The 72,089-nt window shown below is 41.5% G+C and overlaps 3 protein-coding genes across 3 annotated transcripts; 1 reads left to right on the forward strand and 2 right to left on the reverse strand.

Moving 5' to 3' along the window:
• Window positions 1–7,127: 7,127 nt before the first annotated feature.
• LOC135463168 (uncharacterized) lies at window positions 7,128–10,952 on the reverse strand. Its single transcript, XM_064740485.1, has 2 exons — window positions 10,883–10,952; window positions 7,128–7,912 (listed from the first exon to the last, which is right to left on the reverse strand). Exons 1-2 carry the CDS (start codon window positions 10,887–10,889, stop codon window positions 7,221–7,223), a joined length of 699 nt encoding a protein of 232 aa, XP_064596555.1. The 5' UTR covers window positions 10,890–10,952; the 3' UTR covers window positions 7,128–7,220.
• A 13,077-nt stretch (window positions 10,953–24,029) lies between these two features.
• Window positions 24,030–44,814, forward strand: LOC135462689 (homeobox-like protein HDP1). Its single transcript, XM_064739912.1, has 6 exons — window positions 24,030–24,390; window positions 28,360–29,012; window positions 32,526–32,627; window positions 34,701–34,799; window positions 36,597–36,698; window positions 43,495–44,814. Exons 1-6 carry the CDS (start codon window positions 24,388–24,390, stop codon window positions 44,021–44,023), a joined length of 1,488 nt encoding a protein of 495 aa, XP_064595982.1. The 5' UTR covers window positions 24,030–24,387; the 3' UTR covers window positions 44,024–44,814.
• Window positions 44,815–49,769: 4,955 nt separating this feature from the next.
• Window positions 49,770–53,590, reverse strand: LOC135462788 (uncharacterized). Its single transcript, XM_064740048.1, has 2 exons — window positions 53,298–53,590; window positions 49,770–50,681 (listed from the first exon to the last, which is right to left on the reverse strand). The coding sequence occupies exons 1-2, from the start codon at window positions 53,332–53,334 to the stop codon at window positions 49,975–49,977; spliced, it is 744 nt and encodes a 247-aa protein (XP_064596118.1). The 5' UTR covers window positions 53,335–53,590; the 3' UTR covers window positions 49,770–49,974.
• Between the last annotated feature and the right edge of the window lie 18,499 nt (window positions 53,591–72,089).

Here is a 72,089-nt window from a genome sequence, read left to right on the forward strand (position 1 = left end):
AGCGCGAGGAATTGAAATCAATGCGAATGTCTCCTGACAAACAGTCATGTAATTACTAATTAATATGCTACATAAAAGCACGAGCGTATCGATGTTATGACGCTACTGAAACCAACGAGTAGTTGTTTAATAGTACAAATATGAAGGTAAAGTTGTTATGACGCTTTCATACGTACTGGGCAAAAGTTGCAACTGCCACCAAAGAGTGGTTGTTTTGATATTACAAATAGGGGAAAGTAACTTGGAAGAAATTGATTTTGACTATCTGAATATTTGGACATTAATTAAGTCATCCTCATGATAATAAAGGATGAGGATGACTTAAGTCCAGATATTGAAATAGTTCTATTTTTCGGCTTATTATACTTTTTAGTTCTTAGGGGGTAGGGGGAGTCGTTTTGGGAATTGGCCTAGCGATTATTGACCTAGAACGTCTTATTGGTTGACTGCTGGTATACGGGTGTCTGTTTCGATGTATCGATTCTGAAAGAATTTCTTCGGAGTTACTTTGCTTATTTATTCATGATGCTAAGCAGATCATCTATTTTGCTAGAGTATATCTTTTACCTTATTTTCCTAAAATGGTGTTTGCTATGCGTTTAGTCATCATTTTTTTTCTCCTTCGAGGTTGGAAATCCATAATTTTAAGTGCCTCGTTGATAAATTAAAAAACTCACATGCACTGTCACAGAAAGAATCAAATTGATATATACTCCCCTAGTTTTTCTGGGCGCTTAATAAGCCTACAAATTGCCTTGACCTGCAACTTTTCTTATTGTTCTATTCCTACAAATGTAACTTATACTATAACTATCAATCAGTTATTTATTAAGCCCCAACAATAGACTTCAATAGCGATCCTGTTACGAGAAAACGCATTTTGACATAGACTTGGCGGGTTTCATTTTAGGTTGACCAGACGTTAGCCCACGTATATCACAGTAATTTGCCCCACCACCCCACCCCCGTACGGGGAGTGGGAGGGTGTAATTATTGTTTTCTGTATAATCGCTTCATGAGTATCACGTTAGTGCTACCGGAACCTTATTCTCACTTGAAGTCTGCCAACATTACCTTTTGTAAGGAACCCTCTGCTATAATCTTTAATCTATTATACATATCACCGAAACGTTCCCTAGGATAAACTACAAATGACTTCAGATCGGGTGACAGCCGATAACAACAGACACTGTAAGAGGGCATATCCTATCTCATTAAAGCAGACATAACATATGTCTATGACAAAATTCTGTCCTGTTTGGTTACTGTTTATATTCTTTATCCTTAGTCGTGTATGACATACTCCAAAAGCACTTTGTGGAGGTAAAATTGGTCAGATTGCACATGTGTACTATACAAACTATCGTGTGACAGCATAGAAGAATGATATAAAAAGTTCATGGATCCGTAAACGCCCATAATACAGCCTCTTGTCAATTCCCCTCAGATTGGGTTTTATTATGTTCACATACAACTTACATGCCCCATAAGCACCACCCGGCTTCAGCAGAAGTAGGTGAAAAACTGCCCCGATGTCCACATAACTGTTGTCATAGGGGCCGTGAAGTAACAATCACGGGTTTTAGAACTGGGTGTTTTATTTTTATTACCCTCAAAAAGTGAGGTGATGTTCTGTCAGAGTGAGCGTTTACACGTGTATCTACAGCTATTCATTCTCTGTACTTGTACCTATCGGCTGATTTAGTGAATATCAAATCAGCTAAATGTACGTAGATTTCAACTTCACCTTCTCTAGGCATAGTGTTTTTCTTTCGGTTTGAGCCGTCGGATTAATATCTATACATTCAATTAAATGCACGTCCAAGGCTAGAACTTGTTATGTAATTGTCTCAGTGAAGCTATGTACCAATTTAACTGAGAATAACGAACCACAAATCTTCACTGTACTCTTTACAACAACGTACCAGTCGCAACTTGAGTTCTTTTCTGTTCTGAGAATGACTTTAAAGCTCTTGCAATTTATAACAGGTCTGAAGTTACTTGATAAATGCAGTCCTGTACACCAGCAGAAATCCGGGTCTTTGTCGAATACAATGTATAGATCACAGAGTGTTATACCCAGAGCAGTGGCGACAATGTGATAGTTGGCAAATTATCACACATATTACCCGTGAAAGTTTGTCAGTTTACCTCAGTTAGGGTTTTATTCCGACTATTCATGTTTGTGATTAAAGTGAGCATAAATCTGATCTAGACTAATTTTGAAAGCAAACTGGTGAATCATAACTTGCTAAATTGTCACCATTATTACATTTTGAATGAAAACACGTATATTTGGGTTACATAAAGGCACCTTGAACATATCAACCGGGTTGAAAATATGTAATTTTTCAGTATAGCTCTTATAAAGGTGTGAGCACACACTTTTATGTTCCCACAGAATAAATTCGGGATCGGGCTTTCACTAAAGGCCTACATAATGCTAAATGCCAATAAGTATGCTCAGGCTGCGGTTCTTGGTTATTGGCTGAAGGGGAAACGCCCTTCGGCTTTGGTGATATGTACACTGTATGTAAGGAATTCCTCACTGTAGTTTGTTGGGTCCAGTTTTACAGATAAGGTCGACAAAGACGAATACTAAGTACGATCAGTCTGCCATTGACGGAGTTTGGTGTATTGGTAGACAGGTTCTTCTGTAAATCTATATTTACGTATGTATGAATATTTTATCGCAAGTCTGAACATAATGGACCTGCATCTAGCACCTAGGCTCTAACCACAGTCACCTAAACACGGCTTATGGAGTCGCCTAAGAGCTCGTTAAATTTCTTTTTTCTCTGGACAGGTCTTACTTCGCGGGGCATGTAAGGCTGGTTGACATAAACAGTTCTTTCCAGCACGTTGTCTAGCGCTGAACAGTCGGTCTAAACTTACACACTGTTTAATGTTACAGCCAAGCATATGTATCAGTTAAGTTGTGCAGCCCTGCTACCGAGAGTCTACATCAGTATCACACGCCTAAATTATATCCGCGTCCATCGTTCGACCGTGAGAATAACTAGCTAGTCACGCTTCTCAAGTATAACATTTAACTCCGTAGTGCTGTTACAGAAAACATACTGAAAAGGTTTAAAACCGATCCGTATACAATTCATATGATTCAAACAAAAGTCGCACGCATAACCCAGACTGTTCACTTCCATTTATACATTTAAACAATGACCAAACATCTTCTAAAGAATGGCGAGTTAATGAGAGTCTTTTGTGGCTAGGTTTACCATAAAGCAGATTTGTAGATATCCACCGTCGAACAGTTTTTAAAATGCCAAAGGCGCAATTGGCTTATGCGGTGACATAGACAACACTTCACTGTTTCCCCCACCGCTATACATTCTTCAATTAAAGAAACACACGCATAGTTCGAGTTCCAACCGTCGGAATAGATTCGTCATCGGTTCCGAGCTATGCTAATGACTAATCAACAGCGCTCATATACTACTAGGCCTTTCCTCCCGATTCTCCTACATGCATTTAATATTTGAGACAACCACAGCATATTTTTTTTTTGATTACGTTATTAGTTTTACTTTTCCCAAATCCCGCTGGAACGGTCTATACACGCTCTGTAACTACCCGTGGTACTTTTTGGCCGTCCTTTAAAGCTTCCTGGCTTTCTTCTCTACTTTTCCCAATGTGTATCGTGTAACGTGTAACCCACGGAACCCGCTGGAGGTACTTCTACAGTGCATCTAGCACAGACAACCTAAATATTACCATATGTATCCTTATGGGATCTGTCTTCATAATATAATAACCGCTTCTCCGTAGTGCACACATTAACAATTCCTTTTTGTGCGATTGCTTTTAAGGGGCCTCCGTGGGCGTGGGTTGTAGCATTCCAGGACGACGCAATGACATAGGAGCCTCTCACCTATGCGGTCTCTGTGAGTTCAAGTTCAGCATATTTATTGCAGGATTAATGCCGCGAGTACAGCAAGTAACACCACTTTTCGTCTGTTTCGTTTTATTTGCACCGGTACTTCATATCTGAAAAGAGCTGCCTCATGTTTTGGTCGGATTAAGTTCCTCTTGTAGCACTATAGCTATGTGACGCCGTTGTATAGCTCCGATATTCTTGAGAACGGCGAAGATGAAAAACACCAATAAAATAAGCAAATAATATAACTATATCAGTTATATAGCAGCTTCCCATACGTCTTGTTTTCAAGAAGGACCACAACGAATGACCTGCTAAACCATGCTGAGGACATATCTGTTTAATAGATTCAGTCTACGCTTTATGCCACAGCTGCGGTGTTTTGACCTCAGCCAGGGATTCGGTGCTTTGACCTCAGCCAGGGATTCGGTGCTTTGACCTCAGCCAGGGATTCGGTGCTTTGATCTCAGCCAGGGCTTCGGTGTTTTGACCTCATCCAGGATTGCGGTGCTTTGATCTCAGCCAGGGCCGCGGTGTTTTGACCTCAGCCAGGACTGCGGGATTTTGACCTCCGCCAGGGCTTCGGTGCTTTGACTTTAGCCAGAGCTGCGGTGATGTGGCTTCAGCCAGGGTTGCGGCGCTGTGACCTCAGCCAGAGCTGCGGTGCCAGGGCTGCGATGATGTGACTTCAGTCAGGGCTGCTGTGGTATGATTTCATCCATCATTTTGACACCTTGGCTATTCTTGAGTCAAAGCGAAGATAATAGTCGCTTAAAGCAGACGAGAACGCTTACTTTTTACTTCTTAATATGTTTAGGATGTGGCCTAACATGTATGGTACGAACATGGGAAAGATTTTCCATCCGCCTGCGGGTGGTCATGAGTTCTTTCCGCCGTAATGCAAGACACTGTCGTATGAGTGAAATAATCGTTAATACGGCGTAAATCACGAAATGAGTTAATTCTTTTGGGATGTAAGAATAGTTCTAAACTACAGTTTCCCAAAGGCCCCGGGTTGATATTTTAATTAGCCTGCTGTGGTGACGTCAGAGGTAATAGGCGTCAAAACATCTATGTGGCGGACAGTTCGACCTGAGGGACGGTTTCCTCCCACCATAATGCTGGCTGTCGTGATATAAGTAAAAATATTCTTAATATGGCTTAAAACGTATCAAAACACGTATGCAGATTTATCTGTGATTAATGCATCAAGCTACAAGGAAAGATTTCATTTCAGATTTAATACTTAAGATTTCAGGCCTTTGTTCAGGCAAATCCTCTAGGATCATTGCCGGCCCGGAAGACAATTCATTGTTAGATCTGCTGTCAGTATCACTTGTGCAGCTGCTACCACCTGAGACCAACTGTGGACATTGTTCTCACACCATGCTACTATAGAAGTCACAATATGCAAGCAAAAGCCTCCCAATTGACCCTGCTCGAGCAGTAGGTCTCAGACTAACCATGTGTTTGTTCTCATCCAAGACCTTTACTACCTAATTCCCTCTGAACCGCTCGTCGCTTGTCCGCCTACGCTTTTTTTTTACCATCGACCGCCTATTCGTCCCCTCAAGTACACATCCTGCCCAGTTGTCGCGTCAAATTTGTTGTCGTCCATTTACTCCCTGTTTAAAATTGCTATTTTCACCGATATCTGAGGGCACCACCACATGGCTTGGACTGGTCTGAAGACCCACAGACGGCGGTTGTCCACAATTCACCAGTGTCCTATATACGTTGCAGCACGCTCGCAAAAGACTCGCTCTGCCTTACCAGCATAAACTCACTTCGTGTGAGACTCGCTTAGTCTTGCCTTGATGAAGTGCTGCATTTTTAACATTGCCTTAGGCCATAATTTTATTGGTGGGTTGTAGTAACGTTCCGTCTATATATGTGCTCTCCCATTAGCAGGTAGCTGAGGAACAATGACGATAATTAAAGACAAAATTTCACTGCTAAGGTTTGGCCATTACCAAACTAATACAAAACTTTTGTTCTGAACTACTTTGCTCGCTGTGCTTTTTTCTTTTCCAATGTCACCTAACTACAAAGTGTATGTCACATTGCCTCACGTGATCAAACATTAAGTAAACATGAAATTGTGTCTCGTTTGTATACACACTTGCGTCATAGGTTTACATGTAAAGACTGGAAAATGCGAAACTGCAAAGTTAGCGCCAGCTCAACGATTGACGCCTTGGGTGTCTACCTCACTGTGCACTCAATCGATGTATGTATATATGTCAGTGCGTCTCTTTGTTCAGTTACTGATTTGATTGTAATAAAACACCATGAGCAAGACGTTTTCATTCATGTGAAGGCGACCAGATTTGAAGGTTGAGGAAAACCAAAATGTCTGATGTAATGCTTTAACATTTGCCAGTTTTAAGCGATGCATTACCAATACGTCTACTTACCAAAAAAATGCATTAATTCATTTTCGATTTTTTCACCAATGTTTAAAGGTATTCACTTAAGTGACAGCGATCAGATGTGAGGAGTGGGGAAATTTGGTATAGCCAGAAGGGAAGATATCTGTCTAAGTATCTGACAATCCTCTTCGTGGAATGCTGCGGTGGAAACGTACGGTGCTGGGTTTAAACCTGTGTGCCGATCAAGAAATAGTTGTTTATCTAGGCGTCAAAACACTCATCCATATTCCCAAACCAACGTTCAGCACAGACTACCAAAGAACATATGTAATGTACGATATCAGGGCGACTCTAAAAGAAGCGGTTAGCTGTCAATAAGCGACTTTGTCAGCCAAAGCTAAGCGTCACTTATGTACCTAAAACTCATACAGCCCTGTAGGATAATGCAGGATACGTGTTAAACGGAGAAGTAAGACCTGCATGACAAAAGTGAAATGAAGAAAACAATTTAACGTCATATGTACAAACTTAACAGCGTCTTTGATTGTTTCTTGTGCCATGGTCACTTATCGGTCGTCCTTTAAACGGTTACTTACCTTTCATTCTTGTTTACATTTCACAATGTGTAAGGTGTTACCCGGGGAACAAGCTGGAGGCACTTCCCCAGCGCTTCTCGAAAGGACAACTTAAACATTACTACAAGTACCTTTATGGAGATCTCTCTTCATAATATTATAACCGCTTTACCATGGTGAACGCATTAACAATTCCTTCTTGTACGGGTGCGTTTAAGGGGCCTCGCTGTGCGAGGGGTTTAGCACGCCAGTTTGACGCAATGACCTAGGGCCTTTTACCAGTGCGGTTCATTATTTTATTTTCCACTATTTATCACACATCAATTTTAGGAAAACGAATCATCTTATTAAATACGAGTGAGAGTTTTGATCGCGTTACCAACGGCGTCGCTCGTTTATGGAGAACAGGTAGTGGTATACCGTAAAGAGAACACAAGCGATGAGAAAACCCAGTAATACTCTAGACCAGAATGGGGATCTGTTGATACTGGCTGGTACATTGTCTATCTTTCCCGTCGCCGAATTAACACATCTTCCACGTTTGCCGTGAACTAGGTTCACAGCTGGACGCCCATTTGACCCTGCTCGAGCAGTAGCTCTCAAACCAACCATAGGTCCCTTCTCGTGTTGTGTTTCTCGTCCAAGACCCTTATTGCCTAGCTTCTTCTGTATCGCTCGTTCCTTGTCCGCCTGCGCTTTCTTGTACCATCGACTGCTTATTGGTCCCCTCACGAATATGTCCTTCCCAGTTGTCGCGTCAAACTTGTCGTCGTTCATTTCCTCTCTGGTTGTTATTATCACTGGTATCTCATCGCACCGCCCCATGGCGTGGAACTGTCTGAAGACCCACAGACGGCGGTTGTCCATACTCCACCAGTGTCCTTTGTGCCTAAACACTCGTACTGGATCGATGCTCCCCACGGTACATACATCGTCACACAAATCGTCCAGCGTCTCTCCGATATTCCGTCCTCTGTTTTCATCTGGTCTCCCGAAGATATTACTAATACGTATCTGAGTGAACCGGATGTCGGCTGGAACCATCGTGCGCAATTGCCTCATCCCCGCTGTAAACAAAGGTACAAGATGAGTGCAATGTGTACAGCTATTAACTACACTCAAAAGATTGAAACAATATTTCTATAACTGCAGTTTGACACGTTATTAAACTTTCTTCATAACGGATATTGCATCAGTAGGTAAGAGTTAGAAAACAATTTTTATCACTAACATCATCAAATAAATCGAGCCAACGCCTTATCGCGTACATTGCAAATGGAAATTCCATGGACATGAACAGCTTGATCTGTTCAAGACCTAAAAGTCAGCCTTTGCAACGGTCTATCGGTCTTAGATCCGGCCTGGTCATTCAGCAAGACAGCGAGGGTATCTACTCAAAACTACAATAGATCGACTATAGTCTATTTTTTATCCAGTCGCCTATATTCATCTGTCTGTAAAATCAGTCATGCTCGCAGGTGAAGTTAGAACACCCTTTCCAATTCATAATGTTAAAGCCCAAAGGAACCCATTTCCTCGGGTAACGTCATAATTATTCTAAAACCACTGGCATGCTGGATATTGTTCGACATGTTTTGACCGAGAACGACATCAGTTACCTAAACTGCTATCGACTTAACTGTAACCCTGTTACGGACATTGCTATATTTTAACTTATTTACATGTTGTAGTATACTATAACCTGAATAAATGTATTTATCTGTAGTAATATATGATCTCACGGCTGTATGAATTTAGAGAAGAGTGTTATCAAACTAAAGAGACATTCTCAGAGACAGAAGTGTATGCTGTTACCGTCTAGAGTTTGTTCTAACCGCTTGTTGGTGCTGCAATTGCGAAGCAATGTACTCTCCACGCTCATTGTCCAGGATGCAACTTGATTTAGAATAATTATGACGTCAGCCGATGGAATGCGTTGTTGTTGTCAAAACTTAGTTTTAGTTTATTGAGCTCAATATTGTGAAGTAGAAAAGTGTTCCAGCTGTATTTTTGGTAATAATATGGACTTTTAACACATCATTGTACAGAGCCTGTGTTGTTACATGTCAACCGATGTCTGCGCTTTCCGCGTTTTCCACGCTTTCGCTGATGTTGCGAGCGTCGCTGTTTTAAATAAACCGCGACCTATGCGGTGTTGTCAAGGTCGCAATCAAAAATGGCAGCATATCATGTCAGTCGTGATCCTCCACGTTTCTTGTCGCGGTATTATAACACCTTCCCCGTTTGTCGTCTACCAGACTCACGTCTGTGACAACATGTCCACTGTCACACACCTACCATGTGGATTAGGCTGTATGACACATCGGTAAACGTTGCTTCAATCTTTCATTCTCCGCCAGTCTGAAAGCAATGTCTTCTTATAATTAGTTGAATGATATATCGTGTACATTTTCATTCATCTATCCTATACATCAATGTTATTAAAATTAGTCACAGAAATGTTTCCATTTTTCTCTTTCAATAAAACTAATGTAATGCATTAGCAGCATAGCGCTTTGCTCTCACATCATACGAGTAGATAAGGACTCCCAGTTGACCCTTCTCGAGCAGTAGGTCTCAGACTAACCATGTGTTTGTTCTCATCCAAGACCTTTATTGCCTAATTCCTTCTGCACCGCTCGTCGTTTGCCTGTACCATCGACCGCCACTTGGCCCCTTCACTTACACGAACTGCCCAGTTGTCGCGCCAGATTTGTTGTCATCCATTTACTCTTTTTTCACAATTGCTATTTTTATCGATATCTGAGGGCACCGCCCCATGCTGTGGAACTGTCTGGAGACCCACAGAGGGCAGTTGTCCATACTCCATCAGTGTCCTATGTATGTCGCAAAGGACTCGCTCTGGCTCAGCAGCCGATACTCACTTCGCAGCCTTGATAAAGTACTGCATATTTAATATTCCTTTTAGGCCATAATCTTTTTGGGGGGCGTACAGTAAAGTTCCCTCTATATATGTGTACTCACATCAGCAGTTAGCTGAAGAACAATGACGATAATTAAAGACAGAATATAACCGCTAAGTTGTGACCATTACCAAACTGTCATAATTTTCTTTCTCTGATCTGCTTTGCTCGCTGTGCTACATCCCTTCCTAATGTAACCTAACGGTAAAGTGTATGTCACGTTGTCCCATTCGATCAAAACTTGAGTAAACATAAAATTGTCGACAGCAGGTGTCTCATTTCTATACATTTTTACGTCATAGGTCTAAATGTAAAGACTGGATAATAGGGAATTGCAAAGTTAGTGCCAGTTGAACGATTCACTGTGCACTCAGTCGATATATGTATTATGTCAATACATCTCTATGTTCAGTTATTGATTTGATCGTAATAAAACGCCAGTGAGGAGTTTTCACTGATGTGAAGACGACCAGGTTTGCGGGTTGAGGAAAACCAAAATGACTGATGCAAAGCATTAATATTAGCCGGGTTCAAGCAATACATTACCGATATGTCCACTTACAAAAAAACTGCATATATTTATTTTCCATTTTTGCGCCATTGTCCAAAGGATTCATTTATGTGACAGCGATTAGATTTATTGGTGGGGAAATTTGGTATAGCCAGAGGGGAAAATATCTCCATAAGTATCTGACAATCCTCTTCATGTAAATCCACGGTGGAAACGTACGGTGCAGGATTCGAACCTGTGACCTGATCAAGAGATAGTTGTTTATCTAGTCGTCAAAACACAAATTCGTATTCCCGAAAGCAACGTTCAGCACAACCACCAAAGAACGTATATAACGTAGGATATCAGGGCGGATCCACAAGAGGCGATCAGCTGTCAATTAGCGACTTTGTCGGCCAGAGCTAAGCGTCACTTGTGTACCTAGAAACTCATACAGCCCTGTAGGATAATAAGGGATACGTGTCAACGGAGAAGTAAGACCTACATGACCAAAGCGAAATAAAGAAACCATCTCCACGTCAGGTGAACAGATATCAAAGAGTCATTGACTGTTTTATGGGCCATGGTCACTTGTCGGTTGTCCTTTTTAAACGGTTACTTACCTGGCATTCTTGACTACTTTTCCAAATAAGTAATTCGTAACGTGTAAATAGGTGAACGCGCTGGACTCACTTCCCCAGTGCTTCTCGCATGGACAACCTAAATATTACTACAAGTACCTTTATGGAGATCTGTGTTTATTGACCGTTTCACTATGGTGCACGCAATAACAAAACCAAAACGTGCTAAACCATGATGAGGATATAACTACGTTATTGATTCAGCCTAGACTTTATGTCAGGGTTGCGGTGCTTTGAGCTCAACCAGGGCTGTGGTGTTTTGACTTCGGTCATGGCTGCGGTGGTGTGACTTCAGCCAGGGCTGCGGTGGTGTGACTTCAGCCAGGCCTGCGGTGCTTTGACTTTAGCCAAGCCTGCTGTGGTGTGGCTTCAGGCAGGGCTGTGGTGGTGTGACTTCTGACAGAGCTGCGGTGTTTTGACTTCAGCCAGGGCTGCGGTGGTGTGTCTTCAGCCAATGCTGCGGTGGTGTGACTTTAGCCATGGCTGCGGTACTTTGACTTTAGCCATGGCTGCGGTGGTGTGACTTCAGGCAGGGCCGCGGTGGTGTGACTTCAGCCAGGCCTGCGGTGCTTTGACTTTACCCAACCCTGCGATGGTGTGACTTCAGCCAGGGCTGCGGTGGTGTGACTTCAGCCAGGCCTGCGGTGCTTTGACTTTAGCCAAGCCTGCGTTGGTGTGGCTTCAGGCAGGGCTGTGGTGGTGTGACTTCTGACAGAGCTGCAGTGTTTTGACTTCAGCCAGGGCTGCGGTGCTGTGACTTCAGCCAGTGCTGCGGTGGTGTGACTTCAGGCAGGCCTGCGGTGCTGTGACCTCAGCCAGTGCTGCGGTGGTGTGACTTCAGGAAGGGCTGCAGTGGTGTGACTTCAGACAGGGCTGCGTTGTTTTGACTTTAGCCAGGGCTGCGATGCTTTGACTTCAACCAGGCTTCCCGTGGTGTGACTTCAGCCAACGCTGCGGTGGTGTGACTTCAGCCAACGCTGCGGTGGTGTGACTTCAGCCAGGGCTGCGGTGATGTCACTTTAGCCATGGCTGCAGTGGTGTGACCGCAGCCGATCCTGGCGTTTGTTCGTGGGAAGAGTTTTCCAGCCACCTGCAGGTGGTCATGATTTCTTTCCACTGTAAAGCTGGCCACTGTCGTGTGAGAGAAATTATCGTTAATACGGCATAAAACACCGATTAAATCAAATCTTCTCCGGTGTAAGAATTGCTTTAAACTACAGTTTTCCCAAGGCCCCGGTTGTCATTTTAGAAAGTAAACAGCCTGCTGTAGTGACCTCACTGCTGACAACGTCAAAACAAATATGTGGGGGCAGAATGTCCAGTTCATATTGGTTTCCACTTCTACCCTACGTGGGAAGGTCTGCCAGCAGATGCCTGGCAAATGGCCACACGTTTCCGGTTAAAATAGGCGTCTTGTCAATTTACCCCAGCAAGAGTTTATTCTACCTGTTCATGTAAATGCTTAAATAATAGCGATTTAAACAACCCATATCACCATGGCTTAGGAAAAGCTAGGTAAAATGAATTGCATTGATGTTATTTGAAATATAACAATAAATAATATTATTTGACGCCGCTGGTCAAAGAAAGGTTCAAAGTCTGCGTAGTCTCCTTTATCCAAACATCGGCCATAAGGGCCCTTTTCGTCAAACATTTGTTTCCCTTTTGAATCATCTGGCCGGTGTCCTTCAATTGTCCGTTCTGATGGGTCAGCGTATCGTAATTTTTTTCATGCAGAAAATCAAGTAAACCTTATTTGACTATGACGTACAATTACCGAAGAACATGTGTGTGAAACGTTGGAGTGATGGGATCTATAGATTTTGTTTTATTAAAAGACAAAAATAGGGTCAAAAACAGGCGTTTTCCTGCTGGAATTCCCTTCAAAATTAAGATATGATTAAGTGAACCAAAATTCTTTCCACATATGTGTTGCCTAGTTAAGGAGTAATAAGATATAACGAAGTATCGTGTCGGTTCATATTTTTATAAATTGAAAAGCAAAGAAATAATTTCGAAGTTCAGAGGAATTCTCCATTCACCATAATATTTGACGACATCTAACGCATTGTCCGCATTTGTTCACTGCTAACATACATACATTGTATCCGTTGTGTTGGATAGGAGCACGAGTTGGATTCGTTTAACTGCATACTTTTTTTTGAGCTAAAGAAAGGGAGGTAATGCAGGACAGACTGATTTGAACCACACAGGAAATGTTTTGCTTATATTCCTTCATATATTGTCAAACTATATGTTTAAGTATATTATTATAAATCTATACAGATTATATACAGAATTATTCCAACGAAATCTCAACGTTATTTACTTCATCTAACAGCATATCTTACAATTACAATGGAAAGAGAGCAACGGTTTATCAGTTTAACTTCGTAATAAATGTCTATTAAGGGCACTGTCATGGGTTCACGATATAATTCGTAGGACAAATCTTGTTTCAAATACCAGCATTAGAGGGAAATTGATATTACCCTATGCTTTAATAGGCTATCCAGAGAGAGAGGGGGAGAGAGATAGTGCGTCTTAGGTAGATGGTCGACGCCATCAGTTTTTGCTCTATGTGACCTACATGTCGGTATAACACGAGTGACAGCGCAAAAAGCCACAACAACGTAACTTTTTGTAACTAAGCACATATAAGCCGTGACAGCGGGAAAATCCATACGTTTCGGGTCCTCAGCAGGGGTTGAACCCGAACCTCGTGAGTTCTAGCGACGAAAGGTACCGTAAAAGCCTCAAACCATCAGATAACGGTTTCAAGGCCAGTGGATCAATACGGGAAATGTGGTAGATGCCAGGAAATATTATGGGGGATTTCTCCGAACTTCCAAATTATTTCTTTCATTTTTTTAGATTTATAAAACTATACTTTGCTATACCTTACTATTCCTTAACTAGACACCAAGTAGATGAAAATGATTTCGGTTCACGCAATCATATTTTTTTTATGAAGGGAAAACGTCTTAAATTACAAAGTCTCCTTTTGATTCTACATTTGTCTTGTGATAAAACAAAAAGTATAAATTAGTAACTTCAGTATAAATAACTTCAGTGTTTCACACACATGTTCTTCAATAATTGCCCTTCATATCCAAGTAAGTTTTACTTGTTTTTCTGCATGAAAAAATTTAACAGTCACCGCTGCACCCGAGATGGACGATTTTACCATTGTGGCGATTTTGCTAGAGACAGTATATTATTTCATATAATTGCATGGGAGGTTAGGGGTTAATTTTCTGCCTTGTCCATAACGTAGACACAGGTTTTACCAGTAGAATGTAAATTTTTATGGGTTAGACATATCCTCAAATTAAATTAGAATTTTTGTGGAATATTTTGAAATATATATATGTTTTTTTTGTAACATATAGAGACAGGATATTTGTGGACTCATGAGAGCAAGTTGTTTTTGGCGCCTTAATATAACTTTTGAAGGACACAGTTTCCGTGCACCCCTGTCCCTTCCAACGTAAGAATTTTAACACTTGATGACTTAATTAGAACACCATATTTCACGTATAATACACTGACATGTTGAAGGAGTTTCTCTCCAAGCTTGGTGATCGGATATTGTTTGGCTAGGTTGCTAACAACATTTTTTTTTAGCGACCTTAAGTTTGGCGAAACATCCGCCATTGTTAATATTTTGAAGTGACAAATTCGAGTAGCGTTTCCATTACTTTTGGACATATTCTTGCTGTAACAAACCACGTACAGCATCTTTCCAGTTAAAAACAACATTAGTACTCACTGACTGTGGCATGATTTTGGCATAAAACATCCTTTATACCAAGTTTAAGACACTAAATCATTTTTGTGGTTGTTGTTGTTGTTTCGCCGCGCACGATCGTCGTTCGCGGTGAACTGCCGCTAGACGAGGTTGTCTACTTTACGACATCCTTTAGTGTTAAACTCATATTGAAGAGTTTCAAAAGGGGCATTAACTTGTATTTGCGAAAGTAAATAGTTTCACTCCACAGGCTCATCTCCTTTCTACCTACAAGTTATTGTTCATCTTTCCATTATTAAGAAAAAGAAAGAAAAATGTGCCATGACATTAGATACGCATGTACATGTATAGTATTTCTATACACAGATGTTGTTACTTTGGTATTAGCCAATCAGTGCTCTGAGTACCATCCTTGGTACTCATGAATATTTATGAGCGTAGACTATAAATACCGGGCAAATTCCCACTTTTAGTCCCAGATGATCTCGGACCACCGTCGTGTTAACATCTAAATTTCCACCTAGTTAGCTTTCTAAGGCAGGTATTTTACATGTATATAAGCAGTGTGAAGTGGTAGCTAGATAAGTTGTCAGCACTGAAGTGGGATTTCAGCTTTAGAGCATACCTAGAGACAGTGGGACTGCTAGTTCCAAACTGTGACACAAGTGTTCCCAGGCTGTGGGACTGACTTTCCCAGGCTGTGAGACTGATATTCCCAACCATGATTGAGACAGTATATCTCAATAGTTTGTCACTGGGATTTTCTGGACCAAAATTTTATAATTCCCAAGTATGAGCTGAAACATTTATACTGGGAGAATTTGTGCATAAGTGCCCCTGAGCAATCGTGGGACTGGGATTCCCAGTTTCAGCACAGTGAGACACCGAGTCCCAGAATTTGAAACTCGTTTTCCCAAGTTATTACTGGACCAATTCTGGAACTGTTACTCCCAGAGAAGACCTGAAAGTATTATTTACGGATAATGTCCCCACATATGGCTGACATATTGTCTATATGACACCAGTAGGACATACCACTATCACAGCAGTACTAGGTTTAATACCTCCCTGAGATATCCCTAACACAGTTATCTGAACCATCTGAAGTACAGATGTTGTGCTTGTACACAGTACTGACACTTTTACCTATATATATATCAACATACTCCTGTCACTCTATTTTAATAAAACTGTTGCTGCTGTTTGTTGAACTTTAAAAATCGGACTTTTCTTGGTTATTCGAAGTTCAGAGCTAACTAGTGGTTTTCCCAAACATACTACTGAATGACACGGACTGACCGAGCTGACATTCAAAAGAATCCATAGTAGCGAACGTCTCCAGCAGTATACAGATATTGTTCCAGAGTTCGACACTGGGTGATTCACGCTACCAATATTGTGCTTTCCCCTGTAGTAAATGGTGTGATTTGGAACTGGGATATCTGTATCGTTAAGAAGATATATACATAAAAACAAAATCGCTACAACTTGGAGGCAGCGGTTGGATTCATTTGAAGTTCAGTTGTCAGGGACCTGCAACTTATTCACAATGGAGGAAGACAGGACAGTTGAAACAGACGGGAGCGATGAAGAAGTTTCGTTTCGAGTACCACAGAGAGAGGACACCAGAGACCATGATGAGGCTCCGAGATCATCTCCACATGAGTATGCATCTGGCGACGCTGCTTATGTGCCTAGAAATACAAGTCGTCGTCAACTAAGACCAGAAATTTACAACGGGGAAACGTCTTGGGAAGAGTACCTGAAAATATTTAATACCATTTCCCGAGTCAACTGTTGGACGAAGAGAGAACAAGCAGATTATCTCTTCACACATTTAAAAGGGTCTGCTCGACAACTGGCCTGCACACTTACTGATGATGAACAAATGAACTTTGATTATCTTGTAGAAGTTCTGGGAAACCGTTTTGGTCGACGAGATCAAGCTGAACTGTATCTGGCTGAACTGAGGGGCAGACGTCGCAGAGACAAAGAGGGCCTTCGAGAATTAGGTCAAGCCATTTTGAAGCTGTCAACATTAGCTTACCCAGGGATGTCGTCTTGTCACCAGGAAAGGCTTGCCAAGATCCACTTTATTGACGCCATTGAAGATTACGAAATGAGGATGCTAGTACAGCAAGGAAAGCCCAGTACCTTACAGCAAGCGATTACTTTGGCTCTGGAGATTGAAGGATACTGGAAGATAGAAGCTCAGCGCAGAGACGAGATTCCACGTAGACGACATGTGAGAGAAATTACAGCGGTACCAAGTGCAGATAATACCGATTTGGGAAAGAGAATTTCAGCCTTGGAGAAATTAATCAAGGAGATGTCATGTAAACAGAAGTCTGTCAATAATGACCGGTCTTGGGAAAAACCGTCATCGCCAAAGAGAGATGTTGAATGCTTCCAGTGTCACCGATATGGACATTACCGACGTGAATGTCCTCTGAACAAAGGGAAACGTCAACACTTCTCGGGAAAAGGGGGACAACCGACCCAGAGGGGCGAGGACCGGTTGTAAATTCCAGGCTGCCCCAACAACAGATATCAACTTCACAGAAGTTAAACAATACAAATTTTAGTACTTGCAGAGAGAAGTCATCAGGGTTGAACATCACTATGAAATCTGCGGATCATCCGAAGTCTTCAAGTTCAGAACTGGTACTTGAGATAGGGATGGAGAATCTAGGTAGTGGGATGTTTGTTACTGGATCTATAGGGAGTAACATGGTTTCATTTCTTGTGGACACCGGTTCTTGTGTCACAATAATTTCGAGTCAAGTCTATAGCAGTATTCCGGAGATAGAAGGACCGAAATTGGTACCCACTGACCTGAGATTACAAGGTGCAGATCATAAGCCACTGAAGGTGCTCGGGATGTGTCAACTAGATATTAGGATTTTATCCAGTCCCACATACATAGATGTTATCATTGCTGATGTTATGTGTGAGGGAATAATAGGGATGAACTTCTTGACTAAATTTGATTGTGAAATTCACCCGAGAAGGAGGTGCATTACCTGTGAAGGACAGCAGCTTTTATGCTCTAGGTTGTCAGATGTAACTAGTTGTTGTCGGCTGGTTATTGATAAAACTGTTACTGTTTCTCCTGGTCAACAGATTGTCATTTCCACAAAACCATTCAAGGATCAGAAGTTAGTGGGAAAATGGGCAATATGTGAACCGCTACAGAAAATTTCCAAGAAAACAAATTTATTAGTTGGGAGGACATTGGTGGACACTGAGACAGAGAAAATTCCAGTGTCAATTATAAATTTGGGCGTGGAAATGGAAACTATATACAAAGGTACAACAATAGCCGAACTGAGTCCAGTGATAAACATTAACCAGGTATTAACTCAAGAGAACTTTAAGCAACAGAGTGATGAAGAAATACACACTGTACACACCATACATGTAAACGATAATAGCACTGAAGACATTCCTGAACATGTGACAAACTTGTTCGAGGAAAGTACAAAACATATGAAGCTTGAAGACAAGATGAAAGTGAAGTCACTACTCCTGGCCTATGCAGACATCTTTGCTAAGTCTGATGCAGATTTGGGTAGAGCAAAGGGAATCAAACACAGTATTAATACAGGAGAGGCATTACCTTTACGTCAACCAGCTCGTAGACTGCCAATGCAGAAACAAGATGAAGCAGATAAACAGATACAGGACATGCTGGAAAGAGGAATAATTGAAAGATCCTCCAGTCCTTGGGCATCACCAATTGTCCTTGTCACCAAGAAAGATGGGACTTTGCGTTTCTGTATTGACTTTCGACGCCTCAACCAAGTAACAGTGAAGGATGCTTATCCTTTACCCAGAATTGATGATTCATTAGATTCATTACACGGAGCCACATGTTTCTCTACGCTTGATCTTGCAAGTGGATACTGGCAGGTTGAGTTAGACGATGAGGCTAAACTGAAAACAGCATTTATAACTAGAAGTGGGTTATGGCAGTTTAAAGTTATGCCGTTTCGTTTATGCAATGGACCATCCACGTTCGAACGTCTGATGGAACTGGTACTGGCAGGGTATCAATGGGAAATATGTCTGATCTATATTGATGACATCATTGTATTTGGTAAAACTTTTGATGAAGCTATCACCAATCTACGGAAGGTGTTCCAACGTCTCAAAGAGGCGGGACTCAAACTTCAACCAAAGAAGTGTCACCTGTTTCAACATGAAGTAAATTATTTGGGTCATATCATTTCTGCTAAGGGTGTTTCCACAGAACCACAGAAAGTTCAAGCAATAAAGGATTGGCCCACACCAACTACAGTTACTGAAGTCAGGAGTTTCTTGGGTCTAGCCTCCTACTACAGACGTTTCATCCAAAATTTTGCGACCATTTCCAAACCACTCCACAAATTAACAGAAAATAATAAAGAATTTATTTGGTCTGAAGGCTGTGAAACTTCATTTCGGGTTTTACAACAAAAGTTGTGCAGTGCACCCATACTCGCATTTCCCAGTTCTCACGGAGACTTTATACTTGATACAGACGCTAGTAATTTTGGGATAGGTGCAGTGATATCCCAAATACAAGATGACCAAGAAAAAGTTATTGCATATGCCAGCAGAGCGCTAAGCAAATCAGAGAGGAATTATTGTGTCACCCGTCGAGAATTATTAGCTGTTGTTACTTTTGTGAAATATTTCCAACACTACTTGTATGGTCGTCATTTTACAGTCAGAACAGATCACAGTGCATTACGTTGGATGATGAATTTCAAGGAACCAGAAGGACAGTTGGCTAGATGGTTGGGGTTACTCAGCACCTATGACTTTGAAATCGTTCATCGTCCTGGTAACCGTCATGGTAATGCTGATGCTTTATCCAGAATTCCATGTAACTGGTGTGATAAGCACGGATACCCAGTTGCATCTGTGAATGTTGTTGAACAAGTTTCAGGGTCAGCAGCTACTCCAGTAGATGTTGAAGTTCAAACAGAGCATTCCGGGGCAGTTTGAATTGTGGTAACAAAGATTAAATGGATTCCAAAGAATTGGATGTACAAGCAGCAGAAACAAAGGCGGTATAAGGCCCGTCCAAAGCGCACCCATGTTACAGCAGTAATAACACGAAAACAAAGTAAACTGAAATCCAACAGAGAACCCAACGAGGTAGAATTACCCACATCTTTGCAGACAACGAATCGGACATCAGCAGAGAACAGGTGGTCAAATGAAAATCTTGCTACTCTGCAGCGAAGCGACAGTAATCTGAAATGGATAATAAAAGCGAAAGAAGAAAATCAAGAACAACCTAATTGGACAACAGTCTTTGATCAAAGTAGAACAACCATGTATTATTGGGCACAATGGGACAGGCTAGTACTAATCAGTGGAGTTCTACATCGCAGGTGGGAAACAGAAGATGGACTAAACTGGCACTACCAGATAGTTCTTCCAGCGGAACTGAGAAAAGAAGTTTTCCATGAATTACATGCTTCTAAAACAGCAGGTCATTTAGGCTGTGGAAAAACTATCCCTAAAGTAAGACAACGATATCATTGGTATGGCTGGAGTAAAGATATTCGACTGTGGTGCAAACAATGCGACAAATGTAATTCGAGGAAATCTTCAGGAGGGAAATCAAAGGCAAACTTGAGACAGTATATAGTGGGAGTTCCAATGGAGCGAGTAGCAATGGATGTACTGGGTCCATTACCAAAGACCAAGAAGGGAAATCAGTATATACTGGTAATACAAGATTACTTCACCAAATGGGTAGAGGCCTATGCAATTAGAAACCAGGAAGCTGAAACTATTGCAGATAAACTAGTGAAGGAATTTATTTTTCAATCCAGTATAATTCAAGAGGTATGTCATCTACTTGGAATACAGAAGACCAGTACTACGCCATCCTCAATCCAACGGAATGGTTGAACGCTTTAATCGAACCTTAGAAGATCGACTGGCTATGATGATAGACAAGGACCAACGTAACTGGGACGAGCAACTGCCTTTTGCACTGATGTCTTACAGATCATCACTTCATGACGTAACACAGCAATCTCCAACTATGATGATGTTAGGACGAGAAATAAACTTACCTCTAGATTTGATCACAGGCAGACCAACACAGATGCCAGCAATAGAGGGAACAGACTATGCTGTTGAACTGCGTGAGCGCATGGAAATCGCACATGAAAGGGCTCGACAGGTTCAACGGAGAAGTGTTGAGCGTCAGAAGCGGAATTATAACGTCGGCAATAAAGGGAAGACTTTTAAAATAGGCGATGCTGTTTGGCTGTACGATAGTGCACGTCACAAAAAGCTATCTCCAAAGTTGGCATGTCGTTGGACTGGACCATATCAGGTTATTGGTAAACTTGATGATACAGTATACCGGGTCCAACAACATCCCAAAGCTAAGAAGAAACTAGTCCACTATGATCGACTGAAACTGTATGAGGGAACCACTTATAAACCGTGGACTGTTGAGACAGATTAAGTGTGACCTCACAAATGAGCCCGCAGGAACACCAATATCAACGATCACCACCCCAAGGGAGGGGGGAGAACCGCATTACGCGCATGTACACCATCTGAAAACCACCACCTATGAGGGAGGTAAGGTGACCACGGTCAAGGAGGAGATTATCAAGTCGCCGGTGGCATTCTGCTGTGTGCTGTGTGGGAACAGAAGAATCCTTGAAGAGTGAACATTTTCGGACACAAAATCGAAATTTCATTATTAGTTCTTACCCTATTCATATTAAAGTTTAGAATTGTAGTTACATAATCCATACCCATGGTTGTATATAGAGACAAGGGTCTAGTCAGGACAGATACATGAACTATGAACATTATTTGAACATTTCAGGTTACCAAGGACTGTTGAGATACAGTTTATCTAGAACTGATAATTGTGAGTTTCAGTACTAATGTATCTTGTTCCACAATTATATACATATGGTTTATGATTATGATACTGATACAGTATTTTTGACAGGTGATAATAACTCACCTGTTACCATGTGCGATGTCCTTTCCATGATGTATTTTGTCTCTAATACTGCAGTGCTCGGGACGAGCATTATTTGTAGGAGGGGGTGATGTGGCGATTTTGCTAGAGACAGTATATTATTTCATATAATTGCATGGGAGGTTAGGGGTTAATTTTCTGCCTTGTCCATAACGTAGACACAGGTTTTACCAGTAGAATGTAAATTTTTATGGGTTAGACATATCCTCAAATTAAATTAGAATTTTTGTGGAATATTTTGAAATATATATATGTTTTTTTTGTAACATATAGAGACAGGATATTTGTGGACTCATGAGAGCAAGTTGTTTTTGGCGCCTTAATATAACTTTTGAAGGACACAGTTTCCGTGCACCCCTGTCCCTTCCAACGTAAGAATTTTAACACTTGATGACTTAATTAGAACACCATATTTCACGTATAATACACTGACATGTTGAAGGAGTTTCTCTCCAAGCTTGGTGATCGGATATTGTTTGGCTAGGTTGCTAACAACATTTTTTTTTAGCGACCTTAAGTTTGGCGAAACATCCGCCATTGTTAATATTTTGAAGTGACAAATTCGAGTAGCGTTTCCATTACTTTTGGACATATTCTTGCTGTAACAAACCACGTACAGCATCTTTCCAGTTAAAAACAACATTAGTACTCACTGACTGTGGCATGATTTTGGCATAAAACATCCTTTATACCAAGTTTAAGACACTAAATCATTTTTGTGGTTGTTGTTGTTGTTTCGCCGCGCACGATCGTCGTTCGCGGTGAACTGCCGCTAGACGAGGTTGTCTACTTTACGACATCCTTTAGTGTTAAACTCATATTGAAGAGTTTCAAAAGGGGCATTAACTTGTATTTGCGAAAGTAAATAGTTTCACTCCACAGGCTCATCTCCTTTCTACCTACAAGTTATTGTTCATCTTTCCATTATTAAGAAAAAGAAAGAAAAATGTGCCATGACATTAGATACGCATGTACATGTATAGTATTTCTATACACAGATGTTGTTACTTTGGTATTAGCCAATCAGTGCTCTGAGTACCATCCTTGGTACTCATGAATATTTATGAGCGTAGACTATAAATACCGGGCAAATTCCCACTTTTAGTCCCAGATGATCTCGGACCACCGTCGTGTTAACATCTAAATTTCCACCTAGTTAGCTTTCTAAGGCAGGTATTTTACATGTATATAAGCAGTGTGAAGTGGTAGCTAGATAAGTTGTCAGCACTGAAGTGGGATTTCAGCTTTAGAGCATACCTAGAGACAGTGGGACTGCTAGTTCCAAACTGTGACACAAGTGTTCCCAGGCTGTGGGACTGACTTTCCCAGGCTGTGAGACTGATATTCCCAACCATGATTGAGACAGTATATCTCAATAGTTTGTCACTGGGATTTTCTGGACCAAAATTTTATAATTCCCAAGTATGAGCTGAAACATTTATACTGGGAGAATTTGTGCATAAGTGCCCCTGAGCAATCGTGGGACTGGGATTCCCAGTTTCAGCACAGTGAGACACCGAGTCCCAGAATTTGAAACTCGTTTTCCCAAGTTATTACTGGACCAATTCTGGAACTGTTACTCCCAGAGAAGACCTGAAAGTATTATTTACGGATAATGTCCCCACACATGGCTGACATATTGTCTATATGACACCAGTAGGACATACCACTATCACAGCAGTACTAGGTTTAATACCTCCCTGAGATATCCCTAACACAGTTATCTGAACCATCTGAAGTACAGATGTTGTGCTTGTACACAGTACTGACACTTTTACCTATATATATATCAACATACTCCTGTCACTCTATTTTAATAAAACTGTTGCTGCTGTTTGTTGAACTTTAAAAATCGGACTTTTCTTGGTTATTCGAAGTTCAGAGCTAACTAGTGGTTTTCCCAAACATACTACTGAATGACACGGACTGACCGAGCTGACATTCAAAAGAATCCATAGTAGCGAACGTCTCCAGCAGTATACAGATATTGTTCCAGAGTTCGACACTGGGTGATTCACGCTACCAATATTGTGCTTTCCCCTGTAGTAAATGGTGTGATTTGGAACTGGGATATCTGTATCGTTAAGAAGATATATACATAAAAACAAAATCGCTACACCATCCTAGCCAGAACGAGCCATTTTGCGCACAGGGGCGTATGTATCCGTCAGCTGTGGGTATAAACGCTGTACTCGTTTTCATCGTTATGTGCGCCTATCAGTCAGGAGTTTCACAGGGCATTTTAAATACATCAAAATACTTTCATTTCTGATGGTGAACAAGGTTGAGTCGGTGTTTGTCCTTCTTTTCTTCTATGTACTGCTGCGCCTTCAGACCCATGGTTGTATTCGGTGCGGATTATAATCGCGCAATGTCAGTATAGGGAGAGGTGTTTACGCAATTCTGTACAAAACGTCAGCGTACATGTGCCACACAGGAGGAAGCGCTGTCAATGTTTTGTACAGAATACTTTGTGGTTATACAGTGACACTGTGTCATTTATGCGCGCTGATCTATGCTCAACGAACTGCTGGATGACCTACATGTGTGTCTGTATAACGCTCGATATTTCAGACTTACAGAACTGGTAATTTCGGTATTACGCAGATCGCCTCGTACTGTAACGACCCATAGTCCCACAGGAGAAACATTAAGGCGTGTTGTGCCCATAGGAAAGCTGTATTTCATAGAGAACGGAATATACTGGGTACAGCTTTATTCATAATGGTATGTACATGTAGAATTATGTGTTAACGGCTTAGATGTAAGAGGACAGACCCGTAACGTCATCTCTGACAGGTTATTTATTTATTTATTTGATTGGTGTTTACGCCGTCTCAAGAAAACCGGGCTAAGCCTAAAGGAAATACACGACGATCCATAGGTTGCTGGGAGACCTTTTCCACGTACTGCTGGGGACAAAGCCCGCATTGGTGAGAGGCTCCTGGGTCATTACGCTGCACTAGCGCGCTAACCAACTGAGCCACGGAGGCCCCTTTCTCTGGCAGGTTGTACTGAAGCTGTGTGTTAGCTCCACAGTGTGAACAGGCAGGGACTATACACGGACACCCTAACCACTGTGCCGTGTTTTCTACACTTTCGGGTTTTGACTTTGGAGTCAGAGCTCTAACGCAGCCTAGCATTTAGCAACCCTGCAGTCCTGGTTAGCTCAGAAACTTCACACGTTCCATCTAACGAAGGTTTCCAACGGCTGGTGTCCGTTACTGAGTTAAACATTGACATTACTAAATATATTTCCTCTCTTTCAAAATGTTCAAATTATGATGCTATTCAATATTATTTACACAAAATTTAAAACATTTTAAATTTAAAAAATTGAACAGATTTTCAATACTAATCGTGATTTTAATTTATCGAATGTTTGTGTTGTTTTTGTTTCAATATTGAAATACGTTCAATATTTTTCCATCGAAAAGTGAAAAAAATGTGTTTAAAACTAGAGCACATATGCATGTTTAAAACAATATACATACATACATACATGCACATACATACATACATACAAAAATACACACACACGCACGCACGCATGCACGCACACACGTACTCACGCACGCACGCAAACACGCACACACACACACACACAGACAGACAGACATACATACATACATACATACATACATACATACATACATACATACATACATACATACATACATACATACACATGCGATACTATCAACGTGTGGCAAGTGTGTGGAGCCCTGACCTGTGGCAAATGTGGAGATGCACTGACGTGTGGAAAAATTGTGGATAGATTAACGTACGGGAAAATTGTGAAAATGCTGACGTGTGGTATATATCTGGATGCCTTGATGTGTGGAAAATATGCGATGCTACTAGCGTACAGGAAAATTGTGGATGTTTTGACCAGTGACAAATGTGTGGATGTACTGAGGTGTGGCAAATATCTGGATGTGTGGATGTACTAACACCTTTGACAAATGTGTGGGTGTTTTAACGAGTGGCAAGTAGGTGATGCTGCTAACGTGTGGGAAATTGTGGTTGTGATGACGTGTGGAAAGTGTGTGGATGTACTGACGTGTGGCAAATGTGTGGATGTACTGACTTGTGGCAAATCTGTGAATGTCCTAAAGTGTGGCAAATACGTAATGCCACTACCACGGGGAAAGCTGAGAAAGTGTTTACATCTGATAAATGTATGCATGCTCCAGCGTGTGGCAGATATGCAATGTCACTAACGTGTGGGAAATTGTGTGGATGTACTGACATGTGGCGAATATGCGATGTCACTAACGTGTGGGAAAGTGTGGATGTGCTAACGTATCTCAAGAGTGTGGATGTACTGACATGTGGCAAATATGCGATGTCACTAACGTGTGGGAAAGTGTGGATGTGCTAACGTATCTCAAGTGTGTGGATGTACTGACATGTGGCGAATATGCGATGTCACTAACGTGTGGGAAAGTGTGGATGTGCTAACGTATCTCAAGTGTGTGGATGTACTCACATGTGGCGAATATGCGATGTCACTAACGTGTGGGAAAGTGTGGATGTACTAACGTATGGCAAGTGTGTGAATGTATTGACATGTGGCGAATATGCGATGTCACTAACGTGTGGGAAAGTGTGGATGTGCTAACGTATCTCAAGTGTGTGGATGTACTGACATGTGGCGAATATGCGATGTCACTAACGTGTGGGAAAGTGTGGATGTACTAAGGTATGGCAAGTTTGCTGATGACCTGACATGTGGCAAATATGCAATGTCACTAACATGTGGGAAATTGTGGCTGTGCTAACGTATGGCAAGTGTGTGGATGTACTGACGTGTGGCAAATATGCGATGCTACTAACGTGTGGGAAATTGTGGCTGTGCTAACGTATGGCGGGGCCTCCGTGGCTCAGTTGGTTAGCGGGCTAGCGCAGCGTAATGACCCAGGAGTCTCTCACCAATGCGGTCGCTGTGAGGTCAAGTCCAGCTCATGCTGGCTTCCTCTCCGGCCGTATGTGGGAAGGTCTGTCAGCAACCTGCGGATGGTCGTGGGTTTCCTCTAACTAACGTATGGCAAGTTTGCTGATGACCTGACATGTGGCAAATATGCAATGTCACTAACATGTGGGAAATTGTGGCTGTGCTAACGTATGGCAAGTGTGTGGATGTACTGACGTGTGGCAAATATGCGAAGCTACTAACGTGTGAGAAATTGTGGCTGTGCTAACGTATGGCAAGTTTGTTGATGACCTGACATGGGGCAGATATGCGATGCTACTAACGTGTGGGAAATTGTGGCTGTGCTAACGTATGGCAAGTTTGTTGATGACCTGACATGTGGCAAATATGCAATGTCACTAACATGTGGGAAATTGTGGCTGTGCTAACGTATGGCAAGTGTGTGGATGTACTGACGTGTGGCAAATATGCGAAGCTACTAACGTGTGAGAAATTGTGGCTGTGCTAACGTATGGCAAGTTTGTTGATGACCTGACATGGGGCAGATATGCGATGCTACTAACGTGTGGGAAATTGTGGCTGTGCTAACGTATGGCAAGTTTGTTGATGACCTGACATGGGGCAAATATGCGATGCTACTAACGTGTGGGAAATTGTGGCTGTGCTAACGTATGGCAAGTTTGTTGATGACCTGACATGGGGCAGATATGGGATGCTAGTAACGTGTGGGAAATTGTGGCTGTGCTAACGTATGGCAAGTTTGTTGATGACCTGACATGGGGCAGATATGCGATGCTACTAACGTGTGGGAAATTGTGGCTGTGCTAACGTATGGCAAGTTTGTTGATGACCTGACATGGAGCAGATATGCGATGCTACTAACGTGTGGGAAATTGTGGCTGTGCTAACGTATGGCAAGTTTGTTGATGACCTGACATGGGGCAGGTATGTGGATGTACAGGCGTGTGACGAATTTGTGCATGTTCTGACATCTGGTAAATGTGCAGATTTACGCACGTCTGAAAAATATGTGTGGATATCCTGAGGTGCGGCAAATGTTTGGATATCCTGACATGCGGCAAACGTGTGGATGTGCGAACGTGCCACCAATGTGTGGATGTCCTGGGGTGTGCGGAATGTGTGGATGTTCTGACGTGTAGCAAATGTTTGGATTTCCAGGCGTGTGGCAAATATGCGGATGTTCTGACGAACTCACAGATGAATTGATGTACTGACATGCGGCAAATGTGTGGATGTGCGAACGTGCCACCAATGTGTGAATGTCCTGACGTGTACGGAATGTGGGGATGTCCTGACGTGTGGCAAATGTTTGGATTTCCAGGCGTGTGGGAAATGTGTGGATGTTTTGATGTGTGCGGAATGTGTGGATGTTCTGACGTGTAGCAAATGTGTACATACACATGCACAAACCATGGTATTCGCATGATTTGTTCCCGCTGTCGCTTTTGCTAAGGGCCTTGTCGACAAAGCTGTCACACATAGCGTTTGCGAATTTTTTGCAGCACGTTGAAGTCGAGTTGTCACTATGGTCTGCAGGTATGAACGTCACACGTGAGAAAGTTTGTCAGTAACTTGTCAGTAAAGGCTGCTACTTTTCCACCATCACCCAGGTATCCTCCATCCCTGACACTGGCCGCCATTGTGTAGGTGAAATGTTCCTCTGTAGGGCCCTTAACAAGTAAATAATCAAACAATCAATCATTTATAGGCCTATATGTTCCGCTTTCTTGTGTTTCTAGGCGGACACATTTCTTGAGCTCGCCCCCTCGAAGATTCGCTACACACATGACTCAATTTTAAGTACATTCTATAACCCCAACTCATTCCCAATGGGGCTGGACGACAATAACACACGCTCAATTAGAATGACGCTCCAAGATCTTATTTACGGCAAAATTGGGGTAGACGACATTGAACCTATGACTGTGTTTAGGTCTAACGGATATTACTGGAGCGTGAATAATCGTCGTCTGTGGGTGTTTAGGCATTTCGAGCGTCTCGGGGGATGTGCCAAGGTACGCGTTCGACTGATCAGGCGATATAACGGGAAGGTAACAACAAGGACTGGTGGGAAAGAGATCGAGGTGAGGGATGGAGGCGTGAGCGGATTTCCAGTTGATCTGCCAGACAACATTCTACAGTTTGACTCGACGGATGGCTCTGTAACAGACCCTGTCACTCCATTGGAGGCGACATCTGACGGCCGTTCGCGCAGGAAATTGACAGAGAATCAAATAGCATTGCTTAACCAACATTTTCAGTCGAGCAACGAAAAGGCAATGTCACGAATATTTCAGAATATGAAAACAAAGGACAAAAAGAATGAAAGAAAACGTTTTACCGGAAGTGAAGGAAATCATGCTGCTCAAGGGAGTAACCAGAAGATAAATAGGTAATTTGATGATAAAACGGAATCCTTAGGTTTCTAATACAATAATGTACTGCATATGTTCTCTGTCATTTGTGCAGGCACTTTACACGTATTCGTATAAAATCAACAGTACCTCTCGTGTGTGCCGTTAAGTAAATAAACATACTGATAAATAGATAGATAGGCCTTTATAAATAAATAAGTAAAGAGATAGATTGATTTGACAGTGGTTTAATGAGTAAAGTATTGATAATATCAGGTTGACAACTTCAAAACTGTTAGAAATTTAACACTTTACAAAATGTTTTAAAAAACTGCTGTGTAACTTTATGTAAAATTAAAAGAAAGCTAAAATATGAAGTAAGGTTCATCATAAAGAAAACCGAAAGCTATACGTAAAAATACTTTCATTTAATTTGTTCAGTTCCTTTTAAGAGTGTTGAAAGGCATTCAAATATGTGAATACTATGGTGGGCTTTATGAGCTATACTGAAGGTACATATTTAGGAACTCTGACGTCGCATCACCTTTAATTCATGAAGTTCACCAGGGCCCTGTTGTACGAAGCGTCCTACGACATTTTTATCGTACATTTGTCGTACGATATTTGTATCGTACCATTGCCCTGTATACGCAATTATCGTACATGTACGACATCTTTGTAAAACTGGGCGAAGAAGGAAGAAATTTTGAGGAACATTATTTCAGTAATCTTTTACTCGTGGGTAAAAAGAGCTATTCCAACATTCAGTGTCGTGAACACAACCTAAGCACTGATAGTATTCAAAAGTCTGAGAGCCTTTTACAAAAATCTAAAAAGGTAAATGAAAGTTTACTTATGCAAAGTTTTAAGTTGTCTATTTAGTGATACCTACTTTGATTTTTAGAGGTCTTTCCCTTTAATGTCGTTAGATGGCATACAATTTTTATATTATATTCAACACCAAGAACTCATTATCTCGAGTGACGTCCTGATTATTCAAAAGTTGCATGCTTGGCAATGAGAGTGGAGAGTAATTTGTTTTACAATGGCTGCACCAACGAATCGTTAAAACAAACTCCACGCAGCAGAGTAGCCTACACTACTGTCTCTGTGAATACATTACATCACTTTAATTTCCTTACATCCATCTCCAAGTTCATTCTTCCGTGAAATCATATACTACAAGAGAAAAAAGATAATTCATTTATTAAGGTCAGTGTCAGTAACTGGGTTACCAGTTAAGTCGATAGAAGTTTATGGAACTGGTGTCGGCCTCTGTCAGAACAAAATCCAGCATGCCGTTTTAAATAAGTTTGACACCACCCAAGGCAGTGGGTTCTTGCCGTTTAAATCGCGCTTATGGAGTTTAACATTCTGAATTAGTGTTCTAACTTCATTTTCTTTGCAAAGATATGAGCTTCCAACAGATCCACGTGTGGCGCTTCTGTTGTTACGTGTACCTGACTTAAGGCAATATTGATAGCGAGTATGACTGATTTTACAGACAGCTGAATATAGTTGACTCGCTAAAACAAATAGACTATAGTGAATATTTTTTTGATAAATCAAAACCAACGTTAAGAATGCTTGTTTATCTGACAAAGTTTCCAGTTGAATAGGTTTGCTTTTGGAGCTGTTTTGGATTCGCCTAGAACATTTCTTTCGCCTTCTCTGTTTTTTTTTTGCTTTGTTTTTTTTTTAACTGAACACTCTTGTGTAAATCAAAATCAGTTTTGATGATGCGTGTTTATTTATTCTGACAAGTCTTCCTGTTGGATAGGATTGCTTTTGGGGCTGATGGGGATTCCCCGAGAATATTCTCTGCATCTCTGCGTCTTGACTAAAAACCGTTAACTGCTCCTAACTTCCAGTTCTTCTGGGTCGAGTCACACCAAAGACCTTAAAAGAGGAAATTTTAGCTTCCTCCCTTGGCGTTTAGCGTTAAGGGGATAGTGCAACGACTGGTTGATCCGTGTCACCATAATGGTTCTGGCGGCGCGGCTTACTTGCCTTCGGTAAGGTGTCTCATTGAAGCAGCACCAGATGCAAGAGCGGTGGAAAAACTCTACATGCACTAAAAAGATTCCTTCGTTGTCATATGACAGAAAAATTGTCAAGTACGACGTTAAACCCCCAACCACTCACATTTCTTATTTTCCATAGGCTATTCGTTCTTTTGTGCTTTGTGTTAAACATTTTGAAAATTTAGGTTTTGATTATTCATTCGGAACGTCCATGTTTGGTTTACGATTTGTATGGGAGGAAAATGCACGACTGTAAGCTCAAGAATACATTTGTTGATTTAAGGAGTTACGTTATGGTCTAACAAACTATCATGTTGCAGTAAAAGGACATGTTCTGTTATCACTACAGAAGATAAAATATCATGTTGTAGTAACAGAACCTATTCTGTTATCTCACAGAAAATAAAAACCAATTCTGTTATGGCCCACGAAACACAATATCATGTTGCAGTAACAGAAGCTACTCTGTTATCACTCAGAAAACATAATAACATGTTGTAGTGAAAGACCGTATTCTGTTATCACTCAGAAAACATAATAACATGTTGTAGTGAAAGACCGTATTCTGTTATCACTCAGAAAACATAATAACATGTTGTAGTGAAAGACCGTATTCTGTTATCACTCAGAAAACATAATAACATGTTGTAGTGAAAGACCGTATTCTGTTATCACTCAGAAAACATAATAACATGTTGAAGTGAAAGACCGTATTCTGTTTTCACTCAGAAAACATAATAACATGTTGTAGTGAAAGACCGTATTCTGTTATCACTCAGAAAACATAATAACATGTTGTAGTGAAAGACCGTATTCTGTTACCACTCAGAAAACATAATAACATGTTGTAGTGAAAGACCGTATTCTGTTACCACTCCGAAAACATAATAACATGTTGTAGTGAAAGACCGTATTCTGTTATCACTCAGAAAACATAATAACATGTTGTAGTGAAAGACCGTATTCTGTTATCACTCAGAAAACATAATAACATGTTGTAGTGAAAGACCGTATTCTGTTATCACTCAGAAAACATAACATGTTGTAGTGAAAGACCGTATTCTGTTATCACTCAGAAAACATAATAACATGTTGTAGTGAAATAACTTCTTCTGACATTACTGAGAAAACGTAATACCGTGTTACAGTAACAGAAGCAATTCTCTTACAACTCAGGAAACATAATATCATGTTGCAGTGGAGGAACCTATTCTGTTATCACTCAGAAGGTATAGTATTATGTCACAGTGAAAGAACCTCTTCCCTCATCACTCAAAAAACATAAAAATTTCCAGTGTAAGAACCTAGTCTATCATCACTCATTACAAATTCTGATATATCGCGGTTATAGTTTCATTGATTATTGCCTATACGGTGCATTGGTAAAACTGCTCATATACATTCTCAGTAGAGTCTTACTTACAGACAATTATCTTATTTGAGGTCTATGCCACTCTCCCAAATAGTACTATGGAGAAAACTATGAACAGTCTGAATGATAAGAGTATTTTGTTTTTTTCTTTTAAGGACGCTCTCACAGGATAAGAAAAAGAAGGCCGAGAAGGATGGAAGAAAACATCCTACCGGAAGTGAAGAAAATCATACTGATCAGGACAGCAGCCAGACTAAGTATTTTGACAATAAAGTAGGGGCCTAGATGTTTAATATAATTTGTATAGTCCACTTCAGTCTGTAAAATCTGTCATACTCGCTACCAAGATTGCTTTTAGTCAGGGACAAGCTGTACACAATTATACCTGGAATGTCAGTATTATAACAAAGAAAATGCGGTTACAATACGTTTTCTAATTCATAATGATAAACTCCTTCAGCTCAAATTTGACACCAAGAACTCAATGCCTCGAGTGACGTCATATTTAAGCAAGTTGCATGCTTGGCAATTGGCGTGGAGAGTAATTTGTTTTACAATGGCTGCACAAAGGAGAAGTTGCAACAACATACACTCAGTCATAAAGTCTACACCACTGTCACTTCGAATACTTTACATCACTTTACTTTCCTTACATCTCAAATATGACAGTCAGTAACGGGGTTTACGGTAAAATCGATGGCAGTTCAGGGAACTGGTGTCGCCCTTCGTCAAAACATCTTCTACTCCGCCCAAAACCCAGCATGCATTAAATAATTATGACATCACCCAAGGCAGTGGGTTCTTGACGTTTAGACCGCGCTTATGGACTTCAACATTATGAATTACAAAAAGTGTTCTAACTTCATTTTCCTTGTAAGAATATGAACTTCCAACATATCTATATGAAGATTTTGTGTTGTTACGTGTCACTGACTACAGGCAATATTGATAGCGAGCATGACTGATTTTACAGACAACCCAATACAGTTGACTCGCTAAAAGAAGTAGACTATAGTGAATATATTTGATAAAACAAAACCAACGTTCATAATGCTTGTTTATCTGACAAAGCTTCCTGTTGGATAGGTTTGAATTTGGGGCTGTTATGTATTCGCCTAGGACATTTCTTGCGCGTTCTCTTTTTTACTGAACACTCTTGTCTAAAACAAATCAGCTTTGATGATGCGTGTTTATTTCCTCTGACAAAGCTTTGTGTTGGATAGGTTTGTTTTCGGGGCTGTCATGGATTCGCCTAGAACATTTCTTGCTCGTTCTCTTTTTTTCTCTTTTTTCTGAACACTCTTGTCTAAAACAAACCAGCTTTGATGATACGTGTTTATTTCTTCTGACACAGTTTCCTATTGGATAGGTTTGCCCTTTGAGCTGTTGGGGATTCGCCGAGATAAATTCTCTGCATCTTCCCGTTTTCACCGAAAATCTCTGACTGCTCCTAACTTCTAATTTCTTATTTTATATAACTTCTTCGTTCTGTGTTGCTTTGTGTTAAACATTTTGAAAATTTGTCTTTGGAATATTGACTCGGAACATCCTTTTTAGGTTTACGGTTTGTATGGAAGGATTCTGTGTGGAATGCCGAATGTGGTAATATTATTGTGGGTGGAAGAATCGGGGAAAATGTGCGACTGTAAGCACAGGAATACATTTGTTGATTCGAAGAGTTACGTTACGGTCTAAAACGTGATCAGGTAGCGGTAAAGTCATTACTCAGAGAACATAATGCCATGTTCCATTCAGAGAAGCTATTCTGTTATCACGCAGAAAACATAATATCATGCTGCAGTAACAGAACCAATTCTGTTATCACCCACGAAACACAATATCCTGTTGCAGTAGCAAAACCTGTTCTGTTATCATACAGAAAACATGATATCATGTTGTACTGAAATAACCTATTCAGCGATTACACAGAAAACGTAATATGTTGTAGTAAAAGTACCTATTCTGTTATCACTCTGAAAACATAATATCATGTTGTAGTAAGGGTAGTTTTTCTGTTATCGCGCAGAAAACATGATATCACGTTACAGTGAAAGAACCTATTCCCTCATCACTCAGAAAACAAAACATCATTTTCCAGTGTAAAAACCTAGTCTATCATCACTCATTACAAATTCTGATATATGGCGGCTATAGCTTTATTGATTATTGCCCATACGGTGCTTTGGTAAAACTGCTCATATACATTCTCAGTAGAGTCTTACTTACAGACAGTTATCTTATTTGAGGTCTATGCCACTCTCCGGAATGGTACTATGGAGAAAACTATGAACAGTCTGAATGATAAGAGTATTTTGTTTTTTTCTTTTAAGGACGCTCTCACAGAGAGAGAAAAGGAAGGCCAAAAAGAATAAAAGACATCCGACCGGAAGTGAAGGAATTCATACTGATCAGGACAGCAGCCAGACTAAGTATTTTGACGATAAAATGGGGACCTAGATGTTTAATAAAATTTGTATAGTCTTCTTCAGTCGGTCAAACTAGTCATACTCGCTACCAAAATTGCCTTTAGCCAGGGACACGTAAACAAGAGAAGCTGTACACATTTATAAGTTGAACGTCCATATTATATTGATAAAAATACAGTTACAATACGTTTTCTAATTCATAATGTTAAACTCCATTAACTCAGATTCGACACCAAGAACTCAATGCCTCGACATCATATTTATTCAAAAGCAAGTTGTATTCTGGGCTACAGGAGTGGAGAGTAATTTGTTTTAAAATGGCTGCACCAATGAGTGGCTGGAACAAAATACAAGCAGTGACGTAGCCTACAATACTGTCTGTGCCAATACATAGCATCACTTAATTTCCTTACATCCATCTCTAAATCTATTCTTCCGTGAAATCATATATTACAAGAGATAAAATAAAATCATTTACTAAGATTATATTCTACTAAAACGTATAAACAATATCAAATATGACAGTGTTAGTAACGGGGTTTACAGTTAAGTCGATAGCAGTTCAGAGCAACATAATGAACTCGGCCCAAAATTCAGCATGCCGCTTTTAAATAAGTTTGACATCACTCAAGGCAGTGGGTTCTTGCCATTTAGATCGTGCTGATGGACTTTAGCATTATGAATTAGGAAAAGTGTTCCAAGAGTTTGTGTTGTTACGTGTAAATGACTAAAAGCAATGTTGGTTGCGAACAAGAGGGATTTTACAGAGAGCTGAATAGAGTCGACTCGCTAATAAAAGTGAATAATTTTAATCAAACAAAGGCAACATTCAGGATGGTTGTTTATCTGACAAAGCTTCCTGATGGACAGGTTTGCTTTCGGGGCTGTTATGGATTTGGCTAAAACATTTCTTGCGTGTTCTCTTTTTTTTTTTTTTACTGAACAATCTTGTCTAAAACAAAATCAGCTTTGATGACGCGTGTTTATTTCCTCTGACAAAGCTTTGTGTTGGATAGGTTTGCTTTTGGGGCTGTTATGGATCCACCTATAACATTTCTTGCGCGTGCTCTATTTTAGTGAACACTATTGTCTAAAACAAATCAAGCTTTGATGATGCGTGTTTATTTCTTCTGCCATAGTTTTTTCCTGGATAGGTTTCCCTTTGGGTTGTTGGGGTTTCGCCGAGAATTATTCTCTGCTTTATTATAAACCGCTGACTGCTCCTATCTTGTAATTGCTAAATGTGGTAATATTATTGTAAGCACAGGGATATATTTGTTGATTTGAAGAGTAAAGTTATTTTGTTATCATTCAGAAAACGTAACATTTTGCCGTAAAACAACCTATTCTATAATCACTCAGAATCACAATATGTTGCCGTAACAGAACCTTTTCTATTATCACACAGAAAACATAATATCATGTTGCAGTGAAAGAACCTATTCCGTTATTACTCAGAAAACATAATACCATGTTCCGATGAAAGAACCTAACCTGTTATAACTTAGAATACATATCATGTTGCAGTGGAAGAACCTATTCTGTTACCACTCAGAAAACATAATATCATGTTGCAGTGTAAGAACCTATTCTGTCATCACTCATTACAAATTCTGATATATCGCGGTTATAGCTTTATCCATTATTGCCTACACGTTGCTTTGGTAAATCTGCTCATGTAAATAATCAGTATAGTCTTACGTATAGGCAATTATCTTATTTGAGGTGTATGCCACTCTGATGAATACTACTGTGGATAAAACCATGAACAATCTGAATGATTTTCTTATTTCTTTTAAGGGCGCTCTCACAGAAAGAGAAAAGAAAGGCGAAGAAGAATAAAAGAAGACATCCGACCGGAAGTGAAGGAAATAAAACTGATCAGGACAGAAGCCAGAATAGGTATTTTGACAAAACATAGTGACCTAGATGTTTAATACAATGTGTATAGTCTATTTCAATCTGTAAAACCTGTCATACTCGCTACCAAAATTGCCTTTAAACATCAGACGCTGTACCCATTTATATGTGGTACTTCCATATTATAACAAAGAAAATGCAGTTAGAATACGTTTTCAAATTCCTAAATTTCCCCCAATATCAAGCATGCCGCTTTTAGATAATTTTTACCTCACCCGAGCCATTCGGTTCTTGCCGTTTAGATGGTGCTTATGGACTTTACCATTACGAGTTATGAAGTGTTCTAACTTCATTGTCCTTGTAAGAATATGAACTTCCAACATGTGTAGATTTTGTGTTGTTACGTGTCCCTAACAACAGAAAGTCAATATTGGTATAGGTTAGCTGAAAGGAGTCGACTCGATAAAAAGAAATAGACTATAGTGAATATCTTTGATAAAACAAGACCAACGTCCAGGTAATAATAATGTGGGTGGAAGAATCGAGCAAAATGCACGACTGTCAGGAAAACATTTGAGTTACGATAAGGTCTGAAAAAAATGATCATGTTGCTGTGAAAAAGCAGAATTTAGTTTGTCACTCAGGAAACAAAACACAATGTTGCAGTAACAGAACCTAAAAACACACAGAAAACGTAATATATTGTTCTAAAAGGATCCATTCTGTTATCACTAAGAAAACATTAAATGTTGCAGTGAAAGTACCTATTCTGTACCTATCCTGTACCTATCCTGTACCTATCCTGTACCTATCCTGTACCTATCCTGTACCTAGCCTGTACCTATCCTGTACCTATCCTGTACCTATCCTGTACCAATTTTGTCATCTCTCAGAAAACAAAAGAATGCAGTAACAGAACCTATTCTGTTAGCACACAGAAAACATAATATTATGTTCCACTAACAGAACCTAATAATATCATGTTGCAGTGACAGAACCTATTCTGTTATTAGAAAAAGTGAACTGTTGCAGTAAAAGAGCTTATTCTTTGATCACTCAGAAACATAACATGTTCCAGTAACAGAACCTATTCTGTTATCACTTAGAAATCATAACCTCATTTCTGTTGGCACTGCTGAATGCAAACCAGCACGAGGTGCTACACGTCTTCCTGTAGGCACTGTTGAATGCAAACCAGCACAAGGTGCTATACGTCACAATGTAGGCACTGCTAAATGCAAACCAGCACGAAGTGTTATACGTCTTTCTGTAGGCACTGCTGAATGCAAACCAGCACGAAGTGCTACACCTCTTCCTGTAGGCACTGTTGAATGCAAACCAGCACGAGGTGCTATACGTCATAATGTAGGCACTGCTAAATGCAAACCAGCACGAGGTGTTATACGTCTTTCTGTAGGCACTGCTGAATGCAAGCCGGCACGAGGTACTACACGTCTTCCTGCAGGCACTGCTGAATGCAAACCAGCAAGAGGTGCGACAAGTCTTCTTATAGGAACTGCTGAATGCAAACCAGCAAGAGGTGCTATAGGTCTTCCTGTTGGTTCTGCTGAATGCAAACCAGCACTAGGTCCTATACGTCTTCCTGCAGGCACTGCTGAATGCTAATCAGCACTAGGTGCTATACGCCTTCGTGCAGGCACTGCTGAATGTAAACCAGCACTAGGTGCTATACGTCTTCCTGTAGGCACTGCTGAATGCTAACCAGCACTAGGTGCTATACGTCTTCCTGCAGGCACTGCTGAATGCAAACCAGCACGAGGTGCTATACGTCTTCCAGTAGGCACTGCTGAATGCAAACCAGCACGTGGTGCTATACGTCTTCCTGTTGGTTCTGCTAAATGCTAACCAGCACGAGGTGGTATATGTCTTCCTGTGGGTTCTACTGAATGCAAACCAGCACGAGGTGCTATACGTCTTCCTGTAGACACTGCTGAATGGAAACCAGCACGAAGTGCTATACGTCTTCCTGTGGGTTCTACTGAATGCAAACCAGCACGAGGTGTTATACGTCTTCCTGTAGACACTGCTGAATGGAAACCAGCACTAGGTGCTATACGTCTTCCTGTAGGCACTGCTGAATGCAAACCAGCACGAGGTGCTATACGTCTTCCTGTAGGCACTGCTTTAATGCTAACCAGCAGTAGGTGCTGTACGTCTTCCTGTAGTCACTGCTGAATGCAAACCAGCACTAGTCCTATACGTCTTCAAGTAGGCACTGCTGAATGCAAACCAGCACGAAGTGCTGTACGTCTTCCTGTAGGCACTGCTGAATGCTAACCAGCACGAGGTGCTATACGTCTTCCTGTAGGCACTGCTGAATGCAAACCAGCATTAGGTGCTATACGTCTTCCTGTAGGCACTGCTGATTTCAAAGCAGCTCGGGGGGCTATACGTCTTCCTGTAGGCACTGCTGAATGCAAACCAGCATCAGGTGCTATACGTCTTCCTGTAGGCACTGCTGAATGCAAACCAGCACGAAGTGCTACACGTCTTCCAGTAGGCACTGCTGAATACAAGCCAGCACTAGGTGCTACACGTCTTCCTGTAGGCACTGTTGAATGCAAACCAGCACAAGGGTGCTATACGTCACAATGTAGGCACTGCTAAATGCAAACCAGCACGAAGTGTTATACGTCTTTCTGTAGGCACTGCTGAATGCAAACCAGCACGAGGTGCTACACGTCTTCCTGTAGGCACTGTTGAATGCAAACCAGCACGAGGTGCTATACGTCATAATGTAGGCACTGCTAAATGCAAACCAGCACGAGGTGTTATACGTCTTTCTGTAGGCACTGCTGAATGCAAGCCGGCACGAGGTACTACACGTCTTCCTGCAGGCACTGCTGAATGCAAACCAGCAAGAGGTGCGACAAGTCTTCTTATAGGAACTGCTGAATGCAAACCAGCAAGAGGTGCTATAGGTCTTCCTGTTGGTTCTGCTGAATGCAAACCAAGCACTAGGTCCTATACGTCTTCCTGCAGGCACTGCTGAATGCTAATCAGCACTAGGTGCTATACGTCTTCGTGCAGGCACTGCTGAATGTAAACCAGCACTAGGTGCTATACGTCTTCCTGTAGGCACTGCTGAATGCTAACCAGCACTAGGTGCTATACGTCTTCCTGCAGGCACTGCTGAATGCAAACCAGCACGAGGTGCTATACGTCTTCCAGTAGGCACTGCTGAATGCAAACCAGCACGTGGTGCTATACGTCTTCCTGTTGGTTCTGCTAAATGCTAACCAGCACGAGGTGGTATATGTCTTCCTGTGGGTTCTACTGAATGCAAACCAGCACGAGGTGCTATACGTCTTCCTGTAGACACTGCTGAATGGAAACCAGCACGAAGTGCTATACGTCTTCCTGTGGGTTCTACTGAATGCAAACCAGCACGAGGTGTTATACGTCTTCCTGTAGACACTGCTGAATGGAAACCAGCACAAGGTGCTATACGTCTTCCTGTAGGCACTGCTGAATGCAAACCAGCACGAGGTGCTATACGTCTTCCTGTAGGCACTGCTGATTTCAAAGCAGCTCGAGGGCCCATACGTCTTCCTGTAGGCACTGCTTAATGCTAACCAGCAGTAGGTGCTGTACGTCTTCCTGTAGTCACTGCTGAATGCAAACCAGCACTAGTCCTATACGTCTTCAAGTAGGCACTGCTGAATGCAAACCAGCACGAAGTGCTGTACGTCTTCCTGTAGGCACTGCTGAATGCTAACCAGCACGAGGTGCTATACGTCTTCCTGTAGGCACTGCTGAATGCAAACCAGCATTAGGTGCTATACGTCTTCCTGTAGGCACTGCTGATTTCAAAGCAGCTCGGGAGCTATACGTCTTCCTGTAGGCACTGCTGAATGCAAACCAGCATTAGGTGCTATACGTCCTCCTGTAGGCACTGCTGAATGCAAACCAGCACGAAGTGCTACACGTCTTCCAGTAGGCACTGCTGAATACAAGCCAGCACTAGGTGCTACACGTCTTCCTGTAGGCACTGCTGAATGCTAACCAGCACTAGGTGCTATACGTCTTTCTGTAGGCTCTGCTGAATGCAAACAAGCACGAGGTGCTATACGTCTTCCTGTAGGTACTGCTGAATGCAAACCAGCATTAGGTGCTATACGTCTTCCTGTAGGCACTGCTGAATGCAAACCAGCACGAAGTGCTACACGTCTTCCAGTAGGCACTGCTGAATGCAAACCAGCACTAGGTGCTACACGTCTTCCTGTAGGCACTGCTGAATGCTAACCAGCACTAGGTGCTATACGTCTTTCTGTAGGCTCTGCTGAATGCAAACAAGCACGAGGTGCTATACGTCTCCCTGTAGGCACTGCTGATTTTAAAGCAGCTCGAGGGGCTATACGTCTTCCTGTAGGCACTGCTGAATGCTAGCCAACACTATGTGTTATACGTCCTCCTGTAGGCACTGCTGAATGCTAACCAGCACGAGGTGCTATACGTCTTCCTGTTGGTTCTGCTAAATGCAAACCAGCACGAAGTGCTATACGTCTTCCTGTAGACACTGCTGAATGGAAACCAGCACTAGGTGCTATACGTCTTCCTGTAAGCACTGCTGAATGCAAACCAGCACGAGGTGCTATAAGTCTTCCTGTAGGCACTGCTAATTTCAAAGCAGCTCGAGGGGCTATACGTCTTCCTGTAGGCACTGCTGAATGCTAACCAGCACGAGGTGCTGTACGTTTTCCTGTAGTCACTGCTGAATGCAAACCAGCACTAGTGCTATACGTCTTCCTGTAGGCACTGCTGAATGCAAACCAGCACGAAGTGCTATACGTCTTTCTGTAAGCACTGCTGAATGCTAACCAGCACGAGGTGCTATACGTCTTCCTGTAATCACTGCTGAATGCAAACCAGCATTAGGTGCTATAGGTCTTCCAGTAGGCACTGCTGATTTCAAAGCAGCTCGGGGGGGCTATACGTCTTCCTGTAGGCACTGCTGAATGCAAACCAGCACGAGGTGCTATACGTCTTCCTGTAGGCACTGCTGAATGCTAACCAGCACTAGGTGCTATACGTCTTCCTGTAGGCACTGCTGAATGCTAACCAGCACGAGGTGCTATACGTCTTCCTGTAGGCACTGCTGAATGCTAACCAGCACTAGGTGCTATACGTCTTCCTGTAGGCACTGCTGAATGCAAACCAGCACGAGGTGCTATACGTCTTCCTGTAGGCACTACTGAATGCAAACCAGCACGAGGTGCTATATGTCTTTCTGTAGGCTCTGCTAAATGCAAACGAGCACGAGGTGCTATACGTCTTCCTGTAGGCACTGCTGATTTCAAAGCAGCTCGAGAGGCTATACGTCTTCTTGTAGGCACTGCTGAATGCTAATCAACACTATGTGCTATACGTCCTCCTGTAGGCACTGCTGAATGCTAACCAGCACTAGGTGCTATACGTCTTCCTGTAGGCACTGCTGAATGCTAACCAGCACTAGGTGCTATACGTCTTCCTGTAGGCACTGCTGAATGCAAACCATCACGAGGTGCTATACGTGTTTCTGTAGGCTCTGCTGAATGCAAAACAACACTAGGTGCTATACGTCTTCCTGTAGGCACTGCTGAATGCAAACCAGCACTAAGTGGATTATAACCCACTGCCTTAATTGTCAAAGTCATTTCCGTCTGCAGCGAAACCTGGCCAATAAGGTAATTTACTTAGTAAATTCGTCCAGAAACATTTATGCAATATTATAAAAAAAGCACTCATAGAGAAGAATTGTCGAGTATGGTGCTGAAAACAAACAAATTTGTATTTGGTACGTTTATCTCTAAAATATGACATACGGCTTCGTGTACAATTGAGCTGAATAAGATGTTTTTCGAACTCTTCATCTAAATGTTCACAAGTACAGTGGAGCACATTAACAAACCCTCTACCGCCAGGCTTGAGTAGGGTTAAAGGTGGAGAAAACATACCAATTACATAACCGTAAGATGAAAGAGTACGAAAAGATGTAAATGTGGTTTTACTTTAAAGAGGAAATGAGATTAGAAAAAAGTTTGTGTGGTGGGTATTTGCGACCACTTCTTTATTGCTTTTGGTGATGATCTTATAAATGAGGATGTAACACAAATTTGCTTTAGAATTTGGTCTTTAGCTTATAAATGGGTTGAATCGTACTAATATTTTTAATATATTCATAAATATTATCATAATTTTGCTCACATGTGGGTGTTTGGGTATAAACAACAAATTTACATTTGTATAAATTTGTTAGATATGCATCACATTCTTGTTTGGAACATTATTATGCAAAGATGATACATTGAGCGAGCTGGTCCCAAATAACAAATACAAAAACAATTTCAAAACCATTTTTTCCTGGGACAAAGAAGTAACTGAAGACCATGTTTGCAAATAAGTTTTCAGGCTTTTATGTGATTTTTACCTCATTTTTGTGGGGGGGGGGGTCTCCCTGAAATAAATTGAAATGCAATCATGTTAATTGCAATTTATTAGACGTCTCTAGTTTAGAATTACCCATGACGTCCAGTCATCATATTAAATGAATGGGTCTTCAGCCGCCTAAGTTTGGTTGTGGGTTTCCCCAGGCTGTGCCCAGTTTCCCCTTACCAGTTGGCTAACTGCCGTCGTGTAAGTGAAATATTCTTGAGTACGGCGTAAAAACCAAAATCCAAAAAATCTAAATATTGAAAGAAGGATAAAAGGAGAGAAATGATAACGCCCGCCAAGAGATATCAAAATGTAAATCAATGTAAATGTCTGAAAACAATTTTTTTAGAGGCAATAGTGTGAATGAATAAATGACAATCTGTTTTTCGTTCCTTTTGTTTAGAAATCTTGAAGGCAAACTAACAGATTGCCACATTGCTCTAGATGTACTTGATGGTGACAATATGCTGGATGGTGACAATCTGCTGGATGGAAACAATGTGCTGGATTATCACGATGTGCTAGATAGTGAAAATATGCTATCTTACGACAATGTGCTAGAGGACAATGACAATGTGTTGGATGGTGACGATGTGCTAGACAATGACTACGTGCTGGATGAGGACAATGTCTTAGATAATGACGATATGCTACAAAATGATGATATGCTAGATGATGACAATGTGCTAGATGGTGACAATGTGCTGGATAGTGACGATGTGCTGGATAATGAAGATGTGCTAAATAGTGGCAATGTGCTGGATGATGACAATGTTCTGGATGGTGACATCATGCTGGATTATGATGTGCTGGATTATGACGACGTGCTGGGCGGTGAAGATGGACTGGATTATTACGGTCTGCTGGATTATGACAATGTGCTAGATGATGGTGTGCTAGATGGTGACGATGTGCTGGATGACCTCTGGTAATAAGACACAATTTAGTGATATTTTATTGTAACTGTTAAATACGATGTTTAAGATCTAAAAATCATCAACATTTCCTCTACATAGTTACACAATATTCAGAATGCTAGAAAGTCACTAACAATTCCAACACATGGTTAATGCAATAAATTCAAAGGCCTCCGATCCAAAATACCGATTTCTGGTTTATTCGTTATTCTTAGACGGTAAAAAGTCCTTTTATTAGTTTGAAAGTCATGTATCCCATGATGACCCCTTGAGCACGTTACGCGTTGTAAGCAAGTCTTCAGCGTCAGCTCCGTGATGGGCTCGGTTGTCGTCACGTGACGTTGATCGACTACAGTAATCATCACGTTGCCAGGCGTTGTCAGGGAGATAACTGCCGTTGTTTTCCGATTTCATTTTTGATTGCCTGCCTTGTTTAGGGCTAGCGACAATCTTTAGTGAGGGGTAAACTGACTTGCCAGAAATTGACATAGAGTAAGGTGAAGTGTCGTACTGATGCTCAAGGCCAGGGTCAAGGCCAGGGTCAAGGCTGGGGATGCCAGTAACCGCCAGGATTCCGCCGAATTTTGACAGCTATACCGCCATTTTTCGTCGTGAATTTTTCTCTGTTGACTTTCTCTATGCTGACAATCTTGACTGGTACTGTGATGCACCCATCCAGACGTTCAAATTCCTTGAACACCCACAGACGTCGATTATCAGCGCTCCAGTAATTCCCGTAGCTCTGGAAGACTTTTATAACAGGGATATCCTTCATCACACAAATGATCCAGAGTATGTCCAATCAACTCCCCTTCATATTCGTCTCGCCGTTCAAACTCGTTTTTGACTGAACTTTGTGTGTACCGGATGACAGAATGGGGCCAAATCCGCCCAACCTCCTCTCATTGTCTCTGAAAGTAATAAAAAAAAAACAGCATATCAAATAGCTGGTATTTCATTTTACTATCATCAGATTTTGGCTTCATTTAGTTATTGCCATTTTCACAAAAACCTAAAACCCTAGTAAGCTTTTTTAACACAGCTAACTTTTGATTAAATTGTCTCTCTTAGGCATAACTGAGATTTGGTAGCAATGCTACCAAAGAGCTCACCTGTAGCAAGGCTACCAAAGAGCTCACCTGTGAGAGACTCACAGATGCCGAATTTCAGCTTAACACACAAAGGACCGAATTCGTGAGTTTGTTAATTTACGGCAATTAATATGTACACAGGCCATCAGTGATGAAACACTCTCCGTGTGCTAATGTGCTTTATATGGGTGTAAAACTTTACGCCATTAACTGCAGTACTTTTTGACACACCACCTCTAACATTTTTTTAACGTTGGTGTTAATACACAGTGCGCTAAGTCGGGAGAGGATTCCCCGTGGACGGGGGTACTGAACACGCCCGTGAAGCGCAGTTACCCAGGTACAGTTCAGGCTGGCTTCCTCTCCGACTTTACAAAGGAATGTCTGTCAACAGCCTCGAACTCTGCTTGCAACAGCGTTTAATATGAAAATAAAAAAGCAACGGGAATCTGCTACATTTGTATACGTAAAAACCTTATCTGTTATTTTTAACAGAAAGTTTGTTGTCTGAGTGATGCTACAATGTATTCTGTTATTGCAATAGACTCTTTTGTTAAAAATAACATGCATATTCTGTTAACTCAACATAAAGATTCTATTAGACTAAGACGAAATTGTTTTGAAAATGACAGAATTTATTATAATAACTGAATACATTCTAGTATCACTTAGACAACAGACTTTCTCTTATAATTTACAGATCAATTTTTTGAGTGTGGGATCACCAAAAACTACACGTACGAAGTCTACGTTTTGAGTTTGTTTCCTTTTTGTTTTGCTCAAAATACACACAAATATTTTAATCCTTTGCTGGGCTTATAGGCCATGTTGCCTCATTGCGATGGTGTTTCATGTCATTCCTGAGTAACACGGCTTTCTGCTTTCATCTTCATCACTGGAAGGGGTTCTTCTACCAGTATAATATCTACTGAAGCATTAGACTAGTGTTACAATGGTCCTGTGTCTTAGGGCAGATGGACAATGGCTTCCAACAGTAAACACTTTGTTTAGGAGTGAAATCAAATCAAGCGAGACCCACAAATCCCATCTTGGTATGTAAACGATTGGCTGGATAAACTGCTGTCAAAATCATGTAAGTTTTTGTAATAAAATGTGACAGTAGTAACATACTTCCGGGAAATTTCTACTGAGGCGTACAGTGCTTCCCCACCATGTCACCGGTCCCTGTCAGGTTAAGACCGGCTCATGCTGACCTTCTCTGTGGTCTCAGTGAACGGTAGTGGGTTTCCCCCGAGCTGTACTCCAGATATCCTCCAGCTATTATCCTGGTCTCCGTCGTATAAGTGCAATATTCTTGGGTTCGGCGTCAAACAAAAATCAAATAATTATGTACATCAATCATTCGACAGCGCTTTAGATTTTTAGTGTTAGTCACATGACTTTAGATAGGGGAAACCGGACAGAGTCCAGTGGAAATCGCCACAGTTTGTTTACTAACCAACAAACCTACTGACGTAAGGCCGCAGGATATCAATCCATCGAGAGCAAAGTCTGAGCTGTAGATCGTCACCTTACCAGGGGAACGCAACTCAACCTGCAATACGACAAACATTGTAGTGCCGTCCAAATCGGCCAGCAATTTCTCCAACAAGTTACTACATTTCTACCATCAAAACTGCTATGTCCTTTAGCTTCCCTGCAAGTTGATACCATAGTACCGGGAAAACTAGCATAGTGTGGGACTCAAGCAGCGAGGATCCACTACTAGTTGATACTACCACGGTACCACCACAAGTAGACCCGTATAAAATACCACCAGCTAGTGTCCCCTACAAACTGATACCATAGTGCCGTGAAAACTAGCTTATTATGGAACACAGCCAGCGAGGATCCCTACAAGTTGATTCTACGACAGTACCGTCACAACTAGAGCAGTATGGAACACAACCAACGAAGGTCCGTACAAGTTGATACTACCACAGTACCGTCACAACTAGAGCAGTTTGGCACACAACCAGCAAGGGCCCCCTACACGTTATTATTATCACAGTAACGTCACAACTAGAGCGGTATGGAACACAACCAGCGAGGACCCCCTACACGTTGTTATTATCACAGTAACGTCACAACTAGAGCGGTATGGAACACAACCAACGAGGGCCCCCTGCACGTTGTTATTATCACAGTAACGTCACAACTAGAGCGGTATGAAACACAACCAGCGAGGGCCCCCTACACGTTGTTATTATCACAGTAACGTCACAACTAAAGCGGTATGGAACACAACCAACGAGGGCCCCCTGCACGTTGTTATTATTACAGTAACGTCACAAATAGAGCAGTATGGAACACAACCAACGACGGCCCCCTGCACGTTGATATTATCACAGTAACGTCACAACTAGAGCGGTATGAAACACAACCAACGAGGGCCCCCTACACGTTGATATTATCACAGTAACGTCACAACTAGAACACTATAAAACACAACCAACGAGGGCCCCCTGCACGTTGTTATTATCACAGTAACGTCACAACTAGAGCAGTATGGAACACAACCAACGAGGGCCCCCTACACGTTGATATTATCACAGTAACGTCACAACTAGAGCAGTATGGAACACAAACAACGAGGGCCCCCTGCACGTTGTTATTATTACAGTAACGTCACAAATAGAGCAGTATGGAACACAACCAACGAGGGCCCCCTGCACGTTGATATTATCACAGTAACGTCACAACTAGAGCGGTATGAAACACAACCAACGAGGGCCCCCTACACGTTGATATTATCACAGTAACGTCACAACTAGAACAGTATGAAACACAACCAACGAGGGCCCCCTGTACGTTGTTATTATCACAGTAACGTCACAACTAGAGCAGTATGGAACACAACCAACGAGGGCCCCCTACACGTTGATATTATCACAGTAACGTCACAACTAGAGCGGTATGGAACACAACCAACGAGGGCCCCCTGCACGTTGTTATTATTACAGTAACGTCACAAATAGAGCAGTATGGAACACAACCAACGAGGGCCCCCTGCACGTTGATATTATCACAGTAACGTCACAACTAGAGCGGTAAGAAACACAACCAACGAGGGCCCCCTACACGTTGATATTATCACAGTAACGTCACAACTAGAACAGTATGAAACACAACCAACGAGAGCCCCCTGCACGTTGTTATTATCACAGTAACGTCACAACTAGAGCAGTATGGAACACAACCAGCGAGGGCCCCCTACACGTTGATATTATCACAGTAACGTCGCAACTAGAGCAGTATGAAACACAACCAACGACGGCCCCCTACACGTTGATATTATCACAGTAACGTCACAACTAGAGCAGTATGGAACACAACCAACGAGGGCCCCTTGCACGTTGATATTATCACAGTAACGTCACAACTAGAGCGGTATGAAACACAACCAACGAGGGCCCCCTGCACGTTGTTATTATTACAGTAACGTCACAAACAGAGCAGTATGGAACACAACCAACGAGGGCCCCCTGCACGTTGATATTATCACAGTAACGTCACAACTAGAGCAGTATGAAACACAACCAACGAGGGCCCCCTACACGTTGATATTATCACAGTAACGTCACAACTAGAACAGTATGAAACACAACCAACGAGGGCCCCCTGCACGTTGTTATTATCACAGTAACGTCACAACTAGAGCAGTATGGAACACAACCAGCGAGGGCCCCCTACACGTTGATATTATCACAGTAACGTCGCAACTAGAGCGGTATGGAACACAACCAACGAGGGCCCCCTGCACGTTGTTATTATCACAGTATCTTCACAACTAGAGCAGTATGGAACATAACCAGCTACTCTTACATGAAGCCCTACATAAATAATTGTGTTTACTAAAAGCTTGAGGTTCCCATGATGCCGTATCATTTCAAATAGTTTAACATCGCCCCATAGATGGAATTCTGGATCAGTCAGTATTTGTGTGTATTTGATGTCGTTGTTGACACACAGATCAAGATCGATGAGCACGCTTTCTAATGGCTCATTTTGGAAGATTAAATAAGGTTACATTCCCGAATCCAGGTCTCGCTAGTGTGACTGTGGCTTTATGTTAGGAAGTTTGGAGGTTCAGTAATATCATCCGGATTTTATATTATCCATCCATTGTTTTAGTAATATAATTACCGATATGCTGCAGATATTCATGTCTGCAGTGTTTATACGGTCTCGAGTAACAAAGGCCTTGTTTCGCCAGACTATAGTCTATTTCTTTTGCCAGTCACCTATAATCAGTCATCTGTAAAATTAATCATATAGGCAGCCAAAATTGTCTTTCGTTAGTGACACATACAAGTAACACCACAAGATCTACACATTGACATGTAATTCGTGCTGGATGGTGACAATGTGCTACATTACCACAATGTGCTAGATAACATCAGTGTGCTGGATGTGCTAGATGCTGACGATGTGCTGGATGGTGACAGCAGACTGAATGATGACGATGTTCTGGATGATGACGATGTACTGGATGGTGACAGCATGCTGGATTATGATGATGTGCTAACTGGTGACAATTTGCTATATTGTGATTATGTGGCAGATTGCAACCACGTGTTGGATAGATGGCAACGATTTGGTAACGATTTGGTAAGTGGCTGCTATGGGCTAGATGAAGACATTCTAAGAGATGACAACAATGCTCTGGATGACCTCTGGTAACATGACACAACTTAGTGATATTTTATTGTAACTGTTAAATACGATGTTTAAGATCTAAAAATCATCAACATTGCCTCTACATAGTTACACAATATTCAGAATGATAGAAAGTCACTAACGATTCCAACACATGGTTAATGCAATAAATTCGCCTCCGATCCGAAATACTGATTCCTGGCTTATTTGCTATTCTTAGGAAGTAAAAAGTCCTTTTATTAGTTTGAAAGCTATGTATCCAATAATGACCCCCTTGATAACGTTACGCGTTGTAAGCCAGTCTTCATTGTGAGCATCGTGACCTCGGTTGTAACGTGGCGTTGATCGGCTGCGGTAATCATCACGTTGCCATTCGTTGTCAGGGAGATAACTGGCGTTATTTTGCACTTTCGCTTTAGATTGCCTGCCTTGATTAGCGCTGGTGGAACTCTTCTGTGAGGGGTAAACTGACTGGCCACAAGGTGACATAGCGTAAGGTGAAGTGTCGAACTGTTGCTCAAGGCCAGGGTCAAGGCTGCGGTCAGGCTGGGAATGCCAGAAACCGCCAGGATTCCCCCGAATTTTGACAGCTTTACCGCCATTTTTCGTCGTGAATTTTTCTCTGTCGACTTTCTCTATGCTGACAATCTTGATTGGTACTGTGATGCACCCACCCAGACGTTCAAATTCCTTGAACACCCACAGACGTCGATTATCAGCGCTCCAGTAATCCCCGTAGCTCTGGAAGACTTTTATAACAGGGATATCCTTCACTTTGCAATCCCCATCACACAAATGATCCAGAGTATGTCCAATCAACTCTCCTTCATATTCGTCTCGCCGTTCAAACGTGTTTTTGATTGAACTCTGTGTGTACCGGATATCAGAGGGGGCCAAATCCGCACAACCTCCTCCCATTGTCTCTGAAAGTGAAAACAAAATGCATATCAAACAGCTGGTATTTCATTTTACTATCATCCATTTTAACAATACAAAATCCTAACTGCCAAACTCGTGCTTGACTGAGTCAGTCTAATTACTTTTTTTTTTATTTCATTGGTGTTTTACGCTGTACTCAAGTTAATTTCATACGACGGCAGCCAGCATTATAGTGGGAGGAATTCGGCCAGATCCCGGCGAAAACCCACGACCATCCACAGGTTGCTGCCAGACCTTCCCACTCACGGCCTGAGAAGACGCCATCATGATCTGGACTTGCGACTGCATCGATGAGAGGCTCCTGTGTCATTACGCTGCGCTAACGCGCTAACCATCTGAGCCATCGCGTGCACCCTGTCTCATTACGTTTACCCTATAAACGTATAATGGAGAAACAAGACACCCAAGGATTTTAACGTCATGTCTTCCGAAGTGCACATCACTACCACTGAAATACTTAACAAAGGCTTTGCCTAACAAGACTATAGTCTATGTCTTCAGCCAGTCACCAGCGGTATTCAGTCATCTGTAAAATAACCAGCCAAAATTGTCTTTTCTTGGTGACACACATAAGTAACACCATGAGCTCTACACAATGATTAAGAAATAATGTTTGCGTCAGTTTCTCCTTCGACCTAAAATACAAACTCTTCCACATCCATTTGATGTAAAACTGCCGTTAGACTACCCTGACGCGAACATTATTTCTATTCTATTACCTTGGTTGCAGCAAAATGTTTTCGTAATTATAACAAAATCGCCATTGTGGTATAGATTAACAGCAAAAAACGCCCCCACTTTCCCTGTCACGTTGTTTTCGTCCAAACGAACGTTCTAAAGGGGCGTGACCTAATTCTCGACGAAACCAATAATGTGTTTTACAGGGGGTGTTAAAATGCGATGCTAAATATTACGGACGTGCTTCACGACTAGGATAGAATAATAAACAGAATACGTTTATTTCTCGAAAACATTTCCGATTATAAAATATAGCACTATTAAATAAAACATCTGCAGGGTTGCTTTCATATTTCAGCTAAGGCGCTGTTATCAGGGAAGGGTTCGGTGAGACAGGCACGGTGTCAAACAGCGACCACACTGACAGTGAGCCGGGGAGGTCGCTCGTTGCTGGCAGTTAGAGTTCGGGCAGATCAAAAGTTTTCCCAAACTCTCTCTGCTGAGCTAAAGGAGCTGGAGAGGCCGCTGAAAGAAAGACTCGCAGGAAGAATTATCAGGTTCGTATGTAAAAAAAACAAGTTTTAGTGAAACCATTATTATCTCTTATTGTGTAGCATTCAAACGTCCTTATGGGCTTTAAATTATCTGTAACCTGATACTTTTCTTCTTTAAAATAAACGTTCGCTCCGGCAGAAAAAATAGCCATTTTGTTTCTTTGTTTATATTTGTCGTTTGCTTTATCCAATGTAAACAACAACCTCTATCCACCCATAGAACTACAATAGACCCGTCCAGAAGACAAACGCTTCTGTGTCGTGATGGGGGGTATCTAACGACCTAAATAATTTGCACTTGGCATAGAGCCAAGCAGTGCGACGTATGTAATAAAAAGGAATCGAAGGGTAATAGAATATGTTATACATTCATATTATTTCGAGGTAAATGCTCTTAGGATACTTAGAATAGGTCACTGTGTGCATTTACTACATTTTGGACTAATTGCATTTGTATAATTCGTAGCCCGATTTGTGTCCCCTGTTAATCCATATTCAGATGAAACACGTTTGAATTTTTCATACTCCGGATATCGCATTATTACTCCTTCAGTGACGTGTTAGTTATATGGTAACCTCACTTTTATACTCCGGATATAGCATTATTACTCCTTCAGTGACGTGTTAGTTATACGGTAACCTCACTTTCATACTCCGGATATCGCATTATTACTCCTTCAGTTACGAGTTAGTTATATGGTAACCTCACTTCCATACACCGGATATCGCATTATTACTCCTTCAGTGACGTGTTAGTTATATGGTAACCTCACTTTTATACTCCGGATATAGCATTATTACTCCTTCAGTGACGTGTTAGTTATATGGTAACCTCACTTTCATACTCCGGATATAGCATTATTACTCCTTCAGTGACGTGTTAGTTATATGGTAACCTCACTGTCATACCCCGATTATCGCTTTATTACCTCTTCAGTTACATGCTAGTTATATGTTAACCCTGCTTTCATACCACGGATACCGCATTATTACTCATTCAGTGACGTGTTACTTATATGTTAACCCCATTTTCATACCCCGCATATCGCATTATTACACACTGCCTGCAATATTCAAATTTATATTCATTTAAAATGGGTAAATTTCAAATTTACACGTACATGTAATTAATATTAAAATTCACAAGGCATAAATCACGTAAATTATTAATATAAAGTTCAGAAAAATTACAGCCTGTTCCAGTTTAGTATATTCATTTTTTATGCAGTGTTATCGTGTCGACATATACCCTTACTGACATTTACTAAAAAATAATCAGTTAATAATCATGTATTAGACACTATTTATCATGCAGGGTGTAGGCCCGACACCTCACAGAAACATATCTGCTGTACTATGATACTATACCGTATACTGTGTGTATTTTATCCAATATCCACTCCATGCTTGGCCGAGATTTACCGTTCCCAGTAAACCCCTGAGTACATGTGCACTTACAACTCCCGTCAGAAGTCACGAAAACACATCACATTTAGATGCGTTTATGTTATGAAGGCCCATGTACGTATGCCTGTACCACAACGTCAAATCACAGATAAGGAGCCTGACAATGGCAGGGATGACGCTCCAAGCCTTGAACAGGATCTGTTTTGCTTCTATTTTGTATACTTACATTCAAACCTTACATCCAATTACTACAGACAGCTACAACAGGCTGTCAACAAACGCTATAGTCAGGAGCTTGTGAAATCATGCCCCTAAATTTAGCACTTCCGGTTACGAGAAATCAAGAACGAAAGTAAAACCGCGAGCTGCAATGAATAATAACACAGTTGCTTGCTGGAATCAGGTCGAGGCATGATTATGTGGAGGAACAAAAATCTTCTAACCTTTATTGTCAGGTAATGACGAGGACGTTGTTAGGTAACCCTTATTCCAGCTGTCATGGGTAGGCCTAGATTTACACCATCAAGTGAGGACTTCAAGGGGCGGAGCTCTGATCCAGTATGGATTGACCGCAAATTGTTGGACTCAGTCTGTGATTGTACGAAATAGCCAGGTTTTTAAGATACGATCTGATTGAGGCCAACAATTTGCTTGTGAAGCCATGGTGATTAAGACAATATTGAGTGCATTACGCAACACAACGCCTGGTTTGTTTACCTCCCTGAATAATAAACCGTCACGCTGTGTGTTTTTTGAACCGTTGAATAACGTGTTTATATAGCGTTTACAAGTTAGAATACAAGACATTCTTTTTAAAACCCATGATGTCAGACTTGATGCTGTTAAATTACAACATTACCTTACGACATTTTGTAAGGTCTTCAATTTAGATTTAAGATATTAAAATGTCAGATTTTAATCTAAAATTGTAATCTTAATGTGTGTTTTTCTTTAATTCTGGTTGCACTTGTGTATACATACATATGTATGTTATGAAAGGTTTATTTTTTGTTGTAAATTTGTCTGTACTCATTTTTTTTATATCGGAAACCTTGACTGTACAAAATGTACTTTGTTGACACAGTCGCCGAGATATTGATGAGAAGTATCAACCACCCGCGGTACTGCATACGATGCTGGATCGATTTGATATGCTGTCTGGATGTATCCCGTGCAGGCAAGGCTCCAACAAAGCCAACACTACACGTACAGTTGTTGTGAGATCTACATGTAGGCCACAGGCGCGTCTAGTGGGAATAAATGCCATGCCAAGACCGCAGGCATATCGCATGACGAAGGCCTATGTCTTCTGTGCTATCTGTATTTAGGTACATTTTTACTACAGTACGACAGGTGTGGAGCAGCTAGGAAAAGTGCGTATAATGTTAAGGCAACACTTTCTCAAGTGTTACAAACTTAAGAGTTCACAAAATGTTTAGAAAATACTGTACATGAATCTAACGCTATTATAAAATACTTACACTTTATACTTATAGATAGTAAAAATAGAGCAGTAACGGCAGTGTGACTGTTGGCAAATAGTAATATGTGGCCATACGCGAAACATAGCTTATCGTCAATATCCCTCGGTAAGGGTTTTTGTTAACACAGTTCATGTAAAAGCTTAAATAGTAGCAAGTTACAAGCACCCTAGCAACATTGCTAAGCATGAAGCAGACATCAGCTGAACTGGTGAGAGCAGGATTTCAACATGAGACAGCCTGATAAATTTAATGCAGGCAATAGTACACATTTTTTTTTCTTATAGTACACAAATATTTTACAGTGTAGGTTACATCTAGTGTGGTCAGGAACCATGCGTTTTTGTTGTGTCTTGCTGAAACCCCTTTTTTAACAGGAGACTGAGTGCACGTGCGCCGTAGGATCACTGTCCGCTGTAGTAATGTTTCTATGCACGCAATCGGTATAAAGGCGGTTTGATCTATAGCTGACAGCAGTTATTCGGCTAAACATGCATGTATCACGCTGCCCTAAAGTTACCATGACCTGTTATAATTGTGTTCTGCATATCCACGTCCTACAGTTCACTCTTTAGCATAAACAGCAGATAAGAACGTCGAGATTTACTCTAGTCTCGCAATTTTCCAGCTATCGTACAATGACTGGCCTTCATGGGACAGTCTGATCATAAGGTAACACCACACCATTAGGACCTGTTTCCGATTTTCGAGAATATAATCCTGTGTATTTTAAGGTGTAGTCTTTTTTTCGCCGCAGTGACGTCCGCTTGGCGTGCCAGGCACCCCTCCCAGGTGCCGGCATGGAAAGGTCCAGATTTTGATGGTCAGCCTATGTCAGGTATCCATCACAACTTATTGACCACCGAATGTTTGGGACTGAGCTATAGCGCTGAACGTTTGTCGCTTATGGAAAAATTAATGCGGCTTTAGGCCATATACGGGAAATCTCAGAGTCACAGAAGACGGGCAGAGCATGTACCTATTTACGTCTCTCTCTCAGAGAGATCGAACAATTGTGTGTGCAGTGCTGCCGTAGTGAGTTAGACATTTTGCTAATTTATGTATTTTAACAGTCTGAACATTACACATATCGCTGAGAAAAGCCTCCTGTTTATTTATTTTTTCTCTCTCTCTCTCTTTTTTTTGTTTGTTTCTTTATTTATTTATTTACACGACTACGTCAAGGATCAAACATAAAGTAAATTACCTGCTTCGCTAGGTACCTTACAAAGGTTCTAATTTAAAGCTGGATTCGAACCTACGTCCTCATTATCAGATATTAACCGACGGAAGGAGCAACTACCAAAGTTTTCATTCCATCCAGCCAGCGAAGATCCAGCTTCCTAGGTTATGACCGTATTTCCCCAATTAATAAAAAATTGCAAGACGTAAAGGAATGGATGTATCCTTGTGTCATGGGCAGAAGTATCTTATATGTTCAGTTCTCTTCAAAATTGTCCCTCTTTTGTTTGAATTTAGACGCTCTCATTATCGCTTTGAAATCCATTTATACTGCCTGCTCGTTAAACATATTCTCGTCACGATATGGCTGAAATATGACCGAAGTGACTTTAAATCACAATATTTTTTTTGGGTGGGAAGAAACCGGTCAGAGTCCGGGGGAACCCACGATCATCCGCACGTTGCTGCAGGACCTTCCTTCGTACGGAAGCCAGCATGACCTGGACTTGAACTCATAGCGACAAACCATAATTATTCTGTCGGTAAAACGAAACCTGTGGACAGCGTGAGAAAGGCTGATATTTCACGAGAGTACGATTGTATGAGAAAAACTGTTGTGTATGCACATCAAACCGGCACAACGAACACTGTATAATCCGTGCAGTTCGTGGATAGTAAGGTAAGTTGTCTTGCACCCTTTGACAATAGGTAATAGGTGTAGACCTTAAGCCCATTAGAACGACACTTTTGCAAGAATGAATGAATAAATGAATGTTTGGGGTTGAACGTCGTACATAATTTTTCAGCTATATGGCCTCATTAGGTGTGTGTGTGTATATACGCTGTGTCTCTTTATGGCAGGGCTAGTCCATGCCAACAACCTGCGCATGGTAGTAGATTTCCCCCGGCCTTTTCCCGGTTTTTTTTTAATGATGACCGCCGTTGTGTAAGTGAAATATTCTTGAGTACGGCGTAAAACACAAATAAAATAAATATATAATAAATGGATGGGACAGCGTAGCCACAGCTGTGATATATCTGATATATTGTTCAGATAAGGTTCGTGGTCCAAATGTTTAATCTGACATCAACAGCACGCCAGTTTCAAACAGTAGTACAGGAACATTAGTACAGTGTTTACTGAACTGCGTGTACTTTGATCTAATGACCGCCCCTATAACTATGTAATATCTATCCGTCTATGCCTGTGTGACACATGTGCACCTACAGTGTATGTTAGTAATGAGACAAACCCAGAATCATAATATTTTTGTCTCTAGCTATTTTCTAATATGGACGTAAACATGATCTCCTCGCTGAGTTCATCTCATTGTCCTAAGAATATACATTGCGCATCACAAGCCTACTTCCTAGCTCTGCGTGAAATGAACAAGTCCAGTTTCACGAACACTCGGTACATAATGTGTAACTTGCATTTAACGTAATGGAGGCACATGGAACGCCTTGCTGCACGACTTACTTGCTACTCTCTCGACCCATACTGTACCAACCTAGTAGACTTAATAGTGCTAGCTATATCTGCACATTCCATAGGTGATGTAATAAAACATTTGTACATAGCCTCTAAGCATCTGTTCAGGCCATGTTTAAGAAATCTGTTCATGTACAATTTTTACTGTCAGCCTCCACAAGTTTGTCCATTTCATATATCTAATACACGATTTAAGAATGACCAATGCAAACAGAAATCAATTTCTCTCAGCGAGCTGCGTTCCAGATAACTGATATCGTATATCTATAGCATCTATAGCCTCCATCACGTGTTCGCGGCCAGCGGCACGAGGTTTAGAGCAGATCGCGGGTAAACGATGATATTCCCTTTCATTAGGAGCTTCTTAAATTCACAAACACTATTAACTTTTCTCCATCGTTCGTCAAATCTTAATAGCTTTTTGTAAAACTAAACTTCAGATGTCCATGTTACGGTATGAGCAATCTAAAATATTTATTTATTTGATTGGTGTTTTACGCCGTACTCAAGAATATTTCACTTATACGGCGGCAGTCAGCATGATGGTGGGTGGAAACCGGGCAGAGCAGAGATGGTCGGGGAAACCCACGACCATCCGCAGGTTGCTGACAGACCTTCCCACGTACGGCCGGAGAAGAAGGCTGGGGGCCTCTGTGACTCAGTTGGTTAGCGCGCTAGCGCAGCGTAATGACCCCAGAGTCTCTCACCAATGCGGTCGCTGTGAGTTCAAGTCCAGCTCATGCTGGCTTCCTCTCCGGTCGTACGTGGGAAGGTCTCACAGCAACCTGCGGATGGTTGTGTGTTTCCACCGGGCTCTGCCCGGTTTCCACCCACTATAATGCTGGCCGCCGTCGTATAAGTGAAATATTCTTGAATTCGGTGTAAAACACCAATCAAATAAATAAATAAATACATGGCCGGAGAGGAAGCCACCATGAGCTGGACTTGAACTCACAGCGACCGCATTGGTGAGAAACTTCTGGGGCATTACGCTGCGCTAGCGTGCTAACCAACTGAGACACGGAGGCCCCATAATCTAAACTGCATCCTGACATTTCTACTGAGTTTGAACCGGAAGCTCTTTTATTAATATTCAACATACCCAAAACACCTTCATTGTTAGTGATTTGTCCATTGTTATGACAAGCAGTAAAAAGTCTAGCTGTATTTATTAACATCCAGTTCCCTCGTAAACTTGAATAATCAAACCCTTTTAAAATACAAAATATAATTATGTGTGTGTATTTAAGTATATATCAGCCAGTGTGACCGATAATTTGTTTGCAGCGACGCTAAACCTTGAGAAAGAAAAAGAGCAAGTGTTAGCATTGCTAACGGTTCGTACACTAGGATAAAACAAACAAGTGTAAGCAAAACTAACGGTTCGTAAATTAGGAGAAAACAGATAACATCTGTTAGCAATGGCAACGGTTAATCCATTAGGACAAAATAATATCTTCATCATATTACATTAAATAATGGACACATAAAAAAGTCAGTTCATGCATCAGGACAAAACAAATAACAAGTGTTATCAATGCTATTGGTTTATGCACTGGGAGAAAACAAACAAGTGTTAGCAATGCTAACGGTTTATGCATTGGGAGAAAACAAACAAGTGTTAGCAATGCTAACGGTTTATGCATTAGGCACTCAATAATTGCAGAGCAACTGTTACATGGTTCTAAACAGGAGCCGCGCAATACACTGAGTGTTTCTGATCAGGTATGATCAAAACCTTGTTGTCTATGCACGTAAATACATGTATCTGCCTGGGTGGGGGTTAGAGTCTGCGAATAGAATTGCCTTTAACATGTTCTGGTTGATCATTCCAGAAAGTGTGGACTAATTTTTAACAAAATGCTCTCTGAGATTTTATTGACTGCTGCTGTTGTTGTTGTCCGCAGGGAAATGGGTTTAGCTGTCCTTCGTCCTTCCGAAATCCGCTACACCCAAGATTCTATCCTGAATCGATTCCGATCTTCAGATTCTGAAAGAGGTAAGCTCTTGGGTGAAGTTCTGAGTGATTTATGTGACGGAATCTTACGTGTGAGTGACATACCGCCGATAAAGGTGTTTCTTTACAAGGGATATTACTGGAGTGCCGATAATCGTCGGCTGTGGGTATTCAAGGAGTTAGAAAACCTAGGGAAGTGTGATTGGTTACCCGTAAAATGTATCGAATTCAAATGCGTTCGTAAGACAAAGTTTACAACAAAGAATAATGGCCAGGCAATAAAGGTCAGAGATGATCCGTACGGAATTAGCTTTGTCTTAGAATGTGCCCGAGGAACTCCCGTGGATCGATCGTTCAGGGATATACTGACACGGAACTATTGTAGGGAGGGCGCTCGGTTAAGACGAACGGATCATGGTGGATTCCCGATGGCACAGGGCGCAGTCCAATTCCAGAGAAATATGTATATCAAGCAGGTGAATCGAATAATACATCACTACATCGTTGTTCCGGAAGCCGACTACGATGAAGATGACGAATACCAGGAGAGCGATGACGACGATAGTGGGCCACAGGCTGGCTGGCAGCGAATCTGGAGTGTGACCTGGAGTGTGGCCAAATGGATCAGCACGTCAGCTATGTGGCTTCTGTTGCTTCTTCTGGTTATAAGTATGCTAATTTTGTTGCTAATAACAATGGTGCCCATTGAAAAGCATCGACAATGACATTAACCGACAACACAGTACAGCATTAATAAGGTGGAAGCAATTGTGTACCGTATCCATGAATGTATGTCTACGTCAGACTTTTGAAAATATTGCTTGTATATTGTTTAGTTAAATTGCTCTTGGCATTTTAAAAATCTCAGAAAACATAGACGCTCATGGCGTTACCGAGTATTAAGGATGATATTGATCCTTCTATAAAGTATAAACAGCACAGATGGATAAAGTAACTGTTTTGTTTTGTTTTTATAATATCTTGTACATATAGCTTAACTTAGTATAATGAATTATATTAAATTACCTTCTTGTCTCTTTTATTTATATCTTTGTCTATTTGTAGAGTTGATATATTCAATCAAGTTATGGCATCTGACACTATTGTTTAAATTGCTCAGTATGACGCTTAATTATTGCGCAAGGGAAACAGCTTGGTCGGCTGGCAGCTGTAGACAGGCCTATTCATGTGTGAACCACCTACGGAGTACACCTGGCACTCGCATCTAGTAGGACCGGTTCTGGTTACACGAGAGGAACTACCTGTAGTTGTCAACCAGCTTAACCTAGACCACCTGGACTGCAATGCATTGTTGGACAGTAGATATAAACCCGAAGTCGAAACAGTACGTCAGATTAAAACTGACTGCTACGAAGAAATATATCTCGCTGATCCAACAATTCTGTGTTGTCCAGGTAAGCAATTTATCTTGAATATGATGCTACACGTATGTACTGCCGCAATGTGTTTTTTATATGCTTGAAGACTGGAAATTAATAATAATTGGTTTCACTTGACTTTATGTATGTATTAGTACAACTGTACGTAACCTTGTTTTTGATATGCTATTGCTCTGTGGTGTGATGTATAGCTGTATAGAATTTTGAATTGTAAAAAGAGATTAAAACTGACTGCTATAAAGAAATATATCTCGCTGATCCAACAATTCTGTGTTGTCCAGTTTTTCAGAAGGATAGTAACAAGAATTGAGTTATAGAAGGGTAAGGAGTTGAAACCTTTTCTATACGAGTAACACTCCTGCAGGGGAAAAGACAAGGTAACACAGGCGTTCCTGACGTTTCTGTGTACCATACCTTCACGGAGAAAGGCAACGTAACACAGGCGTTCCTGACATTACTGGGTAACACACCTTCAGGGAAAAAGGCAACGTAACACAGGCGTTCTTAACGTTACTGGGTAACACACCTTCAGGGAAAAAGACAACGTAACATAGGCGTTCTTAACGTTACTGGGCAACACACTTTCATGGAAAAAGACAACGTAACACAGGCGTTCCTGACATTACTGGGTAATACACCTACAGGGAAAAAGACAAGGTAGCAAAGGCGTTCTTAACGTTACTGGGTAACACACCTTCAGGGAAAAAGACAAGTTAGCAAAGGCGTTCTTAAAGTTACTGGGTAACACACCTTCAGGGAAAAAGACAAGGTAGCAAAGGCGTTCCTAACGTTTCTGGGTATAACACCTTTACGGAAAAAGGCAACGTAACACAGGCGTTCCTGACATTACTGGGTAACACACCTTCAGGGAAAAAGACAACGTAACACAGGCGTTCCTGACATTACTGGGTAACACACCGTCAGGGAAAAAGACAACGTAACACACGCGTTCCTGACATTACTGGACAACACACCTTCATGGAAAAAGACGTAACACATGCGCTCTTAACATTACTGGGTAACTCACCTTCAGGGAAAAAGACCAGGTAGCAAAGGCGTTCCTAACGTTACTGGGTAACACATATTCACGGAAAAAGGCAACGTAACACATAAGCTCATGGTGTCGCAGAGTGACAAACTTTTACGAAAAAAGACAGTATAAAACAAATGTTCGTGATGTTACTGAACAACACACCTTCAGGGAAAACCGCCGACCTTCATGACATCACTGTGTAACACTCGGATCACTGTACATGGGAACTAGACTGTACTTACCAAAACATCGAGATATAGTAGTGTTTTCTATTCTTTTCAAATGTGATGAGCAATGATAATAAGACCTTGGACGACATTGTTGTTGTTGTTACTCTTGTTGGAGACTGACATAGATTCTGTTGCAATTATAGGTAATGACAACTTATCGGCCATTTGCTCTTGTTTTATAACGGTGAGTACATACATGTATGCGCACATATCATCTGATCACGTGGTAGAATCGCCTGCCGAAATACAACGCCATTTATTACACCTTATTGAGTCATTTTGGGTTTCAAGCAAACTAAAATCACACCCACAACACGAGACAACAGCCAAAGATCTTGTGCCAATATCCAACGATTACGGGTGTTTATTCTACGACAGTTACCGCTAATTTGTGCCCTCTCTGGCGTGTGCTAAGCTATCGATTTGCATTTGATTTGTTTAATTTAATTGGTGCTTTACGCCGTATTCAAGAATATTACACCTATACTGCGGCGGCCAGCACAATGATGGGAGGAAACTGAGGGAAACGCATGATCATCGGCAGGTTGCTGACAGACCTTCCCATATAGGGATTATCGACGTACAAATTCAGCGATTCAGAGTACCGACTGAGCATATACACTGTTGTTGTTCTGTTGTTTCTTTATTTTTATTTTCTGGTGTGTTTTTTATTTTTTTTTTGCTTTTTGGTTTTTTTTTCGCTTTTTTTCGGTAACAATAGAGTGTATGCATGAGGGTGGAATATACTTGCGCATACATTATCTGTATATTGAATATGTAGCATGTTCATAACTAAGGTATATTACAGAAAAGCACTCACTGAACCTTATGATTCACATGTGTTCCTGTTTAGCTCACAAGGATGACAAACACTCACAAAATACCATGCTGTGTGGTGGCGCTGAGCAATCTGCAATGATGACAAACACTCATCAAACACGATGTTTTGTGGGCGTCGCTGCAGAGCGTGAGGAGATGACAACTACCCATTATACAACATGCTTTGCAGGAGTCGCTGTAGATCGTGTGGTGATGACCACTACTTATAAAACAACCATCCTTGCAGGCGTCGCTGCAGACCGGTGGTGATGACAACTACCCATTATACAACCCGCTTTGCAGGCGTCGCTATAGATCGTGTGGTGATGACCACTACCCATAAAACAACCATCTTTGCAGGCGTCGCTGTAGATCGGTGGTGATGAAAACTACCCATTATACAACCTGCTTTGCAGATGTCGCTGTAGATCGCGTGGTGATGACAGCTATCCATAAAACAACCTGCTTTGCAGGCGTCGCTGTAGATCGTGTGGTGATGACCACTACCCATGAAACAACATACTTTGCAGGTGTCGCTGTAGAATGATGGATTATGACACAACACCACACAGGCAACTTTTTAGCCATGTCGTGGGGACGTCACTTTAGAGCGTGCTCTAGAGTGTGCAAGGATAACAATCACTCAGAAACACCGTACTGTGTACGCGTCGCTGTAAAGCGTGCAGGAATGACTTGCTAAAAAAAAATCACCATACTTTGTACGCTTCGCTGTGGTGCGTGCAGTGATAGCAATTACTTATATATACCATACTTTGTACGCGTCGCTGTAGAGCATGCAGGGATGGCAATCACTAAAAAAAACCAAACTATGTAGTGCCGCTGTAGAGCGTCCGTTGATAGCAATTACTCATAAAACGTGTAGAGCGCGCTCGGTTGAATATCACTCAAAAACACCATACCTTGCAAGTGTCGCTGTAGAGCGTGTAGCGATAGCAATTACTAATCAACGCTCTACTTTAGTGCAAGTGTCGTTGTAGAGCGAGTAGCGATAGCAATTACTAATCAACGCTCTACTTTAGAGCGTGCAGGGATGACAATTCCTCAAAAACACCGTACTGTGTACGCGTCGCTGTAGAGCGTGCAGAAATGAAAATGACTCAAAAACATCATATTATGTAGGCGTCGCTGTAGAGCGTGCAGTGATGACAATTACTCAAAAACACCGTACTGTGCACGCGTCGCTGTAGAGCGTGCAGAAATGAAAATGATTCAAAAACATCATATTATGTAAGCGTCCCTGTAGAGCGTGCAGTGATGACAATTACTCAAAAACACCGTACTTTGTATCCCTCGTTTAGGATGCTGACCTAAAGCAGGACCACGTGTGTATCACGGATAGAGTTCTTTAATGATGACGCTGTACCTAAGCCCGACCATGTGTGTATCACGGAGTCCCTTATTGATCCGGTTAGCCCTAAAAACAGACGCCTGTTTATCACAGATAGAGGGCCTGTGATAAGGCTAGCCCCGAGCATCACACCGTGTGTAGCGCGGATAACCCTTCCTGCTGATGAGGCTAGACCTGAACTATTGTAAATGTCTGTCAGGGATACAGGCCCTGAGATGAGGCTACACATGTCCAAGAGCACGTGTGTATCAAGGGTAGAGCCTTCAGGACGATGTTAGAGGTGGACAAGACCAAGTGTGTATCACGGATAAGCCCCCTTACCCATGAGACTAGACCTGAGCAAGACCACTTGTGAGGCAGAGGTACAGACCCTAAGTGATCAGACTAGACCTGAACAAGATCACGCGTGTGGCACGGATAGAGGCCTTTAGTGATCACGTTGGACCTGGGCAAGACGACGTGTGTGACACAAGCAGAGGCCGTGAATTATCAGACTAAACCTGAACAAACACACGTGTGTGGCACGGATAGAGGCCCTTAGTGATCAAGCTCGACCTGAACAAGACCACGTGTGTGGCACAGATAGAGGTCCTTAGTGATCAGACCAGACCTGAACAAACACACGTGTGTGGCACGGACAGAGGCCCTTAGTGATCAGGCTTGACCTGAACAAGACCACGTGTGTGGCACAGATAGAGGTCCTTAGTGATCAGGCTCGACCTGAACAAACACACGTGTGTGGCACGGACAGAGGCCCTTAGTCATCAGGCTGGACCTGGACAATACCACGCGTGTGGCACGGATGGCGCTTAGTTATCAGGACTAGACCTGAACAAGACCACGCTTGTAGCACTGATGGCGCCCCTTAGTGATCAGGCTAGATCTGAACAAGACCACGTGTGTGGCACAGATAGAAATCCTTAGAGATCAGACTAGACCAGGATAAAACCGCTCGTGTGGCTCGAATAAAGACCCTTAGTGACAAGGCTAAACCTGAACGAGCCATTATGAGAATTAGAGATGGAGGCTCTTGGTGATTAGACTTGGCCTGAACAAGACCACGTGTGTGGCATGGATAGAAGCCCTTAGAGATCAGACTAGACCTGAACAAGACCACGTGTGTGGCACAGATAGGGGCCCTTAGTAATCACACTTGACCTGAACAAGACCACGTGAGTCGCACAGACACAGGCCCTTAGTGATCAGGGAAGACCTGAATAAAATCACGCGTGTTGGACGGATAGAAGCCCCTTAATAAACAGGCTAGACCTGAACAAGACCACGTGTGTGGCACGGATAGAGGTCCTTAGTGATCAAACTTGACCTGAACAAGACCACGCATGTAGCACGGATGGAAGCCCTTACACAACAAACAATTTATAACCGGGGCCGTCCTGTCACAGTTCCAACAACCCGATTACGACGACCGATTGCGTCTCGGCAACGGCGTGCTCAGCGGGTTTGAAATGGGCCAGTAAAGTTATGCCACAATCCAGCCGCCATCGATCTGAATGAGCCCAGCACAGGCCCAATAGGGATATATGGCAATGGCCCAGTTACGAAAAACAAGTATTGGTTCAATCTAGCTCCAGCAATGGGTAATTTGTGGGCTGATTATGGCGCCTGTAGATGCCCGCTTCACAGCCATTTCTGTGGCGTTTTGTTGATTACTTACCCAGCCGGTACCAGTATTTCACCGGTAGCCCAGTCTAATTACACCATACTTACATTATCTTTATATGTCGCTTTATATGTCAGACAATATTTGCACAAACCATTTATTTCCGACGTGGAATACTTCAGAACCGTGTGCGGTCGCATTTACTCACCAGTACGTTCCACTCATTCTAGGTAGATGAACATTCTGTCTGCTACTAAAATTCATTACATTTAGTCCAGCCAAATTATAGTTCCACAATAAATAAGTTTAGGTATAAAGTGGATTTTTCTGAGAAAGCATGAACACAACGAATGATTAAACAACTGAGCAACAGGTGTGTTTCTTCCAAGAATAAGTACAGCGTCAAGGTATCAGGTCTATTCCGTGTGACAGTTTCTCTCATGATTTTAGCCTCAACTTTGTATATTAGAAGGCAATGGCAAAAGGCCACTGTTTAATAATTGTTAATTTGATGTGAAGCTATTATGAAAATAAATGCTACAACAGATATTTATATCTTCTAATCCATTTATAGACCAATCACTGATAAAAAAATACAACTAATGAACAGTGACCTCGTTTGACCGCTCCCAAAAATAATAATGTTGACCCAATCTAAGACATATAAATAAAATATTCACAAACTGTATGTTAAAAAACATTTTTTCCCTAAAATCAATACAACACAGACAACACTCAATCAAGTAAATTTACTCATTAATTTGTGTATCCCGGGCCCGGTTCCACAAAGGACACTTACGGTTACTATAGACGTAAGTCCAAATTTTAAAAGAGTTTCAACCATCTATTTTGGTATAAAATACAAAAGGACAATAGAAATCCACAGTGAATGTAATTTAATGGACACTAGTACAATCGACATATAACATATTTATGAAGGTTGAGAAACCCTTATAGAAATATGAAACCTCTGCTTGAAAAAACAACTGGTTGTCTTTCAGCCTCCAACTTAAGTCTACATGTGCTTTTGGTAGCCAACTCCAGACAAGGTAAAATATATACTGGTTTACACAAAACCTAAACAGAAGACTGGTTTGTCCAATAAGTGGCAAGACACTTTTTTGTTTAGGATTGTCAACCAATCATACATCTCTATATTCACATCCAACTTTAAAAGAAACAAATCTAAATCAGTCATGTCATGTAATGTTTTATCTCCATTCTTTTATTAATTCACTCGATCTGTGACTGCCTGTTCGCGTTTTGCGGCCCCCATTCCTGTCTGATGCATTTCTCAACCATAGCATGATCGCTTTCTGCACAGCGGCATCGGTCTCTTCTAAACAAAGGTTACGCAGTACTGCTTCTGTGACAGGAAAAATAGAAAAGTTTTAGCGACATATTTTGCGACATATGTATTAAAATTCAACTACAGGAACCCACTAGAGTGGCCCTGTGAAACACAACTTCACCCTTCGGGTTCTAGCAGTTGTATACCATGCAGATGCTTGAGTATTACCTTATCATTATGCGACACTGTTTTTGTCTTAAAGTGTAATGTGCATGCTGCAAAAGTATTAAACTAAATAAAACAAAAGGATGAGTGCAAAATACACTTACGTGTCACAACGCCACAGGGAATGGAAGGCCTTCTTTGTTTCCTCAGATTGCCCCTTCCAGCCTGATTTACCCGGCCTTCCAGCCTGATTTACCCGGCCTTTCAGCCTGATTTACCCGGCCTTCCAGCCTGATTTACCCGGCCTTCCAGCCTGATTTACCCGGTCCTCCAGCCTGATTTACCCGGCCTTCCAGCCTGATTTACCTGGTCTTCCAGCCTGATTTACCCGGCCTTCCAGCCTGATTTACCCGGCCTTCCAGCCTGATATACCCGGCCTTCCAGCCTGATTTACCCGGTCTTCCAGCCAGATTTACCCGGTCTTCCAGCCTGATTTACCCGGCCTTCCAGCCTGATTTATCCGGTCTTCCAGCCTGATTTACCTGGTCTTCCAGCCTGATTTACCTGGTCTTCCAGCCTGATTTACCCGGCCTTCCAGCCTGATTTACCCGGTCTTCCAGCCTGATTTACCCGGTCTTCCAGCCTGATTTACCCGGTCTTCCAGCCTGATTTACCCTCCCGACATAGCTGAAGTGCGAGTTGGTGACTCAGAACTTTATTCATTAGTCGGCTGACAGTTTCCTTCAAAGCACTGCCTCCTACGAGAGCCAACTTACTGATCTGTAAATATAAATATAATATAAACAAAACTTGGGAATGTAGTTGTTAAAGTCTTGGGAAAATCTGCAATCTCGGCAAAGTTCAGTCAGACTGCAAAAGTTCAGTCAGACTGCAAAAGTTCACCCAAACTGCAAAACTTCAGCCATACTGTAAAAGTTCAGCCATACTGCAAAAGTTCAGCCATACTGCAAAACTCCAGCCTGAGATTATTGCCCAACGCCCAGAGACTCTCTAGTCCATGATTATTTGTTCTGGGCAGACTGATGTTTCATAAATGCTTTTCCTTTTTCAGTAGGGCGGGCCATATTAATATACAGTAAACAGACGACAATGACATTGATTTGTTGAGTATACTACACACATGGTGAACAAAAATAATGGTGTTGCGTTAAAACAGTGTATTCATGGTCACCTCTTCAGCTTTTGATGTGGACCGGTCTTGTACATCAGATCTGGGGTACATAAAACAAAATAGATTTGTTTAGTTATTTGATTGGGTTTATCGCCGTCGCAAGATTATTTCACTTATATGGCAGCTTGTCAGTTTTATGGGTGGGGGAAAGTGGAGTGCCCGCAGTAAAGCACCAACCTCTAGTGAGTTACTGACAACTCAAAGTTTTAGACTGTTGTATTCGAGACACAGGAAAGAAATAACTCAAGTCAGATCTCAGGGACGTTGTTCTATTTCCTCTTCCATAACAGTAGCCTCCAATTATGACCTTAAGCAATACAAAAATAATGAAGTGAGTCATTCATTTAAAAATATTGCCCAGTTAACATCTTCTGATCACACCACAAGAACAACGTTGCAACAGAACAAGTTTCAAACAAAATATATCACTATAATCATTAGAACATTATCATTAGAAATGTAATTAAGCATATGTAGTATTTTCTTAATCACTTCTCCTGTTGAATACAGCATAGAAACAATATCATCTAGCAGAATTTGGAGACGAAAAAGAGCTGGACTTGTTTTCGACATGGTTTACATCAAACTCAGCATCAGTTTATGTTATTAAAGCTGATTGGTCAATAATCCTGACTTAAGTAAAGGCAAATAATCTGTTCTTACAGCCATCCTGAAGTCAAAGAGTTGTCTCCCCTAGTTCACTGAATGCAACATATAAAAGTAAACCGTTCAATTATAGGCTTTAAACTGCAAAGACATTATTTAAGTCAATACAACTGACCCTGGATCTACCGCTCCCGAAGCGGATGCTCTACCAACTGTGCTAACGGGACCGGTTGGTTTTATTTTAATAAAACATTGCTGTTAGTATACATCCACGGACAAAACGGCAGCGAAACCATCTTCACAGTAATTATGATCTAACCCTGCTCGATAAATCTGGTTGATCAATCGATTCTACTCCAAACTATCTGAGCAAGACCACGGATACACCTTTGTGAAACTGGTCCATGACCTCTGACCTCGATCCAGGATCCTTAGTTTTAGAGAGTTCAAGATACTCGTCAACGAGATACGAGTACAAATTGTGCGCTTGAGCCAGACGGACCCGTGTCATTGCGATGGAAAACTGTTAAGCTACTCCAATTACACGAGTTGCGCACACCAAATAAATTAAACTAATGCCACATTTTCATGATGTCACCTATGATATATACCAAAGAATAACGCATAGCAGAACGCTGTTTACATGTTTACAACACACAGTGAGCTTGAAAACTGCGACACATAGGGCCTATACACAGTGAGCTTGAAAACTGCGACACATAGGGCCTATACACAGTGAGCTTGAAAACTGCGACACATAGGGTCTACACATAGTGCCATATGCATAAAATACATGCAGTTGACAAATTACCTTTACCCGCCTTATTTTCTAAATTTGGCAAACTTGATACTTACGATAGACTAACGCTTTACCTTATGTCAAGATAATTTTTGTGGTCAGATGATTATACCCAGGAGTCACTCACCAATGCGATCGCTGTAAGTTCAAGTCCAGCTCATGCTGGTTTCCTCTCCGGCCGTACATTGGAAGGTCTGCAGCAACCTGCGGATGGTCGTGGCTCTGCCCGGTTTCCACCCACCATAATGCTGGCCGCCGTCGTATAAGTGAAATATTGTTGAGTACGGAGTAAAACACCAATCAAATAAATAAATAAAAAATGGTCAGATGATTATAGTACAGTGCAAAAAGTACAGCATTTAATGGGGTACCGTTCTCACACAAAGGAATCAGCAGTCCAATCTGGACGGATCATCATTCCCTTCTAATACACAAGTACCACATAACCAGTTTGTCCGCATATCGTCATTGCTAAAGCAAAAATGAACACTAGTCTAGAAGTTTTTGTCACATTTATTTGATCCCCATTATAACTGTTCTAGTAAACCTGATACAGAAACCGTGCGGTGATCTGAAGCAATAAAACAATAAATGGGGTCTCCCTTGTCGTATATGCGAGTCACGTATAAAAATTGTGTATCTTCGATTTTCTCCCGCTCCGATGGCTCAGTTTGTAGAGCGTCCGCTTCGGGGGCGAAAGATCCAAGGTCAATCCTGGGTCGGGTCGCTTTTTAAAAAGGGGCTTTAAAAGAGGTAGTTGTAGCTTCTTCGCTTGGCACTCAGCATGTAAGGGAAGTGCAACGACTGGTTGACTCGTATTGGTATAATAGCCCCGCTGGGACTACTCACTTGCCGTCTCAGTAAAAGAGCGGTGGGAATCCGTCCTGCAACAAGAGGCGTATTAAATGCACTCTAAGGACTCCTTTGCTGTAATATCCTCGCTAACAAAATTGCTTTTAGTCAGTGTCATGTAACAACCCAAGCGCTAGGCACTGATACGTTGGACGTCCATATTATTATAAAGATAATGCAGTAAGAACACTTTTTCTAATTCATAATGGTAAAGTCCCTTTGCTCTGTCTCGGTGACGTCATAATTATTCACTAGTGGTGTGCTGGATCCTGGGCGGAGTTCAAGTTCATGTTTTGAAGGAGGGTAGCACCAGCCTCCAGAACTGCTGTTGACATTATTGTAAACCCTGTTTCTGACACTGTCATGTTTGAAATTGTTTACATGTTTTAATATAATATAACCTTAATAATTGAGTTTTTCTCTCTCTCTCGTAGTGTATGATCTGTAGAGATGGATATTAGAAAGTTAAAGCGATCTAGTTATTCGCAGAGACAGTAGGGTAGGCTTTGTCATTGCATGGAGTTTGGTCTAACCGTATGTTGGTGTAGTCATTGTAAAACAAATCACTGCACGTCTATTGCCCAGCATGCAACTTGATTTTGTATAATTATGACGTCACCGGGGCAAAAGTTCTTGAAGTCGAAACTATGCTCATGGGTTTCAACATTATGAATGTGTATATCTTGGGTTGACACTGCATCAGTGCAAGTTTGGTAGCGAGTATGACTGATTTTACAGACAGCTGAATATAGGCGAATGTCTATATGAACAGGAGTGTGTGTGTGTGTGTGTGTGTGTGTGTGTGTGTGTGTGTGTGTGTGGTTGGGGGGGGGGGGGGGAGGTGGAGCGGCGAAAGAAGAAAATAACATTAATTTACCACATAATACGGTATTGCGAGAAACTATGTTTCTATCTTTAACACAGTTACATGGTGTAACATGATAAACACTCTATCCTTGTCATGATTTGCCGTCCCTTCGCGATTCGTCCCTTTGAGATCTTCTTGAATTATGTTTTGAAATTCATTATAAATTCATGGAACGTGATACTTTTGTTTTAGACATTGAATTCAGTAAAACATTTGTCACAATAAGTCACACGTCTCATCATAAACAAATGGTACACTATACTTATACATGTATGTATTGGAATATGCATACACCACGCAGCCTTATTCCTTACAACGCATGCGTCGCTCTTCACATTCCGCTTTAAAACGCTGCCACCACTAGCAAACTTTGCACAGAAATCTTGAACATCACGT

This window comes from Liolophura sinensis, chromosome 2, assembly GCF_032854445.1.
Source record: "Liolophura sinensis isolate JHLJ2023 chromosome 2, CUHK_Ljap_v2, whole genome shotgun sequence".
NCBI classification, from domain to species: Eukaryota; Metazoa; Mollusca; class Polyplacophora; order Chitonida; family Chitonidae; genus Liolophura; species Liolophura sinensis.

Coding starts and splice junctions, on each gene's coding strand:
- LOC135462689 (XM_064739912.1), top strand. Junction 32,628..34,700: donor CAGGACAGCAGCCAGACTAA/GTATTTTGACAA, acceptor TTTTCTTTTAAG/GACGCTCTCACAGAGAGAGA. Junction 36,699..43,494: donor CAGGACAGAAGCCAGAATAG/GTATTTTGACAA, acceptor CCTTTTGTTTAG/AAATCTTGAAGGCAAACTAA.
- LOC135462788 (XM_064740048.1), bottom strand. CDS start 53,334: ATGGAGTGGATATTGGATAAAATACACACAGTATACG. Junction 50,682..53,297: donor TAAAATACACACAGTATACG/GTATAGTATCAT, acceptor TTTCACTTTCAG/AGACAATGGGAGGAGGTTGT.